Below are 72,089 nucleotides of genomic sequence, written 5' to 3' on the forward strand. Positions count from 1 at the left end.
TTTTCAATCTGATAATATTATCTCACTTAATTCTTGAAACAATGGTAAGATTTGATATTGTTACTAATCTTAGAGAAAATACGTTATGTGGTATGCCCAATTTGTCTCCTATTTAAGGGGAAAGCTGGGATTCAAATCCAGGTACTTTCTCTTCATAATCCTATACAAACCTCATACAATAAAATTTTTAGTGAAGCTCAAATACTATAGAGATGAATACATCAATCATTACAACATCCTGGTAAGAAAGGGATCAGCTATTTTTTAATCCAACTTTCTAAGATGAGAATATTATCATGACATTTTCTCACAGTAAGCCAGTATGCCACATAAGCTATATGAATACACTAAAAATGAACACATAGATTGTAATTACATGACACTACAACTAGATAAAGTAAAATCACTAATTTATTCATTAGTGTTGCATAAGAGCAGCATAAATAATTTGTCTCTGAACTGACTAGTTATATTGCATTGTCTGCAGACACACAATCCTACATGCACACACACATAAGTCTAGTTTTCAACAATTGCATGGGTTCCTATTTCTTCCTTTAGCTTTAAGTTTAAATTCTGTCTTCTTAGAGAAATCTACTTTATCCACCAAATTGAAAATGTGCTCATCCCCTTAAATTCTATCACTGTATCTCTTTCCATAATATCTTCCAGTTGAAACCCTTTTATCTTCTAGAACAACTTCTAACACACTTTTATTTGAGAAGCACAAATTCAATGTATCGAAAATTAGTTTAGGACACTCATTAAATGACTCAGAAAGTACATATTTGAGTGCCTACTACTGACTAGGTACTGCTATAGGCATGAGGATACAGCAATGAATAAAGACACAAAGTCCCTGTATACATACAGCTCATTTTAGAGGAGAATAAATAAAGTAATGAATGAGTATAATACTATTATATAAATAAAATTAGCATAACACAATATAAATTAGTATAGTATAATACAAAAATATATAATACTAGCATATAACATTAATATAATGTAACATAATATGTATTAATCTATACACAGACTGTAGTATGTTGTAACCAAAAAAAGAACCACCAGCAATGAAGAAGCAGTACAATTTCTGGAAATTATGTGGGACTGAAAAGAGTTAATATTCCCAGCAGCCAGAGTGGAGAAACTTTGTAACACATAGGACTGAGTACTCAGAAGGTATTCCTCAGTAGTGGAGTCAAATTACCCCTACAAAAATGTTGCTCTAGTTCTACCTAACAAAGCTTAAAGGTAATATTTTAAAAGATCAAAATGTTTCCAAGTAATTACACTGCATCTCTGAACAAAGCACAAACATATATATCAAGAAATACAAAAACAGCCAGCACCAACTTCATAAAACAATGATTTTATCAAATTAAAAATACCAGGCATGCAAAGAAGCATGAAAATGCCACTCGTAACTAGGAGAAAATCATTCAATAGAGACTCAGAAATGACAGATATAATAGAGTTAGGATTATAAACAACTATTACAAATATATTTCCTATGATAAAGAAAATAGAGAAAAGCATTAGCATGTTAAGAAGAGACATGCATGATACCTTTAAAAATACCTGAGATGTCACTGAATGGTATTAATGGCAGATTAATCATTGCAAAAGAAAAGATTAGTAATCTCAAAGATAGAATAACAGGAAGCATCCAAAATAAAACACAGAGAAAAAAGAATGAAAAAAATGAACAGAGTATAATTAGCTTTGAGATAACATCAGGGGTTCTAGTATATGTGCAACTAGAAAAATAATGATTAAAATTTTTCCAAATTTGGTAAATAATAAACCCACAGATCCAAGAAACAGAACAAACCAAACATAACAACTTCATCAGTGGTGATATTTTCATAGTAATAATTTAAATTTTACATGTTTGTTTTAAGCTTTAGACTGCTTGTAATATTCATTGAGAGAGACCTAAATTTGATTAAAGAGCAAAATTCAATGTTTTCAGCTTTGATAATGTGGGATGGAATAAAGTAGACGGAGAGAAGTTGAGAGAAAAATAGGGGTGTTAATAGGAGGAAGTCAAGAATTAAAATTTTAGACATTTATAATAATAGAAGTAAACAACAGAAAAATTAATTAACAAAATACATATATAAAATTGGGAGAGTCATCATGTAAGTAAAATATACTCTTTGTAACAGCATGCAGTCAAAAGACATTATCTATTATTGATAAAATAATCAATAAATCTATAAACATATATAAAATTATGAAGGTAGCATGAAAAGAACTAAAAACAAACAGTAAACAGAAACTTTTTCTGAGGAGTGAGAATACAGGTAGAGGGTGGAAGCGATGGGCACTGGTATTTTATCAACATAAGCTCTTCAGTATTATTTTTCAAAAATGTCTCAATACTACTTTTATTTACTTTGCCTAATAAACAAAGTTAGCAAGATATCTCCCATTATGACCATCCCATATCCTTGCTACAATGTGTTTCCTGGTTTCTGTATTTTCATGTAAACCGTCTATACCTTTTAAGACAATCAAATGTAATATTAATTTCCTGTTTTGAAAACTCCCTCATATAACTGGTTATAAAATAATGTAGATTATTCCCTTATGATGATTTTTTATTATGAATGCTTCATTTAAAATAATTGCCTATGGGAGTGGCCAAGATAGTGCAGCTTAAGGCCCTGAGTTTACCTCCTCCCAAGGCCACCCCAAAATTACAGCTAGTTACAGAGCATCTATTGAGGAGAAAGAATGGAAGACTAGCAGAAAAGACCTTCTAAAACGGAGATATAAAGAAGGAACCACAATGAGATGAGTAAGAGGGGCAGAGATGCAGTATAGTCAAGACCCATACCCCTAGGTGGGTGACTCACAAACAAGAGAATAATTATAATCACAGAAGTTCTCCCCAAGGAGTGAGGGCTCCAAGCACCACATTGGGCCCCCCAGCCCAGGGGTCCTGTACCAGGAAGATGAACCCCCAGAATGTTTGCTTTGAAGGCCAGCCTGGCTTACTTTCAGGGGAACCAGAGGATTGTGGGAAATAAAGAGATCAAAAGTTTTATAGACAAGTAAAAGCTAAAAGAGTTAAGCACCACCAAACCAGCTTTACAAGAAATGTTAAAGGGACCTCTCTAAACAGAAAAGAAAAAACCACAACAGGAAATATTAAAAGTACAAAAGGAAAAATCCCACTGGCAAAGTCAAATATACAGTAACGGTAGTAAATAAACCATGTATAAAGCTAGTAGAAAGTTTAAAAGACAAAAGTTTTAAAATTATCTATATCCACAAAAGTAGTTAAGGGATACACAAAACAAAAAGATATAAAACATGATTCAAAAACAGTAAGTGGGGAAGAGGGGTAAAATGCAGAATTGTTAAAATGCATTTGAACTTAAGAGATCAACAAGTTAAAATAATCATGTATATATATTTAGATGGTATATATATGTATCTCACTATAGTTATAAACCAAAAATCTACAATACATACAAACACAAAAAAGAGAAGAGAATCTAAACCTAACACTAAATATAGTTATAAAATCACAAGGGAAGTGATCAAAAGAAGAAGAAAGGAACAAAAAAGAACTACAAAAACAACCCAGAAACAACTGACAAAATGGCACTAAGTACAAAACTACCAATAATTACTTTAAACATAAATGGAGAGAGAAGGGGAAGATGGTGGAAGAGTAAGACACAGAGATCACCTTCCTCCCCACAGATATATCAGAAATACATCTACACGTGGAACTGCTCCTATAGAACACGCACAGAACGCTGGCAGAAGACCTCAAACCTCCCAAAAGCCAAGAAACTCACCGCGAACCTGGGTAGGTCAAAAGAAAAAAGAATAAACAGAGACAAAAGAATAGGGACGGGACTGGCACGAGTGGGAGGGAGCTATGAAGGAGGAAAGGTTTCCACACACTAGGAAGCCACTTCGCGGGTGGAGACATCCCCCCTGTGGAGGCGGGAAGCTTCGGAGCTGTGGAGAAGACCACAGCAACAGGAGTGCGGAGGGCAAAGCGGAGAGATTCCCGCACAGAGGATAGGTGCCGACTGGCACTCACCAGCCCAAGAGGCTTGTCTGCTCACCTGCCGGGGCGGACGGGGGCTGGGAGCTGAAGCTCGGCTTCGGTCGGATTGCAAGGAGAGAACAGGGGTTGGCGGCATGAACACAGCCTGAAGGGGTTAGTGCACCACGGCTAGCCAGGAGGGAGTCCGGGAAAAAGTCTGGACCTGCCGAAGAAGCAAGAGACTTTTTCTTGCCTCTTTGTTTCCTGGTGCGCCAGGAGAGGGGATTAAGAGCACCGCTTAAAGGAACTCCAGAGACGGGTGCAAGCGCTGCGTAAAGGAGCTCCAGAGACTGGCGCAAGCCGTGGCTATCAGCGCGGACCCAAGAGACCGGCATGAGATGCTAAGGCCGCTGCTGCCGCCACCAAGAAGCCTGTACGAGCACAGGTCACTATCCACACCCATCTTCCGGGGAGCCTGTGCAGCCCACCACTGCCAGGGTCCCGGGATCCAAGGACAACATCCCCGGGAGAATGCACGGCGCGCATGAGGCTGGTGCAACGTCATGCTGGCCTCTGCCGCCTCAAGCTCGCCCCACATCCTCACCCCTCCCTCCTCCGGCCCTGAGTGAGCCAGAGCCCCCGAATCAGCTGCTCCTTTAACCCCGTCCTGTCTGAGCGAAAAACAGATGCCCTCTAGCAACCTACATGCAGAGGCAGGGCCAAATCCAAAGCTGAACTCCGAGAGCTGTGAGAACAAAGAACAGAAAGGGAGATTTCTCCCAGCAGCCTCAGGAGCAGTGGATTAAATCTCCACAATCAACTTGATGTACCCTGCATCGGTGGAATACCTGAATAGACAACAAATCATCCCAAATTGAGGTGGACTTTGAGAGCAAGATGTATTATTTTTTCCCCTCTTCTTTTTATGAGTGTGTATGTGTATGCTTCTGTGTGAAATTTTGTCTATATAGCTTTGCTTTCACCATTTGTCCTAGGATTCTGTCTGTCTGTTTTTTTGTTTGTTTTTACTTAAAAATTTTTTTTCTTAATAATTTTTTATTTTAATAACTTTTATTTTATCTTACTTTATATTATTTTATCCTCTTTCTTTCTTTCTACTTTTTCTCCCTTTTATTCTGAGCCGTGTGGATGAAAGGCTCTTGGTGCAGCAGCCAGGAGTCAGTGCTGTGCCTCTGACATGGGAGAGCCAACTTCAGGACACTGGTCCACAAGAGACCTACCACCTCCATGTAATATCAAACAGCGAAAATCTCCCAGAGATCTCCATCTCAACACCAACACCCAGCTTCACTCAACAACCAGCAAGCTACAGTGGTGGACACCCTATGCCAAACAACTAACAAGACAGGAACACAACCCCACCCATTACCAGAGAGGCTGCCTAAAATCATAATAAGTCCACAGACACCCCAAAACACACCACCAGACGTGGACCTGCCCACCAGAAAGACAAGATCCAGCCTCATCCACCAGAACACAGGCACTAGTCCCCTCCACCAGGAAGCCTACACAACCCACTGAACCAACCTTATCCACTGGAGACAGACACCAAAAACAACGGGAACTACGAACCTGCAAAAAGGGGACCCCAAACACAGCAAGAAAAGCAAAATAAGAAGACAGAAAAACACACAGCAGATATAGGAGCAAGATAAAAACCCACCAGACTAACAAATGAAGAGGAAATAGGCAGTCTACCTGAAAAAGAATTCAGAATAATGATAGTAAAGATGATCCAAAATCTTGGAAACAGAATAGAGAAAATGCAAGAAACATTTAACAAGGACCTAGAAGATCTAAAGAGGAAACAAACAATGATGAAAAACACGATAAATGAAATTAAAAATACTCTAGAAGGGATCAATAGCAGAAAAACTGAGGCAGAAGACCAGATAAGTGACCTGGAAGATGAAATAGTGGAAATAACTACTGCAGAGCAAAATAAAGAATGAAAAGAACTGAGGACAGTCTCAGAGACCTCTGGGACAACACTAAACGCATCAACATTTGAATTATAGGGGTCCCAGAAGAAGAAGAGAAAAAGAAAGGGACTGAGAAGATATTTGAAGAGATTATATTTGAAAACTTCGCTAATACGAGAAAGGAAATAGTTAATCAAGTCCAGGAAGCACAGAGAGTCCCATACAGTATAAATCCAAGGAGAAATACGCCAAGACACATATTATCAAACTATCAAAAATTAAATACAAAGAAAACATATTAAAAGCAGCAAGGGAAAAACAACAAATAACACACAAGGGAATCCCCATAAGGTTAACAGCTGATCTTTCAGCAGAAACTCTGCAAGCCAGAAGGGACTGGCAGGACATATTTAAAGTGTTGAAGGAGAAAAACCTGCAACCAAGATTACTCTACCCAGCAAGGATCTCATTCAGATTTGATGGAGAAATTAAAACCTTTACAGACAAGCAAAAGCTGAGAGAGTTCAGCACCACCAAACCAGCTTTACAACAAATGCTAAAGGAACTTCTCTAGGCAAAAAACACAAGAGAAGGAAAAAACCTACAATAACAAACCCAAAACAATTAAGAAAATGGGAATAGGTACATACATATCGATAATTACCTTAAATGTAAATGGATTAAATGCTCCCACCAAAAGACACAGACTGGCTGAATGGATACAAAAACAAGACCCATCTATAAGCTGTCTACAAGAGACCCACTTCAGACCTAGAGACACATACAGACTGAAAGTGAGGGGATGGAAAAAGATATTCCATGCAAATGGAAATCAAAAGAAAGGTGGAGTAGCAATTCCCACATCAGACAAAATAGACTTTAAAATAAAGACTATTACAAGAGACAAAGAAGGACACTACATAATGATCAAGGAATCGATCCAAGAAGATATAACAATTGTAATTATTTATGCACCCAACATAGGAGCACCGCAATACATAAGGCAAATACTAACAGGCATAAAAGGGGATATAGACAGTAACACATTCATACTAGGGGACTTTAACACCCCACTTTCACCAATGGACAGATCATCCAAAATGAAAATAAGGAGAAACAAGCTTTAAATGATACATTAAACAAGATGGACTTAATTGATATTTATAGGACATTCCATCCAAAAACAACAGAATACACATTTTTCTCAAGTGCTCATGGAACATTCTCCAGGACAGATCATATCTTGGGTCACAAATCAAGCCTTGGTAAATTTAAGAAAATTGAAATTCAAGTATCTTTTCCGACCACAACACTATGAGACTAGATATCAATTACAGGAAAAGATCTGTAAAAAATACAAACACATGGAGGCTAAACAATACACTACTTAATAACGAAATGATCACTGAAGAAATCAAAGAGGAAATTAAAAAATACCTAGAAACAAATGACAATGGAGACACGATGATCCAAAACCTATGGGATGCAGCAAAAGCAGTTCTAAGAGGGAAGTTTAAAGCAATACAATCCTACCTTAAGAAACAGGAAACATCTTGAATAAACAACCTAACCTTGCACCTAATTAGAGAAAGAAGAACAAAAAAACCCCAAAGTTAGCAGAAGGAAAGAAATCATAAAGATCAGATCAGAAATAAATGAAAAAGAAATGAAGGAAACGACAGCAAAGATTAATAAAACTAAAAGCTGGTTCTTTGAGGAGATAAACAAAATTGATAAACCATTAGCCAGACTCATCAAGAAAAAGAGGGAGAAACACTCAAATCAATAAAATTAGAAATGAAAAAGGGGAAGTAACAACTGACACTGCAGAAATACAAAAGACCATGAGAGATTACTACAAGCAACTCTATGCCAATAAAATGGACAACCTGGAAGCAATGGATAAATTCTTAGAAAGGCACAACCTGCCAAGACTGAATCAAGAAGAAATAGATAATATGAACACACCAATCACAAGCACTGAAATTGAAACTGTGATTAAAAATCTTCCAACAAACAAAAGCCCAGGACCAGATGGCTTCACAGGTGAATTCTATCAAACATTTAGAGAAGAGCTAACACCTATCCTTCTCAAACTCTTCGAAACTACAGCATAGGGAGGAACACTCCCAAACTCACTCTACGAGGCCACCATCACCCTGATACCAAAACCAGACAAAGATGTCACAAAGAAAGAAAACTACAGGCCAATATCACTGATGAACATAGATGCAAAAATCCTCAACAAAATACTAGAAAACAGAATCCAACAGCACATTAAATACACCATGATCAAGTGGGGTTTATTCCAGGGTTTATTCCAGGAATGCAAGGGTTCTTCAATATATGCAAATCAATCAATGTGATACACCATATTAACAAATTGAAGGAGAAAAACCATATGATCATCTCAATAGATGCAGAGAAAACTTTCGACAAAATTCAACACCCATTTAGGATAAAAACCCTGCAGAAAGTAGGCAGAGAGGGAACTTTCCTCAACATAATAAAGGCCATATATGACAAACCCACAGCCAACATCATCCTCAATGGTGAAAAACTGAAAGCATTTCCACTAACATCAGGAACAAGACAAGGTTGCCCACTCTCACCACTCTTATTCAACATAGTTTTGGAAGGTTTAAACACAGCAATCAGAGAAGAAAAGGAAATAAAAGGAATCCAAATCAGAAAAGCAGAAGTAAAGCTGTCACTGTTTGCAGATGACATGATACTATACATAGAGAATCCTAAAGATGCTACCAGAAAACTACTAGAGCTAATCAATGAATTTGGTAAAGTAGCAAAGTAGTAGTAAAGTAGTAGTAGGATACAAAATTAATGCACAGAAATCTCTGGCATTCCTATACACTAATGATGAAAAATCTGAAAGTGAAATTAAGAAAACACTCCCATTTAACACTGCAACTAAAAGAGTAAAATATCTAGGAATAAACCTACCCAAGGAGACAAAAGACCTGTACGCAGAAAATTTTAAGGCACTGATGAAAGAAATTAAAGATGATACAAATAGATGGAGAGATATACCATGTTCTTGGATTGGAAGAATCAACATTGTGAAAATGACTCTACTACCCAAAGCAATCTACAGATTCAATGCAATCCCTATCAAACTATCACTGGCATTTTTCACAGAACTAGAACAAAAATTTCACAATTTGTATGGAAACACAAAAGACCCCAAATAGCCAAAGCAACCTCGAGAACGAAAAACAGAGATGGAGGAATCAGGCTCCCTGACTTCAGACTACACTACAAAGCTACAGTAATCAAGACAGTATGGTACTGGCACAAAAACAGAAAGATAGATCAATGGAACAGGATAGAAAGCTCAGAGATAAACGCACGCACATATGGTCACCTTATCTTTGATAAAGGAGGCAGGAATACACAGTGGAGAAAGGACAGCCTCTTCAATAAGTGGTGCTGGGAAAACTGGACAGGTACATGTAAAAGTATGAGATTAGAACACTCCGTAACACCACACACAAAAATAAACTCAAAATGGGGCTTCCCTGGTGGCGCAGTGGTTGAGAGTCTGCCTGCCAGTGCAGGGGACACGGGTTCATGCCCTGGTCTGGGAAGATCCCACATGCCGCGGAGCAGCTGGGCCCGTGAGCCATGGCCTCGGAGCCTGCATGTCCGGAGCCTGTGCTCCGCAACGGGAGAGGCCACAACAGTGAGAGGCCCGTGTACCGCAAAAAAAATAAAAAAATAAACTCAAAATGGATTAAAGACCTAAATGTAGGCCAGAAACTATCAAACTCTTAGAGGAAAACATAGGCAGAACACTCTATGAAATAAATCACAGTAAGAACCTTTTTGACCCACCTCCTAGAGAAATGGAAATAAAAACAAAAATAAACAGATGGGACCTAATGAAACTTAAAAGTGTTTGCACAGCAAAGGAAACCATAAAGAAGACCAAAAGACAACCCTCAGAGTGGGAGGAAATATTTGCAAATGAAGCAACTGACACAGGGTTAATCTCAAAAATTTACAAGCAGCTCATGCAGCTCAATAACAAAAAAACAAACAACCCAATCCAAAAATGAGCAGAAGACCTAAATAGACATTTCTCCAAATTAGATATACAGACTGCCAACAAACACATGAAAGAATACTCAACATCATTAATCATTAGAGAAATGCAAATCAAAACTACAATGAGATATCATCTCACACTGGTCAGAATGGCCATCATCAAAAAATCTAGAAACAATAAACGCTGGAGAGGGTGTGGACAAAAGGGAACACTCTTGTACTGCTGGTGGGAATTTAAATTGGTACAGCAACTATGGAGAACAGTATGGAAGTTCCTTAAAAAACTAAAAATAGAACTACCATATGAACCAGCAATCCCACTACTGGGCACATACCCTGAGAAAACCATAATTCAAAAAGAGTCATGTACCAAAATGTTCATTGCAGCTCTATTTACAATAGCCAGGACATGGAAGCAACCTAAGTGTCCACCATCGGATGAATGGATAAAGAAGATGTGGCATATATACAATGGAATATTACTCAGCCATAAAAAGAAACGAAATTGAGTTATTTGTAGTGAGGTGGATGGACCTAGAGTTTGTCATACAGAGTGAAGTAAGTCAGAAAGAGAAAGACAAATACCATATGCTAACACATATACATGGAATCTAAGGGAAAAAAATGTTATGAAGAATATAAGGGTAAAACAGGAATAAAGACACAGACCTACTAGAGAATGGACTTGTGCATATGGGGAGGGGGAAGGGTAAGCTGTGACAAAGTGAGAGCGGCATGGACATATATACACTACCAAACATAAAATAGATAGCTAGTGGGAAGCAGCCGCAGAGCACAGGGAGATCAGCTCGGTGCGCTGTGACCACATAGAGGGGTGGGATAGGGAGAGTAGGAGGGAGATGCAAGAGGGAGGGAATATGGGGATATATGTATACGCATAGCTGATTCACTTCCTTATACAGCAGCAACTAACACAATAATATAAAGCAATTATACTCCAATAAAAATGTTAAAATATATATATATATATATATAAATGGTATGATGCTCCAATCAAAAGACACAGGGTGGCTGAATAGATACAAAAACCAGACCCATGTGTATAATGTCCACAGGAAACTCACTTCATATCTACAGACACACACAGACTGAAGGTGAGGGGATAGAAATAGTATTCCATGCAAACGGAAAATTAAAAGAAAGCTAGGGTAGCAATACTTATATCAGACAAAATAGACTTTAAAACAAAGATTGTAACTAGGGATAAATAAGACACTGATCTAGGAATCAATTCAACAAAAAGATATAACAACTGTAAATATATATGGAGTACCAAAATATATAAAGCAAATATTAACAGACATAAAGGGAGAGACTGAGAATAACAAAACAATAATAGGGGAATTTAACACCCCACTTACATCAATAGATACATCATTCAGACAGGAAATCAATAAGGAAATACTGCCCTTAAATGACACATCAGACCAGGTGGCCTTTGGATAGAGATAGAGAGTGAGATATATAGTTATATAGAACATTCCATCCGAAAGCAACACATTCTTTTCAAGGGAACATGAAATATCCTCCAGGATAGATAACATGCTAGGCCTCAAAAAAGTCTCAGTAATAATACCAAGCATCTTTTCTAACCACAATGCTATGAGACTAGAAATCAACTACAAGAAAAAACAGCAAACACAAACAAATCGAGGCTAAAGAATAAGCTACAGGCTTCCCTGGTGATGCAGCGGTTAAGAATCTGCCTGCCAATGCAGGTGACACGGGTTCGAGCCCTAGTCTAGGAAGATCCCACATGCCACGGAGCAACTAAGCCCGTGCACCACAACTACTGAGCCTGCACTCTAGGGCCCACAAGCCACAACTACTGAAGCAAGCCCGCATGCCTAGAGCCCGTGCTCCACAACAAGAGGAGCCACCGCAATGAGAAGGCCGCGCACCACAACGAAGAGTAGCCCCCACTTGCCACAGCTAGAGAAAGCATGCACACAGCACGAAGACCCAACACAGCCATAAATAAATAAATTAATTTATTTATTTTAAAAAATATACTACTAAACAACCAATGGATCACTGAAAAAAATCAAAGAAGAAATGGAAAACTACACAATGATCCAAAATCTGTGAAACAAAGCAAAAATAGTTCTAAGAGGGATGTTTATAGTGATACTACCCTACAACCTAACAGTATACCTAATAGAACTAGGAAAAAGAAAAATAAACAAAACCTTAAGTTAGTAGAAGGAAAGAAATCATAAAGATCAGAGCAGTAATAAATAGATTAACAAAACCAATAGAAAAAAAAAATCAATGAACCTAAGAGTTGAATTTTTTTTGAAGAGATAAAGAAGATTGATAGGGCTTCCCTGGTGGCGCAGTGGTTGAGAGTCCACCTGCCGATGCAGGGGACACGGGTTCGTGCCCCAGTCCGGGAAGATCCCACATGCCGTGGAGCGGCTGGGCCCTTGAGCCACGGCCACTGAGCCTGCGCATCTGGAGCCTGTGCTCTGCAATGGGAGAGGCCACAACAGTGAGAGGCCCGCGTACCGCAACAACAACAACAACAAAAATTCCAGTTATAAGATAAATAAGTACTCGAGATATAATGTAGGACATGACAATTAACACTGCTGTATGATCATTAACACTGTCGTATAAAAGTTGTTGAGAATAAATGCTAAGAGTTCCCATCTCAAGGAAAAAATTTTTATCTACTTCTCTAATTTTGTATCTATATGAGATGATGGATGCTCACTAAACTTGAGATAATCATTTCACAAAGTTTGTAAGTCAAATTATTATGCTGTACACCATAAACTTATACAGTGCTGTATGTCAACTGTGTCTTAATAAACCTGGGGAAAAACACGTAAAATAAAATAAGTACCTATAGCATAGAGGGGGAACAAGCTGTTTTCAGAACCCAAGGCCCTCTCCATTATGACCTCCTTGATTTTTCAACTTTACTTTCCTCTGCCATTTCTCACTGCCATACTGAGCCACATGCATCTATCCATCATCCACAGATACATTCAATGTAATACTGAGTACCTGACTGAGTACCACCAGTCATTGCAGGTGATAAGTTATGAGAATATGTGAAGCATAGTCAATCATGAGGCATACAATAGAGAAGATTTACTATTTAACTGTAATAACTTATCCAAGGTCTTCTTGAATCCCAAATTGACAAATATGTACCACCATACAGAATCAGAAAGCTAAAATTAAATGAAGACGCTAGGGGCTAGGGATGCTAGGGGCATTTCAGCTACTCTCACTCCCTACATCAACATCATAAGCTAAATAATACAGAATCTTCCCTCAGCAAAAGTGCAAATCTACATAAAGTGGACCTCTGGGGACTTATCTGAAAAGGGTAGAAACTGAAAATGATAAAATAATGAACTTCAAGGGTATACTACATAGTAGAGCTCTCATTTGAAAATTTTTCTCCTGACAACATGTACGCAATAGTAATCTTCTTTCAATGCATAATGTGTACTCATATTGCTCATTTACTCATACTACTCATTCAGTAATATTGTTTCATAGAAGTACATGTTAATCTCTTCTTTCGTTATTTAGCCTTTCACTTGTGTGTATGTATGTGTTTGTGTGTGTGTGTGCATGTGTGCGTACTCTGTATTTTCAATATGCTGATAGGACTGTGTGTTATACTTTGTACTCCACAAAGTATCCAGAAAAGCATTTTACACAGAATCAAAAATGAGTAGCTATTAATAGAGGGATTAAATTCATGTTAATGACAACAAATTATTGAAAATGACCAAATAAATAATCTTTTAATTACTCATTTGAAATCATAATGAAAGTTACTAATTGAAGCTTTCAAAATGACTGACCAGTGACTTGATGCCATATAGACACAATCACAAAAGATTTATAGAAAGCCTACCCTTTCACGGAATTAATTTTAACAAACAATGAAATTGAAAAACAGAACCTAGGAGATGTTTCTGCCAATCATGTAGGATATGCTTATCATTTGACAAGTCATTGTATCTATGATAAGAATTGAGAAATTATAAGCCCAAAACAGTTATAATTCTCAAGAGTGAGGTGTAATTTGCGTTACCAGAGATATGATCCTCCTTACTTTATGAGGCTGATATTTGAAAGATGGATAATAATATTTTACTCCATAAGGCAGATGCTAATATCATCCTTCATTCTTAGCCAATCTTTTTATGAAAGTAAGAGCCAAGAGCCTCATGTTGCACCTAATTACAATATAGGAATCCCTGCATCAGAGATTTAAACATTAAATATCCACATTTATTATATGTGTTGTTTGCATTGCTAAGATAGAAAAAGTTATGACTAAATAATCTCTACCCTTTAGGAGTTGTGAATTTAAACTGGTAAGTATTTGAGCTGCCAAACAAAAAACAATACTGTAAACAGTACAAAAGACTTAGAGAATGCATATTCCTTAAGCAGAACTGGAGGTACATTTCAGAGAGACGATTATTGCTTGTTAAGGAGGCAAGATGTTCAAAGATAGCACAACTCTGATTCCCAAATCACTCTGAAAGAGTAATATAATAGTGTTTTAAGCAGTTTTAACAGTAATTCAATCAGTGAAATAACAAGTGAAAGATTTATTATATTAACACGCAACCTGGTTACAGCAGACAAGGAGAAAACATTCTAGTTGAAATATGTTCAGGACGGCCAAGCCCTTAAGAAAAAGGCTTATAACCTGCTAAAAAATTAACTTAAACTATCATTTACTATACACCTAGAACTTCACTGAATGTACGAGAAATGTAAAAGAGGTAAAAGGTATTATTCTTGACCTGAAGTAACTTGGGGTCTAGCTGAGGAAATATGAATAATCCTCAAGGAATATCCATAATGCTACTTAAAGAAAATTAAATGTGATATATAGTATTGTAGTAAGTCTATAGGAAATTTAAATAAAAGACAATGTAGAGTGGAATTAGCCACGGCAAGTTTCAGGGAATCAGATGACTTTTCACCTGGATTTTGAGCCATGTGTTAATCATATGTCCTCCCCATGGCATAGCAGGTAGTTTTACTTGGATTTGGTCGATATCCAAGTTAAGGAGAACAGCAGGCATAAAGACAGGACATGAGTCAAGTATAAATACAAACCAGAAAGAAAGCAAAAATTCAGATAGATATATTGGGCCCAATGTGAGAAGACCTAAAAGGACAGTGAGAAAAGCATGCCTCTATCCCAGAAGGACTTGGGCATCAGAATGAAGCAATGAAATGGAATTCCCAGAAGAATAATCTAGCAAGGATATATAGGGTAAAATGTAATCCACAGAAACTTTTAGCAGGAAAGAGACCATTTAATTAATCTTGATATTTGGGGATGAGAATCAGGGTTCTGACAAATGGAAAGGAGAGGAAATGCTACATTTGGGGGAATTCCCCTACAAAACAATCTCCCCACCTTGCAGATCATTCAGTTTCTACCTCTATCAGTAAGCAGTGTCTTGAAAACCTTACATCTGATGCCCAATGTCAACATAGCATTTGGAAAAATTCTCCCTGCACAGGCTAGACTAGGCAGCTGAGTTTTCTGGGCCTCTGGGTATCATGGTGCAGACACTCTTCTTCCCCACAGTAGGAAGAGATTAAGATCACCCATTGTGCCAGTTCCCAGAGGAGAGTTTGACAGCAGCAAGAAACAGGGCATAGTAGAATGTAAATATTCTGTTACCAGGGCGAAGAGTTGTGAGTTGAAAACGAAAGCAGCAGACCTGCTGTGTTTTGTTTAGTCAACCAGGAAAGGCTTAAATAAAACTCTTATTTCTATCTCTTTCCACCGCTGACCTGGGTTAACCAAATTGACAGGCATTTTAAAAATTTAGACTACTATTACTTTATACCACCATTTTTCCTTTGTTATTATTAATGTGATTAATTTTATTATTAGAATTAGATGGGAATAACAAAAATAACCTGTTAAAGTCCCCAAGCCATATTTGACTACAGTTATAAAGTTGGTTCCTACTCAGTAACTTAGGAAATTAAAAACACTAAATCTTGTATTTTCTCCACTGGGACCTAATCCAGTCTAATTTAGAAGTTGAGGATTTATAAAGGCTTTTCTGAAAGAAATGGGAAAATGTCAGCTACAATTTCTTGCTAGACTTGAACTGAATCTATTAACCTTGTCCAGAGAATATAATGTTACAGTTATCTCATTTACAATGTTATTGTATATGATTTATGGCCACAGTATCAAGCCTCAAACTAGGTTTTGTAGTTTTAAGTTAAATTTACATGTCTGTAATACAAATGATTTTTTTCTTGCTCAGATAAAATGATATTAAAAAGTGATTTATAATATTTCAGTTGGATGGAAAATATACAGTATGACAGTCTACTGAAGGGAAAAAATATTAGTTAGACAGCTATTATGAATATGTACATTCACACTGCTTAATACTTCCCATCTTTTAATGTATGCCTGGGTATGAACCACTAGACATCTTTTGAATTACATTATATTTAGAATACAATGAGACACAAATCTATATGAAAATCAGATTAAAAAGAAAAACCAAGAGGACAAGGAAAAAATGCATCTTCTGTGTAGTTCACCTAAGATAAATGCTAAAATTAACTTATGTACCACCATTTTTGCAGATGTCCTCTACCTAACAGCACATAATATAACAGTCCTCAGATATATCACACAAAAGCCTCTTGAATAGTATTACCATTACTGAAACCCAAGAGAAGTTGCTTAAACATAAACTATTACAGTTTGAGATGTGATTTTGGGGGGTACTGTGTTTCATTGGAAATGGCTGATATAATGCCACTTGAAAGATATCATGACCTACAGCTGTAAAGTCAGGACCAGTTATAAGTTAGACTTAGTAAAACTTTTACTAGCAAGCAAACAACACACAGTGTCCTATAAATTTAAATTAAAATTAAAAATCTTGTTTGTGTCTTACATATAGGTCATATGGCCTATATACACAAATATTTCAAAATGGCATAGCGTCAAATAAATTTCATAATTTAAGAGTGTAATTAAAAATAAAACCCTGGGCTTCCCTGGTGGCGCAGTGGTTGAGAGTCCACCTGCCGATGCAGGGGACACGGGTTCGTGCCCCAGTCTGGGAAGATCCCACATGCCGCGGAGCGGCTGGGCCCGTGAGCCATGGCCAGTGAGCCTGCGCATCCAGAGCCTGTGCTCCGCAACGGGAGAGGCCACAGCGGTGAGAGGCCCATGTACCGCAAAAAAAAAAAAAAAAAAAAACAAACCCTGTTGCTGAAGCTCTATTCATTGACAATAATACACATTTACTGTACAGTATATATATTCAGAAACATAAGTGTGTATGTATATATATATATATATATACCAAATGAAATTAATTTTATTCAAAATCTCTATATAATTATTTAATTTTGTGTTTGAACTCCACCTGTTCATATTTGGGAGAGCTTTTAAAACCTTCCACTATAGTTATATTTTTAACAAGTTTTCCTTATCAGTTGAAATTACATGAAGCTTCCAATAACAAATAACTAAAGTAACAGTCTTGAACAAGACAGTGATTTATTTTTTCTCAGACCCCTGCAATCTAAGACAAGCACAGCAGTTTCATGTGTCAGTGGGAAACATGGTACCTTCAATCTTTCTAGTATGCGATCTTTAGGAATTGGCTTTCATCTTGAGTCAGAACACAGTCACAGTCATCTTGTCATGCCAGGGTCACCTCAGAGTCACCTCAATTTTCACAAGACAACTGCTGGATTTCTAGTCATCTCACCCACATTCTAGTCAGAAGAAGGATTAAGAAGATGAATTTATAAGGTACAAACAAACTGAGTAGGCCCACTTCAAAGAATTTTCCCTGAAACTCCACCTGACTATTTCTGCTTACATCTTACCAATGCCTTCAAGGGAAAGTGGAAAATACAGTTTACTCACTAGATGTAATGCTGCTGGCAATACTTTGGGGGTGGGGGGGGAGGCTGAAGTTTTACGTGTTTAATTGCTTTGTTAGTTGTTACACACAGATTTATGAATACCACAGACTATATTTATCTTATTTAATGCTTTTAATTTCAAAGTATACTTTATCTGATATTAATATTCATCATTCTGTGTTTTTTGTGTTTGTATTTTCCAGGTTTCCTTTTACCCAATTTATATTTTTAACCTTTAAAATAAGTAGGTAGAAGTTACATATTTTTATTTTCAGACCCCAAAATGTCAATACAAAGAGATGTTTTCTGTTTTTCTGTTTATTTGTTTGTCTTGGGGTTTTTTTAAGAGGAAAAATTTCCAATATCTTGCTCAATAGATAGAATGGTGCTGGTGCTGTCCATGCGTGAGGCAGAAATGGGGTTGCTGGAGTGTGGTGGTTGTACCTATAGAACTTGCAGTTAATCGTCCTCCTTATTCCTGTACCTGACTCATACTTCCTGCCACTCCTAACATCTCCAAGCCCCAAGCCTCTACTTTTCAAATTCTCCAGAGAGGAGAATTCCTTATCTCCCAGCAATGTTTATTTTCCTTCTGTGAATTAATGCAACAAGGAACTAGTAGTGAAGAACTCTAGGAATAGGGAGCTAGTGAATTCAACTCAACGTTAAATTATTAAAAAGTGTTTACAATTACTTTGCTGTTGTTCAACAGAATCTCTCCTTTATCGCTTTAGAACACATAATATTATTTTATTCAAAGTATGCATGTTTGGGGACTATCATTAGCTTTATGGAAATGGTTTAATCAGGCTAAAAATGTGTGTTATATAACACACAAAAAAGTCAAGATTTGATTATGTGTATATTTTCTTTCCAAAGATAATTTTCATCATAACTGAAAATTCAGATTAATCTAGTGAAAACTGAGTTTTCCCAGATTGCTTTCAACTCTGTTTGTGTTATTTTACAGTCATGAGTGATCCCACAAGGGAAATAGTTCCTTGACTTGAACTGGAAATATAAGATTTAAATTGCTCCTTAGTTCTTAAAAAAAAAAAAAAAAAAGTGTTTCTATGCCAAGGCTCATAGCTAAAAGAGTTGACCACTTCCAATTTCATGGTCAAATAGACAAAAGAGTGAGCAGAGATCAATGTCACTTTAAGCCTTGGGTTTGCTAGCTGTCTCTGATTCACCACAATTTTAGTGACTAAGATTTATCCTACCTTGACTAGACAAGTATCCATTTAATCAAAAGGTTGTCAGGCTCCCAAAGAGGAAAGAAATTATAAACAAAGTTTGGATTGTGTGTTTACATTTTTATTATTTTATGAAGCACAGTTACCTATTACCAATATAAATGAGATACTTATATTTCTTTTTCTTTCTACATGATTCAAGATGGAGTTTCATGCTACTAGGTAATGTTTTTAATTATTAATATATACTGCCACCAATGGTCTTATTATATTTAAATAATAAGCCAATACATGGTTAACTCTAAAAGATAAATCTCTGCATTGGATCTAACAGTTCCCTATTCTTTGTGTGCCTCCTAACTGGGCAAGAGGTGTAGAGCTTCTTGGGAGAGCTGAGTAGACAATATTTTTCCTCAGCTGGCCCAAACCAAATCTGAGATCAAAGAACTTGACATGGTTGTCACGCTTACTCTAAGGTGATTTACAAGAGAAATGAAAATTGGAAAAAAGGAAACCGGATCAAGTGAACCAAGTTCTTTAAAAAACCCTTACTGTTAGTAAAATAGCTGTGTTATCCCAACTACTAATATTACTGAGGAAATTAGAAATAATATTTAGAAGAATCCCTTTCAAAACTCACTAGATCAGAAAAGACACAATAAAATACCGTGGTAGAAATTCCAACATATTTTTCTTATAATTTTTATGCTTATATTTAAGCATAAAACTGTTCTATTATTTCACTTGCTGCCAAATAAAAAATTATTTTTACTAAAAACTTGAAACTTAATTACTGAGGATGACTAAAGCATAAAGACAAAGTAATCTCATTAAAGCACAAATTAGTAATTGACACCGGAAGAAGCTAAAGTATAACTTGACATAATGATTTGCCTTGCTTTGGATAATTCATTTCTTTAAATCATCTACTTTTAGGTCAGAAATGTGAATTGACTTCAACTAAGCCTAGAAATTTCAGCAATATTAAACTATTTTCTATGACGAGAACACTGTGTTAAATAAAACTAATCTGTGCTTCTTAGAAAAAATGTTTAGAAGAAAAGAATTAGAGAGGTATAGGATAAAGGGAAAAATTATATGTGGATCTACACTCTGCCAAACACTTTGCATATGTTATTTTAGTTAATACTGATAAAACTTCTATGAAGTTCATAATAGAGGTCCCTTCTGATAAATGGGAATATTGAGAATCGGAAAATTTTTCTAAAAAACACAACTAGTAATTGGTTGAACCAAGAATACAAAACAGGTTTGCCGGATTCCAAAGCCCCACTAACTTTTACTAGGTATGGAAATATAATTAATAGACACTAAGCACAAGGAGAAAAGAAAAAATTTTAGGTTATGTGATTTAAATCCCCTTTTGGCACTTCCTGAGTTATGATTATCCCCAAAGCAGTATCTATACAGGATTTGTGCTAGAAACTTTCTGGGGAAAAAAAAGACATGGTAGCTACATGGGGAACTCTGTGGCAGGTCTTTGTCAACTACTGCAAACTAAGAGGGGTATATGCAGTCATGTTTATATTACCATTTCCTTACATAGTTTTAAATCACATGATTCCTTAACAGATTTTTAAAAAATAAAACTTAAGTCCTCATAATGTAGAGGAGCAAAACCAAGCATTATCCTTCATTGCCCTAGTTCTACTTTCTGAAAATCACTACTTTTACCATTTTCAGATTTTTAGGTGCTACTGGATAAATTTATGACTCTAAAAAGTATTGTTATGACATTATTATCTAACATATATATTTGAGAAATTATATACTAAATCTCTGTTTTGAAAGATGAGTATTAGATTCTCAAATTCCATGTTTCTTCTTCCCAATTTTTATGAGTTATTATTTTGTCCTTCTAGTGATTTGGGGAATATAAATATATTAATCCCAGTTTAACATTACATCAACTTTTGAAAGTTCTCTATCTCTTAATCCTCATGATATTATATGAAGCCACAAATATTATCTTGCCTTCCCCCTCTCCTTTCTCCTCATTCCATCGTCTTTCAGCTATTACTTCTATTAGTATGTTGCAAAAATTAAAAACATCATATTTATAACCATAAATAGTAATTCCATTATTAAAAGTTAAGTTTGATTCTGAACGTTGAAAACATCCAGTGCTTATATTACTAGGATTATATAAATATCATACACAAAAAATCAGATAATAACCTAGCAATTATCTGGCTTGAATATCCTAACACTTGTTCTATTCAAATAAAATTATTCCTAATATACAGATAAAATGCAATTGATGTTTCTTATATTTCATAAATTTCTCAAAATTAAACCATAATTTAAGGAGCTTCATATAAAAATAAGATTAGATGAGCTTCTTTCCATGGATTTTAATTATTGCATTTCTTTTTTCTTGTTGAGATGAAAAAGAAAAATCCTTTTTTTAAAAAAAAAATTTTTGAGGATATGGGGAGGGGGAAGGGTGAGCTGCGACAGGGCGAGAGAGAGTCATGGACACATACACACTAACAAACGTAAGGTAGATAGCTAGTGGGAAGCAGCCACATGGCACAGGGATATCGGCTCGGTGCTTTGTGACCGCCTGGAGGGGTGGGATAGGGAGGGTGAGAGGGAGAGAGACACAAGAGGGAAGAGATATGGGAACATATGTATATGTATAACTGATTCACTTTGTTATAAAGCAGAAAGTAACACACCATTGTAAAGCAATTATACCCCAATAAGGATGTTAAAAAAAAAAATTATCATTAACATAATTCAGCAACCTAATTTTATGGAATTCATTCCACTCAAATAGAATGCAATCTAATTGAAAACAACTGATTTCTTCTTCTTTTTGTTTATTAAAGTATAGTTGATTTACAATATTTTGTTACTGTTAGTTTCAGGTGTACAGCATAGTGATTTAGTATTTTTTGCACATTATATTCCTTTACAGGTTATTATAAGATAATGGGTATAATTCCTGGTGCTGTACAGTAGATCCTTTTTTTTTTTTTTTACCTATTTTATATATAATAGTATCTGTTAATCCCATACCCTTAATTTGTCCCTCACCCCTTCCTTCTACCCTTTTGTAACCACAAGTTTGTTTTCTATGTCTGTGAATCTTTCTGTTTTGTATATGCATTCATTTGTATTACTTTTTAGATTCTACATATAATATACAGTATTTGTCCTCTATTTGACTTATTTCAGTAAGCATAATATTCTCTAGGTCCAACCACATTGCTGCAAATGGCAGGATTTCATTCTTTTTTATGGCTGAGTAATATTCGATTATATATATGAACCACATCTTCTTAATACAATTGTCTGCTGATGGGCACTTGGGTTGCTTCTGTATTGGCTATTGGAAATAATGCTATGGACATTGGGTGCATGTACCTTTTCAAATGAGTGTTTTCGATTTTTCTGGATATATACCCAAGAGGGGAATTGCTGAATTATATGGTAGCTGTATTTTTAGTATTTTACGGAACCTCCATACTATTTTCCACAGTGGCTACACCAATTTACATTCCCAAGAACAGTGCATCAGGATTCCCTTTTCTCCACATCCTCTCCAACATTTGCTATTTGTAGACTTTTCTTAATATTGGAGTATAGTTGATTCACAATGTTGTGTTATTTTCAGGTGTACAGCAAAACAATTCAGTCGTTATTTGTAGAATTTTGATGACAGCTATTCTGGCAGGTGTGAGGTGATACCTCATTGTGGTTTTGATTTTCATCTCTCTAATAATTAGCAATGTTGAGCATCCCTCCATGTGCCTGTTAGCCCTCTGTATGCCTTCCTTGGAAAAATATCTATTCAAGTCTTCCGCCCATTTTTTTATTGGATTGTTTGTTTTTTTGATATTGAGTTGTATGAGCTGTTTGTATATTTTGGATATTAACCCCTTGTCAATTGCATCATCTGCAAATATATTTTCCTATTCCATAGGTTGTCTTTTGGTTTTGTTGATGGTTTCCTTTGCTGTGCAAAAGCTTTTACTTTTTAAGTCCCATTTGCTTATTTTTGCTTTTATTTATTCTACCTTGGGAGTCTGATTCAAGAAACTATTGCTACAATTTATGTCAAAGAGTGTTCTGCCTATGTTCTCATCTAGGAATTTTATGATTTCATGTCTTATGTTTAGTCTTTAAACCATTTTGAGTCTATTTTTGTAGATGATGTGAGGGAATGTTCTAATTTCATTGTTGTACATGTGGCTGTCCAGCATTCCCAGCACCACTTGTTGAAGAGACTGTCTTTTCTCCATTGTATATTCTTGCCTCCTTTGTCATAGATTAATTGGTTGTAGGTGTGTGGGTTTATATCTAGGCTCTCTATTCTGTTCCATTGATCCAGGTGTCTGTTTTTGTGACAAGACCACACTGTTTTGATTACTGCAGTGTTGTTGTATAGTCTGAAGTCTGGACAGGTTACACCTCCAGCTTTGTTCTTTTTTCTAAGGATTCCTTTGGCAATTCAGGGTCTTTTGCTGTTTTTTATATATATATATATATATATATGTATATGTATATTTCAGGATTATTTGTTGTAGTTCTGTGAAAAACGTCATGGGTATTTTGATAGGGATTGCATTAAATCTATAGATTGCTTTCGGTAGTACATCCATTTTAACAATATTAATTCTTCCATCCACGATCATAAGGTATCTTTCCATTTCTTTGAATCATCTTCAATTTCCTGCATCAACGTTTGATAGTTTTCAGTATATATGTCTTTAACTTCCTTGGTTAAGTTTATTTTTTGGTATTTTTTGATGTAATTTTAAATAGGATTAGGTATTTCATTATTAGTGTATAGAAATGCTACAGATTTCTTTACACTAATCTTGTATCCTGCAACCTTGGTGAATTCATTTATTAGTTCTAACAGTTTTGAGGTAAAGACTTTAGAGTTCTCTATATAGAGTATTATGTCATCTGCAAATAGTGACAGTTTTACCTCTTCCCTTCCACTTTGGATACCTTTAATTTCTTTTTCTTGTCTGACTGGTATAGCTAGGACTTCTAGTACTATGTCAAATAGAAGTGGTGAGAGTGGGCATCCTTGTCTTGTTTCTGAACTTAGAGGAAAGATTTCAGCTTTTCATCATTGAGTATGATGTTGGCTGTTAGTTTGTTGTAAATGATCTTTATTATGTTGGGATATATTCCCTCTATACCCACCTTGATGAGAGTTTTTATCATGAATGGATGTTGAATTTTGTCAAATGCTTTTTCTACATCTAGTGAGATGATCACATGGTTTCTGTCTATCCTTTGTTAATGGGGTGTGTCACATTGACTAACTTGCATATGGTGAACTATCCTTGTAATCCAGAATAAACCTAATTGATAACTGTGTATGATCTTTTTTATGTATTGTTGAATTCGACTTACTAATATTTTGTTGAGTATATTTGCATCTATATTCATGAGCGATATTGGTGTGTAATTTTCCTTTTCTTTTCTTTTTTTTTTTTTTTTTAGTGTCTTTGTCTGGTTTTAGTATCAGGTAACAGTATCCTCATAGAATGAATTTGGAAGTGTTCTCTTCAATCTTTTATAGTAGTTTGGGAAGTATAGATGTTAGTTCTTCTTTTTATGTTTGGTAGAATTCCCCAGTGAAGCCATCCAGTCCTGGACTTTTGTTTGAAGGGAGATTATACTTCACAACTAGTGATCAGTCTGTTCAAATTGTCCGTTTCTTCTTGACTCAGTCTTGGCAGGCTGTGTGTTTCCAGAAATTTGTTCACTTCTTCTAGGTTACACAATTTGTTGGATATAACTGTTCATAGCATTCTCTTATGAGTTTTTTGTATCTCTGTGATATTGGTTATTATTTCTCCTCTTTCATTTGTTATTTTATTTGGGCTCCCTCTCTTTTCTTCTTGGTGAGCATGTTGAAAAGTTTAGCAGTTTTGTTTATCTTTTGTAAAAAAACAGGTCTTGCTTTGAATGATCTCTTCAATTTTTTTTAATCTCTATTTTATCTATTTCCTCTCTGATCTTTATTATTTCTTTCCTTCTGCTAACTTTGGGTTTTAGCTGTTCCTATTTTTCCATTTTTTTTAGGTGGTAGGTTAGGGTATTTGAAATTTTTCTCTTTTCTTGAGGAAGAGTTCATGTATCACTATGAACTTCCGTCTTAGAACTGCTTTGCTGCATCCCATAGATTTTGTAAAGTTGTGTTTTCATTTTCATTTGTCTCAAGGTATTTTCTGATTTCATCTAACTTCTTCATTGACCCATTGGGGTTTTTTTAGTAGCATGTTGTTTAGTCTCCACTTGTTTGTTCTTTTCCCATTTTCTTTCTGTAGTTGATTTCTAGTTTCATACCATTGTATTCAGAAAAGATGTGTGACATAATTTCTATACTCTTAAATTTGTTGAGGCTTGTGTTGTAACCTAGTATGTGGTCTACCCTGGAGAACAATCCATGTGCACCTAAAAAGGATGTGTATTCTCTGTTTTTTGAATGCAGTGTCCTGTAGATATCAATTAAGTTCAGCTGGTCAGTTGTGTCATTTAGTACCTCTGTTGGCTTATTGATTTTCTGTCTGCCATGACCTGTCCATTGATATCAGTGGGGTATTAAGTCTCCTACTATTATTGTATTATTATCAATTTCTCTCTTTATGTCTGTTAGTATTTGCTTTATATATTTAGGTACTCCTGTATTGGGTGTGTATATGTTAATGAGTTTAATATCCTCTTCTTGTATTGATCTCTTTATCATTATGTAATGCTCTTCTTTGTCTTTCATTATAGTCTGTTTTAATGTCTATTTTGTCAGATATGAGTATTGCTAACCCTGCTTTCTTGGCATTTTCATTTGAACAAAATATCTTGCATCCCTCACTTTCAATCTATCTTTGCCCTGAACTGAGTCTCTTGTAGGCAGTATAGTGAATGATCTTGCTTTTTAATCCAGTTAGCTATCCTATGTCTTTTGATTGGAGCATTTAGTCCAATGACATTGAAAGTAATTATTGATAGGTATATACTTATTACCATTTAATTTCTTGTTTTCCAGTTGTTCTTGTAGTTCTTCTTTGTTCACTTTTTTTTTTTCCCATTGTGGTTTGATGATTTTCTTTTGTTGTATTCTTGAGCTCCTTTCTTTTTGGTATTTGTGTATCTCTTGTAGGTTTTTGATTTGTGGTTTCAATGGGACTCATATATGATGACCCAGAATTATATCTACCTGCTTTAAACTGATGATAATTTCAGTTCACACACATTTCAAGAGATCTACTTTTATTCCCCTCCCCCATATTTTGTGTTTTTGATGTGATATTTACATCTTCATGTTTATCCCTTTTCTATTTATTATAGTTATCATTGCTTCTACAATTTTGTTGGTTTTAATCAATATACTGGTTTAAGTGACCTTCAGTTCTTACTATATATTTGCCTTTCCTATTGGTTTTTGCTTCTTTTCTATTTAAAAAAGACCCTTTAACATTTCTCTGAGGGTAAGTTTGGTATTAATGAATTCTTTTAGTTTTTGCTTGTATGAGAAATTCTTTACGTCTCCTTCTATTCTACATGCTAATCTTTCTGGGTAGAGTATTCTAGGTCATAGGTTTTCCCCTTTCAGGATTTTGAATATATCATGCCACTCCCTTCTGGCCTGCAAAGTTCCAGCAGAGAAATCAGCTGATAGCCCTATGGAGGTTCCTCTGTATATGACTCTGTTTTTCCCTTGTTGCCTTTATAATTATTTCTTTATTTTTAACTTTTGCCATTTTCATTGTATGTCTTGGTGTGGGTCTGCTTGGCTTCATCTTGTTTGGAACCCTCTGTATCTGGTATCTGTTTCCTTCTTTAGCTTTGGGAAATTTGCAGCCATAATTTCTTCAAATACATTTTTCATCCCCTTCTCTTTCTCTTCTCCTTTTGGAATCCCTATCATGACTACATTGGAACATTTTATATTCACCCGTAGATCTCATAAGTTGCTTTCATTTTCCTTCATTTGTCATTCTGTCTACTGTTCTGATTGGATGGTTTCCATTATTCTATCTTCCAGATCACTTATGCATTCTTCTGTGTCATTTAGTTGGCCATTTGTTGCTTCTTGATTACTTTTTATCTCAGAAATCGAATTATCTATTTTTGAGTGGGTCATATTTATAGTTTCTAGTTCCTTATTAAAATTATCTGTGTTTACATTTATAATCTTTCTTAATTCAGCTTGCATTTCTATTGCCAACTTTTGAACTCAGTATCTAGTAAACTAATTGTTTCATTATTTATTTTTTTCAGGGGTTTTCTCTTGCTTTTTCAATTGGGAGCAGTTCCCTTTCCTTTTCAATTTATTTAACTTCCTCTGTCTCTACAAATTTAGAAGAAATTATCTATTGTAGTCTTGAAGGGGTGTTTTAATGTGGGAGTGTCCCTACGTAGACTGTCTGGCCAGCGGCTTTGGTGCGAGGGCTGGATTTGATGTGGATGCCAGCCACGTCTTTCCTCAGGGTGTGCTGGCCACTATCACCTTGACAGGGGGTGTGGTTGGGGTTCGAGGAGCTAAAGTTTGCACAGGGTTTGAGGTGGGATTTCCTTTCTGCTCTGTGGATGTTGCTGCCCTGTCAGAGGTGGGGTCTGCTCCCCAGTTGCTGGAGCAGAAGCCCTTAGTGTTGGGCTCGAGCATGCTCTGTTCTCCTTAAGTGTGTGCTTTTCCTTCCCCCCACACTGGAGATTTTGCCCCAAAGGAGGGAAGGGCAGAAGCAAGTGAAGCTAGTGTGCTCACAGAGGTCTGATGCATTGCCTGTGTAGGCAACTGCAGCTCCACTCAGATATAGCCCATGTGCACCTCCTATTCCCTGTTGTGGTTGTCCCAGATCTAGTACAAGGTTGTAGCATGGAGTGTGTGAGGCTGGAGCATTTGCTAGGCTCTGATGGGGGTTTGGGATGTTGTGGTTGCAGGAACTGAAGCAGCTGCACTGACGTCAGAGGTCTGGGTTTCTCTGACATGCTGTTTGAGCAAGCACCAATACTGGATGCTGCTGCCTCATCTGACCACACCCCAGGCCCCAGAGCCTCCATCCCTAGATCGAACCTTCTACTAGGACCTGTCTGCCCCAGATCCAGTGCCAAGCTGTGGCATGGAGTGGGTGGAACTGGAGTGTTTGCTAGGCTGGAAGTGGAGATCTCAGTGTGTTGGTCATGGTGGTTCAAGCGGCTGCACTGCCATCAGAGATCTGTACTGCTTCTGTGACACTGCCTGAGCAAGTGCCAATAATTCAACTGCTACCCCTCCCAGATCATACCCCAGGCCTCCAGGGCACTCCTGTGTCCCTACATCAAGTGTTCTCCCAAGACCTGGCTGGCCTAGATCCCATGCCAAACTGTGGTATGCAGTGAGCCAGGCTGGGGTGCTTGCACAGTCCAGATTGGAATGTACAACAAGGCAACAGTCACCAGTGCACAGCTCTCTTGGCCCTGTGTGTTGGCAAGCCAGTAAACATGCACTCCTCATGAATGGAGTCTAGGCTTCTCCAGCCCTTCTATCTGTCCTAGCAGTTCTCCCAGCAGCCAAGGGGCCTTGTCTCCGCTGCAGAGGACCCCAGGCCAGCAATAACCAGTCTGTGCCTCAGCTTGCTCACTCTCTAGGGTTAGGGTCTGCCCATGTAGACTTTCTTTTCCTCTTAGATCCCTCCCAGGGCCACAGGTCCTGACCCAATGCTTTTCTTCTCCCATCCTACCCAGTTACATGGGAATCTTTCTTGCAGCCTTGGTTGCATAGGAGTAGTTCTGCCAGTTTTTAGTTAGATTTCTATGAGAATTGTTCTATATGTAGATATATTTTTGATGGGTTTGTGGGGGGAGGGTAAGCTCCATGTCCTCTTACTCCACCATCTTGATCCTCCTCTGATTTCTTCTTTAGATTGATTGACTATCCCTTTGTAGATGTTTATTTTTATAATATGAAAATATGTTTCTACAGAACCTCCATATCTTTACACCTCCCATTCTATTTCAAAATTTATATTGATTGTATCATTACTTTAATAGATACACATTTGAATACACTTGCTTTCATTCAGTAATCATGAAAGAATAATATATTTATAACATTTATAGCTTTATACTTTAGAATCTATAATTAATAAAAATATATGACTTTTCAGTAGTTATTTTCCTTGAGAAACTATTCATAAGAACAAAGTGTAAAATCTCAAATATTACTTCAAGTATGTCTGAGTAAGATTCTATCAAACTTACTCTCACAGAGATAACCAATTTAAATTCTAGAAAACATCAATAAACACCTACCTGAAGGCATTAGAGACTGAAAAAAGGCAGACAAATCTAGAAGGAAGTCAAAACTTGGAAAAAAGTAAAGCATGGTGTGAGTTTCCTGTTTTTAAGACTTTTACCCTGACGGCAATATACATTTTATGGTAGATAAAATGCCAACAGAAAACATGCAGTCTTTCAGAGAATAGAATGTGAGGCAACTACAGTCTCTGGAATATGAGGAGAAAGGATCTCATAGGAAAAGGGAGCCAGAGAAGGGGAGCCTTAATTTTTTTTTTTTTTTTTTGTATAAACTCTGCCCAAATCTCTGACTGATTCATGATCTACACAGGCCTGTGGCAGACACAACATCATGTAGCTAAAGATAAAAGAACTCAACTAAAATTTTAGCTACAGCCTAAGAGAAATAGTTTACAGTTTTTGTTTGACCAAGAATATTGCCTGCTAAAACAAACTAACTAAAATCCAACATTCTTCAGAGGGATATAAAAGAATGTTGAATCTCCACAGCATAAAATTTTAAATGTCCAGGATAAAAATATACCAAAAAAGAAGAACATAGGACCAATTCTTAATAAAAGGACAATCAATTAAAACCCGTCCAAAGATGACTGACATATTGGAAGAGGCAGACAAGGATTCAAACCAGCTATTTATAACTATGCTCAATAATTGTAAAAGAAAATATGTTTGCAATTAATGAAAAGAAAATATGTTTGCAATTAATGAAATCACAGCAGAGAAATAGAAACTACAGTAACATCTAAATGGAAATTATGTAACTGAAAAATACAATAACACAGCAAAGAGTCACTCAACTTAATTATAAATCAGTAGAAATTATCCCATCTGAAGAACACAGAGAAGGAAAAGGTGTTAAAAAATAAGAAGAGCCTCAAGAACCTGTAGAACAATTTCAGAAGTTGATCATAAATGTAACTGGAGTCACAAGAGAAGACGAGAGAGGAAAAAAAAAAAAAGCCTTTAAAAAACTGTTTGGCTAATTTGTCCCCCAATTTGGAGAAAGATACATATATAAATGCAAGATGCTCAGCAAACTCCAAGCAGAATAAACACAAAGAAAACCATGTCTAGGTGCATCACAGTCAAACTGCTAAAACCAAAGATAAAGGCAAAATCTGGTAATCATTCAAAGGAAAACAACATATTACCTACAGGGAACAACAATGATTCAAAAACCACTGAACTCATCAAAAAAAAATTAGGTCATATGACAGTGGGAAAATACCTACAAAATGTCAAAAGACAGAACTATCATTCCAGATTTCTATTTCAAGTGAAATAATTCTTCAAGAATGAAGAACAAATAAAGACATTTCAGAATTTTAAAAACTGAGTTTGTTTGTCAGAAGACTTATACTATGTGAAACACTAAAGAAAGTTATTCAAGTGAAAGTAAAACTATACCAGAAGGAAACTCCAATCATAAGGAAGGGATGAACAGCATCAGAAACAAAAAATATTCAACTAAATAGAAAACATTCTTTTTCCTCTTAATTAAAAAAATGCACATGAGTGCTTAAAGCAAAAACTATAGCATTGTCTTGTGGGTTTTATATGTATGCGGATGTATATAACTTCTGTAGAATAAGAATAGGGAATAAAGGGAACTATATGGATGAAAGTTTCTACATTTTTTTTGAGAAATTGACATGTTTTATATTCTTAAAGCATCATGAATAAACTTAAGAATTCTTCCTTGTATACCCTGTCATAAAATTGGATTGGTAAAACATTAATGCATGAGGTCATAACATTTAGGGGAGGACTTGACAAAGTGAGATGACATTAGTTTTAGGTTCCAACTAAAATTTTTGCCCCTTTTTTTAATAGACTCTGTACATTTATTGACATTTTCTAAAATCTCTGTACTGTTATAGTTTTATTTATTTATTTTTAACATCTTTATTGGAGTATAATTGCTTTACATTGTTGTGTTAGTTGCTGCTGTATAAGGAAGTGAATCAGCTATACGTATACGTATACGTATATCCCCATATCCCCTCCCTCTTGCGTCTCCCTCCTACTCTCCCTATCCCACTCCTCTATGTGGTCACAAAGCACCGAGCTGATCTCCCTGTGCTATGTGGCTGCTTCCCACTAGCTATCTATTTTACATTTGGTAGTGTATATATGTCAATGCCACTCTCTCGCTTCGTCTCAGCTTACCCTTCCCCCTCCCCATGTCCTCAAGTCCATTCTCTACATCTGCATCTTTATTCCTGTCCTGCCCCTAGGTTCTTCAGAACCATTTTTTTTTTTTAGATTCCATATATATGTGTTAGCATATGATGTTTTTCTCTTTCTGACTTACTTCACTCTGTATGACAGACTCTAGGTCCATCCACCTCACTACAAATGCAAGTTTCTACATTTTATATGAAGTGGTAGAACAGTAATTTTAAATAGAAAGAAAAGTTAAAGATTTATATTCTAATTGCTAGAGTAACCACTAAAACACTAATGCAAATAGGTAAAGGTAAAAATCCAATAGGTAAAGTAAGATACATATCACAGAAATATTCAAATAACGGAAAGAAAGGAAGAACAGAGGAATGACAACAACACAACAAACAAAAACAAAATAGAACAGAGGTAACAAATCAAAAACAGACAATAAAGTAGACTCATTCAATCATATCAGTAATTCTGTTAAATGTCAATGTAATAAATGTATTAATGTATTAAACACTTCAATTAAAGGACAAAAGTTTGTCAGAATGAATAAGAGAACAAAACCAAACTACATTCCTTCAAAAAAGTTTGACCTTTAAATATAAAGACACAGATAGATTGAAAGTAAATAGATGAAAATAATATTTTCCATAGAGAGTCAGCATAAGAAGCCTGGAGTTGCTATTTTAATATCAGCTAAAATAGACCTCAAGGGAAAAAATGTATTACTAGAGATAATAAGGGAAATCTAAAAGTAATAAAATATCAGTACAGCAGGAATAATATAACAATCATAACTATAACTGCACCTTAAAACAGAACTTCAGAGCTGAAGAGAAAGAATTAAAAGGAGAGATAAAATCACAATTACATCTTAACACCCTTTTATCATATCAAAAGATCAGTAAAGACATAGATTACCTGAAAAAAATACTATCAACCACTTGACCTAACTGCCATTGTGAGAACACTATTCCCATTTACTTCAGAATACACCTTCCTTTTTAGTATAGATGGTAAATTCACCCGAAAAGACCATATTCTGGATTCTAAAGCAAATATAAATTGTATAATTTAACACATCATAAATAAATCATTATTGAACATATTGCAAGGAAAGAAGGAAGAAAGGGAAGGAGGAAGGGCATGAGGGTAGGAAGGAGAGAGGGAGGAAGGGGGAGAAGGAGAAAGGAAGGTAATTATACACAGATCACGTCTAGATAGTTTGTTTTTGTTTTGTTTGTTTTTGTTAGCCTTCTCCAACCCATCCACCCATGTTTTTATTCTAAATTGTTGAAAACAGCAGACTGCTTTGTCTTTCCCTTTTTGGTTGCTTTTTCTAGAAATAAAGACACAATGTTTCTAAATCCTGAAAATATAACACAAGACCCTAGGCAGGCTATCAAGTGTGTTTATTATTTAAAGAAAATCAACTCTTCTATGGAGAGCAAGATAAACAAATGACATGGATGAAATGTATAAGGTCTACTAACCATAATCGCTAGGTTGCTAACCTGTAAGATATGTTAGACATAGAATAAATACATTTTTTATCTGAACACATAAAAAATGATGGAACAAATGAGAGCTAATTTGTAGATATACAAGGATGGAAGGACCAATTAAATCTTAAATATTCATAAATCATGGATCATATTATTCCCAGTTGTCAGTAATGTGATCACTATTGTGACACTGTCACCCACTGATGACACCCATTTTGGTCCCATGTGACCTCTGACAGAGACATGCAGATAAAATCCATAGCTGCTCAGCAAGTCATCTGTGATCTACAGCTATTGGCCAGGCATGCTTGCCCCTGTGTCTCTCTAATCGAACGAGCAAGTGATGGGTCAGAGGACCTTATATCTGCTGAAAATCCTTTCTAAACCTCAGCTCTGGTTCTTGTAACTACAGCTGTCAGCAGAGAAGGCTGATGAGGCCGAGGGAGCGAGGGAGCGAGCGAGCGCGAGCGAGCGCGAGAGCGAGCGCGAGAGCGAGCGCGAGAGAGAGAGAGAGAGAGAGAGAGAGAGAGAGAGAGAGAGAGAGATGGGCAGAGAGAGAGATGGGCATTGAACACTGCATAACTCAGGCTTCAGGTTCTGTTTTCCCTCTACTCCAGATGCATCCTACTATTGGGAGTGTGTTAACCTACACAAATACTTTGCCTTTACTACTTGTAACATTTTGGAAATTGATTAAATGAACTATTTGATTCGAGTGTGTTAATTTGGTCTATGAGTCTCTCTGCTCTGCAACCTATGGTTTTAAAATTTTAAGAGAGCTCAGAATTTCCTAGAAGTTGAATGATTTTAAGTCATTCCAAATAAACTAACAGCAGATGAACCACACACACACACACACACACACACACACACACACACACACACACACACACACACACACACACACACACACACACACCCCAGTAACAACATCATCAAAAACAAGTACTAGACAAAGCACTGAATTTGGAAGCAGAAAACCCTCAAGCCTGTGGCTCACAGAGATTTCAAGTAATTTACTTGACCTGTCTTTCTGATTATATCTTTCTTGCACATAGAACTGTGAAGATTAAACACTTTAAACTTCTCAGGCTATAATGATTTAAAAGACCAAAATATCAGGACATTTTACTTTTTCTAAGTAGATATGTTTTTCTCTAGTATAAAGTGTTAACTGTTGGGAGGTAACTTGTCTTTTGGTTAGAATGTCTTTAATTTGTTCAACATAATTTAGTAAATCAACCATTCTATTCCTTGATTGTGCATCAGAACCATGCAGGAAGATTTTTCATAACAAATACATGAATCTCATACTAGGATTTGGGGGGTTTTTAATTAAACTGGCCAGGGGTGAGATACCATATACTTAATAGAATAGAGTTTTGACATCTTGAGTCTCCAAATTGGTATGGAATTTGATAGACTATGTCTTTTGGCATTATTAGTAGAATAACACATAAACCTAAATGGAGATAACCAAGTTTGAGGGGTTTTAAGTAATATTTTAAAATATCAGGTACATGAGGAAATCTATCAAACCTGATAGAGGAATAGACCAGGCTAAATACTGGCAATGAGAGAATAGCCAACAAAACACCAAAGTTTCTAAGAGTCAGAAACTTGAGTACTTCACTAAACAGTGATACTTTCAAGTATGTCTCAATTTCTTTGAATCTCATTTGCCTAACCTGTCAGTGAAGTGCTATTTTCTGAAGACCTTTCTGGCTAGGAAGGCCTAATATGGTCTTCCATGAGAATCATTCCAACCACAAACCACCTTGCTGCTTTCCCCTTTCCCTCTTTCTCCTGCTGTTCCCTGATCTCCATCTCCCACCCCTGAATCCAAAGTTGGCAGCACTACAGAAGTCTTCATTGAAACCATTTGGAGCTTTCATAAAAATCTCTGGGTTCTGAAAGGAAGAAGAAAACAGCTGTAAAGGGCCTAAGCCAAAATGATATTTATCAGTGGACTTCCAGATAGGACTGGCTGATGCCTCTGTCTGAAACTGGTCTCTTAATTCTCCTTCCTGAAATCTCATCTTTTGAAGGTTCTCAAATTCACTGTGGGCCAACGTCAACTTCACTGTTAGTCACTAACTTGGGGTCCTAAAGTAGGCTACATAGGGCTTTGCTATTGCAATTCCAGACTCAATGTTGAAAGGTTTGGTAAATGTGGGACAGGACACGTCTGCCTGCCCTACATTGTTTTTTGATTCTTCCCAACACTACAGTACATGTGTGAGACTTTGCTGAAAAGATGCAATTAAAGTGAAATATAGGGGCTTCCCTGGTGGTGCAGTGGTTGAGAATCTGCCTGCTAATGCAGGGGACACAGGTTCGAGCCCTGGTCTGGGAGGATCCCACATGCTGCAGATCAACTGGGCCCATAAGCCACAACTACTGAGCCTGCACGTCTGGAGCCTGTGCTCCGCAAAAAGAGAGGCCGCGATAGTGAGAGGCCCGCACACTGCAATGAAGAGTGGCTCCCGCTTGCCACAACTAGAGAAAGCCCTCACACTGAAACGAAGACCCAACACAGTAAAAATAAATTAATTAATTAATAAAAGTGAAGGCATTCCATTTAAAAAAAAAAGTGAAATATAAATGTAGCAAATTTAAAAATTATCTCCATAAATAGAGAAGAAAGCATTAAAATGTTAAATCCTTCACAGGGGTTCCCTTAAAGATGAATACAGTCCTAGACTAGTTTCATTGTCCTTGTTCTTATTCCCATCTCAACAGTTCCTCCTTCAAACATCAATTGCACAAGCCACAACTCCACCTAGGGAACAATGCCCATTCATAACTCCCTAGCCATGGAAGTCCCTTCCTTTCCCCTGCAACAAACCAACCCCACCCCAGTAACCTACAACATACAGTGGTCCCAAATAGTTCATATCCAAATCAGAGGAAATCAGTCTACAATAACATAAATAAGGAATGAAGGACCCAGTTAGGAGCAGGACTGTCCTTCTAATGAGAATCAATCACCTGACTCCATGAACCAATCTCTCTTTCTCCCCTAACTTCTCTGCCTTTTCCTATAATCTCAAAGAAGTATATTTTTTCCTAAGAAAGATTACGAGAAGAGCAATCATTCACTGCCTGAGTTTAGCAAAATTTACACACTAGACATTATGAGGAACAGCAAAAGTTTCTTTTTGTTCACCTTCAACAACAAAGGGATGGGAGTAGGAATGCACTTCCCTATGTCTGGTCATGCATGCTCTACCTGTGTGATTCCAAGATAACAGTTTTTCTGAGAAAAACAAACACCACTACGTTAAAGATGCACGTTAATAATACGACACATTACAATTCCAAAGGTTAAAATGTCAAACAAATGTGTATCTTAGAATATAGTTTATCAAGTATTATACATATAGATATACTTATACTAAAAATTCTTGGGCAACCAAATTTTCTTCACCTTGCCCCAGAATTTTTCTTTCTTCCCTCCTGGGAAACTTGAAGTGCATGCAACATAACGATCTAAGAAATATACAGACTTCTATGATGGTGATCCAGCCTTCAGTTCAGGAAACGGCTGATCAGCTGATGTTCACCATTTAGCACTATTATAGGGGCTTGACTCCAAGCACCCGGATAATACTACTGAAGGTGGAGACTTTGGCTTTATCTAAACTTCATGCTAAAAGCATCTAAAATGGGAAATTTAATTTTCTGTAGAATCAGCCCTTATAGACACCAAATACCAGAGCAAGCAAGCAAACTGCCCCAAACCACCTCAATGTACTGCCATCTCTGCCAACTTCAAGAAGTTCTTGCACCACAAGTGTTGCAGGCAGACTTTCCTGTTGCACCCCATGAATCCCAGCTTGCTAGATGCACACAGATTTCATAACAGGGATGGGAGCTTAATTTGCTTAAATGGTGGTCTCTACACAGTATTCTGTTTATTCCTCCTTTATAAGGCTTTTACTCTCCCTCTCTTTCCAAGTTTTTATGTTTGGGCACCCTTGAGTTACTTTATCCATCCCACATGAGGGGCCTCACTATATAGTCCACGCTTTTAACTACACAATCATTGAATTATCTTAGCTACTGCCTTCTGTCCAACACTGGTTTATAAAGCTTCGAGTATAAATCACACTTCCATCTACTTCTTTCTGTGTGTGTGTGTTTTAAAGCAATCTTAATGCCACACTTTCCCAGAGGTCCTAGAACTTTGCAAACTTTCTGAAAGCAAATTAAGAAAAGGAAAAAAATCAAGACCAAAAAGGCAATGCTAATGTTTGGGAACCCAGAATTTGGAAGAAGATAAGAGTCAAGAGCTTGTAATGAAAAGCAAAATTGGCTCCAAATTAAAGGCTACTTCCTCCCTTACCTGCCAGGTAAGACCAAAACTAATAAAGGAAATCTAGATTATATTAGCCATCTCAGCAACCCGTGGGGGTATAACCACTCTCCCTCCAAAAAAAAAAACTGATTTTTCTGAATTGAAAATAGAAATACACAGACTTTCTACAATATTGATCCAGCCTTCAATTCAGGAAAGGGATAATCACCTACTGCTCACCATTTAGTACTGGTAAACTGGCATAACAGCTAACATCATGATCTCTTTCACAACATACGAGAAGTATTCCAATTCTTGCTTGTTCTTTCAGATTTCACTGACATGGACCACTATTCATGAATATTTGGTTTTATTTTTCTAACTTTGCGCTCTCTCTCTTTCTCCCTCTCTCTTAAGCACATTTCCTAACTGATTCTTCTGGGATTTATCTTTATTGAAACAACCATACGAGCAATGGGAAAGGTCTTAGTGTTAAACTTTTAGTTATTGCCATATCCAGATGTCTGCCATCTCCATGGCTAGAGTGAATTTATAATGAATTGAATTTATTTATTTTTATCTAGATACTTGGACATTGTGTAGATACGCTTCTCTGTGAGGAAGCAAGGTAAGAATAATGTTTACATAAGTTTATGAAATTTAACATAAATATCACTATCTTTGGGAAGATCTGTTTCTGTCATAGCATGATTTTTTTCTATAAATTAGATGGCAGAAAATACATTTATTATCTTTGCATAAAAATAAATAGTTCATCAGTAAATATATAAAATTTATGCTATACCTATTTGTGACACACATAGCATATCCTCTATTCACATACTGAGACACTAGTTTTCAAATTGTAAATGAGGTTTGTCCAAATAATAATAACCTTTTAAACCTACTGAAAACTTTTTCCTATAAATTTTGAAATTGTCATATAATTCTAAAGTTTTGTGATCTGATTTCAGCACATATATTAAAGAAATCAATTAACTAAAGTACACTGATAAATTTTAGTTTTAAAAATATGTTTTAAGACAAAGAAAAGCAGCTTATTACTGACAAGTTGGTCAGAAGTTTGCTATTTTTATTTAACTTGCATCAGAGTGATTCTCAAAAACTGAGTTTTTGCCTTTCTGTATACTCAATGATGGTGACCAAGCAAAAACCCAGAAATAACACTGAATAGCCAATAACCTATGATTCAACTTTTGGCCAATTTTATTTTTCTAGGATTAAATAATATGGATACAGTCAGAGTTGATATATATGCTGGATATGTGAATGAAAATACAAAACAAAATAACAACATATTTAGCTTTTTCCTCAATGAAAAGACTAAGCTAGCTTAATTTTGCACGGCGATAAATGGTATTAATGTATACTATGTATATTAGTAATGTATCATAATGTACACTAGTAATGTACATTATGAAAACTTTCAGAAAAAAGTCATTAAATTAATGCCTTAATAAAAGTATTAGAAGACCAGAGGAATTCTTTAATCTGATTAACTGATTTCAACCTCTTAAATTAGACAAATTTCATAACAAAAAGTATTTATTCATGTTAAGTGAAACAGCTGGTAATTCAAGATTATTTTAGCTGTCAAGATATTTGTGGAGATTTGATTTAAAAATTTAATTTCATGCTTTAATTTGTATTAATATATCCCTATATCCAAACTCTTAGAAAAGTTGATGAACTTATCTAAAAAATATATTTTATCTTACCAAATATATATTCCCTAAAAGTCTGATGTTTAACCTCATGTTCTCTCTCAATATCTCAAGTAAACATGATCTTAAATGTCATGTCACTTTATTTTTAGGCTTCTGAAGAAATTATTGAGAAAACTAATTATTCTCTACTTAACTAAAAACAGTATTTGTTATTACACAGAGCACTAATACACTCTGGAAAATACCAAAAAGATTTAGAAATAATACTGTGATTAAAAAGTAAATAGTGGGCTTCCCTGGTGGCGCAGTGGTTGAGAGTCCGCCTGCCGATGCAGGGGACAGGGGGTCGTGCCCCAGTCGAGGAAGATCCCACATGACGCGGAGCGGCTAGGCCCATGAGCCATGGCCGCTGAGCCTGCGCGTCCGGAGCCTGTGCTCGGAAACGGGAGAGGCCACAACAGTGAGAGGCCCGCGTACCGCAAAAAAAAAAGTAAATAGTATGTTCTGGAACTAATTTATACCCAAATGAAAAGAAAAATTATTATGCAAGCCGTTATATAATCTCCAAATGAAATCTAATGGAGTTAAGAAGTGGGAAGCAGCCACAGAGCACAGGGAGATCAGCTCGGTGCTTTGTGACCTCCTAGAGGGGTGGGATAGGGAGGGTGGGAGGGAGATGCAAGAGGGAGGAGATATAAAGATATATGTATATGTATAGCTGATTCACTTTGTTATAAAGCAGAAACTAACATACCATTGTAAGGCAATTATACTCTAATAAAGATGTTAAAAATAATAATAATTTAAAAAAAAGAAAAGGGTATAACACTTAGTGCTTTGAAGAGTATTATGTATGCTATGATTTGGTGAGTTTTTTTCTTTTGTGTTTCTCTTTCTGCCTGGTTTTTTAATGTAATTCCAATAATTGAGAGCAATTTAGTGTAGGATTGTACCAGACAGTTTTGTAAAAATAAGTGACTATTTTATTCCTTTATTACACACTTTTAGTATTGGATTACTTGGTTTATTTTTTTACTTATTTCCCTGAGTGTGTGCATGAGTGTTCTGTTTGCTGTAACTGATACCCATAATAGCAGATCAGAGAAATTTCATAGCAAACTGATTTGTGCTGAACTTTGAAAGATGTATAAGGTTGTGGTATTTCAGAAATGCTAATTTTTATTTATAATCACTACAGAATGTTAAATACAGCATTTATGCTCCACTATTACATTTCTAAAGAAAATCGGCAAACTTTTTTTTATAAATTCAATATTGATTGATAAGTGTCTTATGCACTTCCATGTACACATCATAAGTAAAAGAGATATCTAAATTCTAAATCCACATGATTAGTCTTGATATACAGAAGGAATTATTCAAATCTAGAGCAGCAAAACTATTCACTACTTAACAGTTAGAAAATAAAACTAAAACTTTACCAAGTTTGGACATCTGGACAATGTCAACACAAATGATCGTTAAGTTAAATTTTATGGTTAAAAGAAAAGTATGTAGCATGATGAAAGTAAAGACAATAAGTGCTAGCCAGATTTTTTTCTGAACATCTTTACTGGAGTAGATTTGCTTTACAATGTTGTGTTAGTTTCTGCTGTATAACAAAGTGAATCAGCTATACATATTATATCCCCATATCCCCTCCCTCTTGCGTCTCCCTCCCACCCTCCCTATCCCATCCCTCTAGGTGGTCACAAAGCACTGAGCTGATCTCCCTGTGCTATGTGGCTGCTTCCCACTAGCTATCTATTTTACATTTCGTAGTGTATATATGTCAATGCTACTCTCTCACATCATCCTGGCTTACCCTTCTCCCTCCCCGAGTCCTCAAGTCCATTCTCTACATGTGCGTCTTTATTCCTGTTCTGCCCCTAGGTTTGTCAGAACCACTTTTTTTTTTAATTCCGTATATATGTGTCACCATATGGTATTTGTTTTTCTCTTTCTGACTTACTTCACTCTGTATGACAGTCTCTATGTCCATCCACCTCACTACAAATAACTCAATTTCATTTCTTTTTATGGCTGAGTAATATTCCATTGTATATATGTGCCATATTTTCTTTATGCATTCATCTGTCAATGGACACTTAGGTTGCTTCCATGTCCTGGCTACTGTAAACAGGGCTGCAATGAACACGGTGGTACATGTCCCATTTTGAATTATGGTTTTCACAGGGTATATGCTCAGGAGTGGAATTGCTGGGTCATATGGTAGTTCTATTCTTAGTTTTCTAACGAACCTCCATACAGTTCTCCATAGTGGCTATATCAATTTACATTCCCACCAACAGTGCAACAGGGTTGCCTTTTCTCCACACCCTCTCCAGCACTATTAGTTTGTAGATTTTTTGATGATGGCCATTCTGACTGGTGTGAGGTGATACCTCATTGTAGTTTTGATTTGCATCTCTCTAATGATTAGTGATGTTGAACATCCTTTCATGTGTTTCCTGGCAATCTGTATATCGTTTTTGGGGAAATGTCTGTTTTGGTCTTCTGCCCATTTTTGGATTGGGTTGTTTGTTTTTTTGATATTGAGTTGCTTGCATATTTTGGAGGTTAATCCTTTGTCGGTTGGTTCGTTTGCAAATATTTTCTCCCATTCTAAGGGTTGTCTTTTCATCTTGTTTATGGCTTCCTGTGCTACGCAAAAACTTTTAAGTTTCATTAGCTCCCATTTGTTTATTTTTGTTTTTATTTCCATTTCTCTAGGAGGTGGGTCAAAAAGGATCCTGCTGTGATTTATGTCACAGAGTGTTCTGGTATGTTTCCCCGTAAGAGTTTTATAGGGGATATGGGTATATATATATATATATATATATATATATATATATATATATATACACGTATATAGCTGAGTTTTATAGGTCTTTAATCCATTTTGAGTTTATTTTTGTGTACGGCGTTAGGGAGTGTTCTAATTTCATTCTTTTACATGTAGCTGTCCAGTTTTCCCAACACCACTTTTTGAAGAGGCTGTCTTTTCTCCATTGTATATTCTTGCTTCCTTTATCAAAGATAAGGTGACCATATGTGTGAGGGTTTATCTCTGGGCTTTCTATCCTGTTCCATTGATCTATATTTCTGTTTTTGTGCCAGTACCATACTGTCTTGATTACTGTAGCTTTATAGCATAGTCTGAGGTCAGGGAGCCTGATTCCCCCAGCTCTATTTTTCTTTCCCAAGATGGCTTTGGCTATTTGGGGTCTTTTGTGTTTCCATACAAATTGTGAAATTTTTTCTTCTAGTTCTGTGAAAAATGCCATTGGTAGTTTGATAGTGATTGCATTGAATCTGTAGATTGCTTTGGGTAGTATAGTCATTTTCACAATGTTGATTCTTCCAATCTAAAAACATGGTATATCTCTCCATCTGTTTCTATCATCTTTAATTTCTTACATCAGTATCTTATAGTTTTCTGCATACAGGTCTTTTTTCTCTTTAGGTAGGTTTATCCCTAGGTATTTTATTCTTTTTGTTTCAATGGTAAATGGGAGTGTTTCCTTAATTTGTCTTTCAGATTTTTCATCATTAGTGTATAGGAATGCAAGAAATTTCTGGGCATTAATTTTGTATCCTTCTACTTTACCAAATTAATTGATTAGCTCTAGTAGTTTACTGGTAGCATCTTTAGGATTCTCTGTGTATAGTATCATGTCATCTGCAAACAGTGACAGCTTTACATCTTCTTTTCCGATTTGGATTCCTTTTATTTCTTTTTCTTCTCTGATTGCTGTGTCTTAAACTTCAAAAACTATGTTGAATAATAATGGTGAGAGTGAGCACCCTTGTCTTGTTCCGTAGAGGAAATGGCTTCAGTGTGTCACCACTGAGAGCAATGTTGGCTGTGCCTTTTTCATGTATTGCCCACATATTACTATGTTGAGGTAGGTTCCCTCTATGCCCACTTTCTGGAGGGTTTTTATCATAAATGGGTGTTGAATTTTCTCAAAAGCTTTTTCTGCATCTATTGAGATGATCATATAGTTTTTATCCTTCAATTTGTTAATATGGTGTATCACACTAATTGATTTGCATATATTGAAGAATCCTTGCATTCCTGGGATAAACCCCACTTGATCATAGTGTATGATCCTTTTAATGTGCTGTTGGATTCTGTTTGCTAGTATTTTGTTGAGGATTTTTGCATCTATGTTCATCAGTGTTAAGGGCCTGTAGTTTTCTTTTTTTGTGACATCTTTGTCTGGTTTTGGTACCAGGGTGATGGTGGCCTCGTAGAATGAGTTTGGGAGTGTTCCTACCTCTGCTACATTTTGGAAGAGTTTGAGAAGGATAGGCGTTAGCTCTTCTCTAAATGTTTGATAGAATTTGTCTGTGAAGCCATCTGCTCCTGGGCTTTTGTTTATTGGAAGATTTTTAATCACAGTTTCAATTTCAGTGCTTGTGATTGGTCTGTTTATATTTTCCATTTCTTCCTGGTTCAGTCTCAGAAGGTTGTGCTTTTCTAAGAATGTGTCCATTTCTTCCAGGTTGTCCATTTTATTGGCATATAGTTGCCTGTAGTAATCTCTCATGATCATTTGTATTTCTGCAGTGTCAGTTGTTTCTTCTCCTTTTTCATTTCTAATTCTGTTGATTGGAGTGTGCTCCCTTCTTTTCTTGATGAGTCTTTATATTTAAATTGGATTTCTTGTAGACAATATATAGTTGGGTCTTGTGTTAGATCCACTCTGACAATCTCTGTGTTTTAATTGGTGCATTTAGACCACTGATGTTCTAAGTGATTATTAATATAGTTGGATTAGTACCTACAAAATTCACTTTTGTTTTCTATTTGTTGTCCTGTTCTTTGTTCCTGTTTTTTCACTCTTCCTTTGCCTTTTGTGATTTTAATTGATCATTTTATGCGATTCCGTTTTCTCCCCTTTCTTAGCACATCAGTTATACTTTTTTTTTCACTTTTTTTCGGTAGTTGACCTAGAGTTTTCAATATACATTTACAGCTAACCTAAGTCCACTTTCTAATAACAGTATACCAATTCATGGGTAGTGTGAGTACCTTATAATACCAAAATATTTTTAGTTCCTTACATCGCTTTATTATTGTTATCATTGTTTTTACTTATATACAAGAATACATGAGCATATATTTAAATACATACACATATGATATATATACACATACATAATCAAATATGTTGTCAGTATTATTATTTTGAACAAACTGTTATCTGTTAGGTCAATCAAAGAATAAGAAAAATAAAAGGTTTTTTTTAACCTTCATTTATTTTTTCTTTTATGCTCTTCCTTAGTTTATGTAGATCTGAGTTTTCTGACCTATATTATTTTCCTTCTCTCTAATTTCTTTTCACACATCTTTCAAAGGAGGGCTTCTGATAACAAATTCCCTCAATGTTTGTCTGACAAAGTCTATTTCTCCTTCAGTTTTGAAAGAAAATTTTGCTAGGTACAGAATTCTAGGTTGGTGGGGTTTTCTACCAGCACTTTAAATATTCAATCCACTGTTTTCTTGCTGCATGGTTTCTGAGAAATCAGCTGTAATTCTTCTCTTGTTCCTCTACAAGTAAGGTATTTTCATCCTCTGGCTTCTTTCAGGGTTTTTTCTTTATCTTTGATTTTCTGTATTGTGAAAATGATATGCCTACATGCAGTTTTTGTGGGGGTTTTTGTTTGTTTGCTTGTTTGGCATTTATCCTGCTTATTCTCTGAGTTTCCTGGCTCTGTGGTTTGGCGTCTGACATTAATTTAAGAAAATTCTCAGTCAGTATTGTTTCAAATATTTCTTCTGTTCCTTGCTCCCTTTCCTTTCCCTCTGGTTATCCATTACATGTGTGTTTTTAATTTTGTAATTGTCCCACAGTCTTTGTATATTCTGCTCTGGTTTTTAGTATTTTTCTCTTTGCTTTTCAGTTTTTGAAGATTCTGTTGATATATCCTGTTGCTCACAGATTCTTTCCTCAGCCATGTTCAATCTACCAATAAGCCAATCAAAGGTAATCTTCATTTCTGTTATAATTCTTTAGATATCTATTATTTCTTTTTGGTTCTTTCTTAGGATTTTCATGTCTCTGTTTACACTTCCCATCTGTTCTTTCATGTACCTACTTTATCCACTAGAACTCTTAGTATATTAATTATCATTGTTTAAGATTCCCAGTATGATAATTCCAACATCCCTGCCCTATCTAGTTCTGATGCTTGCTCTGTCTCTTAAAATTGTTTTTTTTACCTTTTGGTGTGCCTTATAACTTTTGATAACCAAATATAATGTCTTGAATAAAGGGAAATGCTGTAAATAGGACTTCAGTAATGTGGTGGTGAGCTGTGGGGGGAGAGGAAATGTTCTATAGCCCTATGTTAGGTCTCAGTGTTTTAGTGAGCCTAGGCTTCTGGACTGTGAACTTCACAAGTGTTTCTCAGAATTTTTTCCTCCCCCATTAAATGGGACTGGATGGTTATTGTGGGCTGGAGATGGCTATTTCCCTTGCCCCAGGTGAGCTGGGATACGATAATATCCCAGTAGGTTAGAGTCTGGTTAACTAGTTTCTCCTGAAGGCAGGCCTTGTTAAGAACAGAGCTCTGGAGGATTTCAAAATGGTTCCATTTCCCCTCCCCTTGCCAGAAGCAAGAGGAGATTCTCCTCTGATATTTACTGTAGGAAACTGGTTGAGCTCATGGAGGTAATTCTTACAATATGTTGAAGTGCACCCCCCCCAGCCCCCCGCCTCGCATGACTGGGTCCCTCTGGAGTTTATAACTCTCACAGTTGTCCTCATTGAGCTCCAGCAATTTACCAATTTCAATTCAGTTTTTCAGTTGTTCCTACCTTGGCACTGGTTTCCACTCATGTGTCTCCTCTCCAGTATGGTGTGACTCCCTGTATTCACTTGCTTATCTCTCCAGTCTTAGGGGCAGCTGTTTACTCTGTGTCCTCCCCTCTCTTTCAGATCCAAGAAGAGTTGATTTTTCAGTCCATTCACCTTTTCACATGTTATTTGGATGGTGTGTTGACTACTAAGCTCCTCACACACAGAACAGGAGTTCACCCAGAATATTCATTTTTTAATGGAAAAAGACTCTTCTTTTTAATGGAAAAGTCTTTTTAATGGAAAAAGACTCTTCTACTTTGAACAGTCTTGCAAAGCAAGCTACTTGGTGCTAAGTTCATGACATTCTCATTTACAACGTAGTTTGCAAAAAATCATTTTTTAAAACTGTAATTATCTTCTCCAGGTGGCAAAATCGGTTGTGTTTCTTTATAACTCTTGGAAATGTTATATGAATCCTCATTATGATATACTAAAAAGAGATCACACTTTGCTCAGATTTGAATTGTTTCACAAATTACAATTTGGTTATTTCTGTAACTGTATTTCCAAAAACTGTAAGCTTTTCATCTCTAGTAAGTCCTATATATGATATATTGTCGTGAAATAAAATACAAATCCCTCACATCTTATTCTCTTTTTCTAATAGTCTTGTTCATGTAACGCAAATCCTATTTCTCAAAAACAGATGTTCATGCATTTAACAAAAGCATTTCAAAAAATAAGAAGCAAAATCTGACAGAACTGAAGGGAGAAATAGCTAAACCCACAAGCATAGCTGTAGGCATCAATACTCTCAATAATAGATATAACTAGGGAACACTAAATCAATAAACATATAGATGAACTAAGAAAATACTATCTAACAACTATATCTAATTGCCATCTATAGAATACTGCACCCAACCAAAGCAAATCATATATTTTTTTCAAGTGCACATTGAAAATTTATCCAGATAAATCATGAAACAAACGTCTGGCATGCTGTCTTGAAACAAACGTTACCAATTTAAAAGAATTGCAATCATGCAAAGGATGTTCTCTGACTGAAATGGAGTTAAGCTAGGAATCAATAACAGAAAAACAAGAGAAAATACTCAAACTTGGTCAAAGAACAAGCCTTAAGGTGAATTAGAAAATATTTTGAACTGCGGGAAAGTAAAAATACAACATATAAAAATTTGTGAGACACAATAAAAGCAGTGCTTGTAGACAGTTTATAACATTAAATACTAATATTAGAGTAGAAGAAAGGTCTCAACTCATAATCTAGACTCCTGCTTCGAGAAACTAGAAAAACAAGAGCAAATCAAGCAGAAGAGAAGAAATAATAAAAATAAAAGCAGCAATCAATGATTTGGAAACATAAAAACAATAGTGAAAGTCAGTGAAACCAAAAATTGGTTCTTTAAATAGAACAATAAAATTGATAAACCTCTAGGAAAACAAAGAATAGGAGAAGGCAAAAATTAACAATATCAGAAATAAAATAGGGAATATCATTGAAAACCTCACAGACGTTAAGAGGATAATAAATGAATACTAAGAACAACTAACCCTAGGCACATAAATCTGACAACTTGTATAATGGTCCAATTCTTCCAAACCCACAAACTATTTGAATTCACCCACGATGAACTAGATAACCTAAGTAGTCCTATAACTATTAAAGAAATTGAATTCATAGTTTAAAACCTTCCAAAAAAGAAATTTTCAGGGACCTTCAAGATGGCAGAGGAATAAGACATGGAGATCACCTTCCTCCCCATAAATGCATCAAAAATACATCTACAGTGGAACATCTCCTACAGAACACCTACTGAACACTGGCAGAAGACCTCAGACTTCCCAAAAGGCAAAAAAATTGCCACATACCTGGGTAGGGCAAAAGCAAAAAGAAAAAACAGAGATAAAAGTATAGGGACAGGACCTGCACCTCTGAGAGGGAGCTGTGAAGGAAGAAAAGTTTCCACACATTAGGGAGCCCCTTCACTGGAGGAGACGGGGTGGGGTGGACAGGGGCAAATCTTCGGAGCCACAGAGGAGAGTGCAACAACAGGGGTACAGAAGGCAAAGCAGAGAGATTCCCGCACAGAGGATCACTGCCGACCAGCACTCACCAACCCGAGAGGCTTGTCTGCTCACCCGCCGGGCTGAGAGGGGGATGGGGGCTGAGGCTCAGGCTTTGGAGGTCAGATCCCAGGGAGAGGACTGGGGTTAGCTGTGTGAACACAGCCTGAAGGGGGCTAGTGCACCACAGGTAGCCAAGAGGGAGTCCAAAAAAAGTCCGGACCTGCCTAGGAGGCAAAAGACCATTGTTTTGGGGTACATGAGGAGAGGGAATTCCTTCCCTGATGCCCACAAAAGACAGAGCACCACCTAAAAAAGCTCCAGAGATGGGCATGAGACACAGGTATCAGCTCAGACCCCAGAGACAGACATGAAATGCTAACACTGCTGCTGCAGCCACAAAGAATTCTGTGTGCAAGCACAGTCCACAATCCACACCCCTCCGGGAGCCTGTACAGCACACCACTGCCAGGGTCCCATGATCCAGGGACAAGTTCCCCAGGAGAACACAAAGCATGCTTCAGGCTGTTGCAATGTCATGCCGGACTCTGCCGCTGCAGGCTTCCCCCACATTCCAATTATGACAATTGTACCTCTCCGTCCCCATGTCCTGAATGAGCAAGAGCCCCCTAATCAGCTGCTGCTTTAAACCTGTCCTCTCTGGGTGGGAACAGATGCCTGAGAGCGACCTACACGCAGAGGTGGGGGCAAATCCAAAGATGAACACCAGGAGCTGTGCGAACAAAAAAGAGAAAGGGAAATCTCTCCTAGCAGCCTCTGGAGCAGCGGATTAAATCCCCACAATCAACTTGATGTAGCCTACATCTGTGGAATACCTGAATAAACAATGAATCACCTCAAAATTGAGGCACTGAACTTTGGGAGCAATAGTAGACTCAGGGTTTGCTGTCTGCAACTGAAATGTTTCTGATTTTTACATTTATCGTAGTACAGTTTTTAGTGCTTGCTGTAATTGGTGGATTTGTTTATTGGTTTGGTTGCTCTCCTCTTCTGTTTTTTTTTAATTATTATTATTATTTTGTCTATCTTTTTTCTCCCTTTTCTTCTGAGTCATCTGGCTGACACGGCCTTCGTGCTCCAGTCTGGTGTCAGACCTGAGCTTCTTAGGAGTGAGAGCCAAGTTCAGGACACTGAACCACCACATACCTCCCGGCCCCACGTAATATCAATGGGCAAGAGCTCTCCCAGAGATCTCCATCTCAATGCTAAGACCCAGCTCCACCTAATGGCCAGCAAGCTCCAGTGCTGGACACCCCATGTCAAACAACTAGCAAAACAGGAACAGAACCCCACCCATTAGCAGAGAGGCTACCTAAATCATACTAAGTTCACCGATGCCCCAAAACACACCACCAGACACAGGCCTGCCCACCCGAAAGACAAGATCCAGCCCCACCCACCAGAACACAGGCATCAGTCCCCTCCACCAGGAAGCCTACACAAGCCACTGAACCAACCTAACCCACTGGGGGCAGACACCAAAAACAAAGAGAACTACAAGCCTGCAGTCTGCAAAGAGGAAACCCCAAACAGAGTAAGGTAAACAAAATAAGAAGACAGAGAAATATGCAGCAGATGAAGGAGCAAGGTAAAAACCCACCAGACCAAAGAAATGAAGGGGGAATAGGCAGTCTACCTGAAAAAGAATTCAGGGTAATGTTAGTAAAGGTGATCCAAAATCTTGGAAATAGAATGCAGAAAATACAAGAAACGTTTAACAAGGACCTAGAAGAACTAAAGAGTGAACAAACAATGATGAACAACACAAATAAATGAAATTAAAAATTCTCTAGAAGGAATCAATAGCAGACCAACTGAGGCAGAAGAACGGATAAGTGACCTGGAAGATAAAATAGTGGAAATAACTACCGCAGAGCAGAAAAAAGAAAAAAGATTGAAAAGAATTGAGGTCAGTCTCAGAGACCTCAGGGACAACATTAAACACACCAACATTTGAATTATAGGGGTCCCAGAAGAAGAAGAGAAGAGGAAAGGGACTGAGAAAATATTTGAAGAGATTACACTTGAAAATTTCCATAACGTGAGAAAAGAAATAGTCAATCAAGTCCAGGAAGCACAGAGAGTCCCATACAAGATAAATCCAAGGAGAAACAAGCCAAGACACACATTATTCAAACTAAAAAATATTAAACACAAAGAAAAAATATTAAAAGCAGCAAAGGAAAAACAACAAATAACACACAAGGGAATCCTCATGAGGTGAACAGCTGATCTTTCAGCAGAAACTCTCCAAGCCAGAAGGGTGTGGCAGGACATATTTAAAGTGTTGAAGGAGAAAAACCTGCAACCAAGATTACTCTACCCAGCAAGGATCTCATTCAGATTTGATGGAGAAATTAAAACCTTTACAGACAAGCAAAAGCTGAGAGAGTTCAGCACCACCAAACCAGCTTTACAACAAATGCTAAAGGAACTACTTTAGGCAGGAAACACAAGAGAAGGAAAAGACCTACAATAACAATCCCAAAACAATTAAGAAAACTGTCATAGGAACATATATATCGATAATTACCTTAAATGTAAATGGATTAAATACTCCAACCAAAAGACATCGACTGGCTGAATGGATACAAAAACAAGACCCATATATATGCTGTCTACAAGAGACCCACTTCAGACTTGGGGACACATACAGACTGAAAGTGAGGGGACAGAAAAAGATATTCCATGCAAATGGAAATCAAAAGAAAGCTGGAGTAGCAATTCTCATATCAGACAAAATAGACTTTAAAATAAAGACTATTACAAGAGACAAAGAAGGATACTACATAACGATCAAGGAATCAAACCAAGAAGATGTAACGTTGTAAATATTTGTGTACCCAACACAGGAGCACCTCAATACATAAGGCAAATGCTAACAGTCATAAAAGGGGAAAACGACAGTAATACAATCATAGTAGGGGACTTTAACACCCCACTTTCATCAATGGACAGATCATCCAAAATGAAAATAAATAAGGATACACAGCTTTAAATGACACATTAAACAAGATGGACTTAATTGATATTTATAGGACATCCCATCCAAAAACAACAGAATACACTTTCTTCTCAAGTGCTCATGGAACATTCTCCAGGATACATCATATCTTGGGTCACAAATCAAGCCCTGGTAAATTTGAGAAATTGAAATCGTATCAAATATCTTGTCCAACCACAACACTATGAGACTAGATATCAATTATGGAAAAAAATCTGTAAAAAATACAAACACATGGAGAGTAAACAATACACTACTAAATAACCAAGAGATCACTGAAGTAATCAAAGAGGAAATCACAAAATACCTAAACAAATGACAGTGAAAACGTGACAACCCAAAACCTATGGGATGCAGCAAAAACAGTTCTAAGAGGGAATTTTAGAGCAATACAATCCTACCTCAAGAAACAAGAAAAATCTCTCAAATAACCAACCTAACCTTACACCTAAAGCAACTAGAGAAAGAGGAACAAAAAAACTCCAAAGTTAGCAGAATGAAAGATATCATAAAGATCAGACCAGAAATAAATGAAATAGAAATGAAGGAAACAGTATCAAAGATCAAAAATCTAAAACCTGGTTCTTTGAGAAGATAAACAAAATTGATAAACCATTAGCCAGATGCATCAAGAAAAAAAGGGAGAAAACTCAAATCAACAGAATTAGAAATGAAAAAGGAGAAGAAACAACTGACACTGCAGAAATACAAAGGATCATGAGAGATTACTACAGGCAACTATATGCCAATAAAATGGACAGCCAGGAAGAAATGGACATTCTTAGAAAAGCACAACCTTCTGAGACTGAACCAGGAAGAAATGGAAAGTATAAACAGACTAATCACAAGCACTGAAATTGAAACGGTGATTGAAAAACTTCCAACAAACAAAAGTCCAGGACCAGATGTCTTCACAGGCAAATTCTATCAAACATTTAGAGAAGAGTTAACTCCTATCCTTCTCAAACTCTTCCAAAATATAGCAGAGGTTGGAACACTCCCAAACTCATTCTACGAGGCCACCATCGCCCTGATACCAAAACCAGACAAAGATGTCACAAAAAAAGAAAACTACAGGCCCTTAACACTGATGAACATAGATGCAAAAATCCTCAACAAAATACTAGCAAACAGAATCCAACAGCACATTAAAAGGATCATACACCATGATCAAGCGAGGTTAATCCCAGGAATGCAAGGATTCTTCAATATACACAAATCAACCAATGTGATACACCATATTAACAAACTGAAGGAGAAAAATCATATGATAATCTCAATAGATGCAGGAAAAGCTTTTGACAAAATTCAACACCCATTTATGATAAAAACCCTCCAGAAAGTGGGCATAGAGGGAACCTACGTCAACATAATAAAGGGCATATATGACAAACCCACAGCCAACATTGTTCTCAATGGTGAAAAACTGAAAACATTTCCTCTAAGATCAGGAACAAGATAAGGTTGCCCAATCTCACCACTATTATTCAACATAGTTTTGGAAGTTTTAGACACAGCAATCAGAGAAGAAAAAGAAATAAAAGGAATCCAAATCGGAAAAGAAGAAGTAAAACTGTCACTGTTTGCAGATCACATGATACTATACATAGAGAATCCTAAAGATACTACCAGAAAACTACTAGAGCTAATCAATGAATTTGATAAAGTAGCAGGATACAAAATTAATGCACAGAAATCTTTTGTATTCCTATACACTAATGATGAAAAATATGAAAAAGAAATTAAGGAAACACTCCCATTTACGACTGCAACATAGAGAGTCAAATACCTAGTGATAAATCTACCTAAGGAGACAAAAGACCTGTATTCAAAAAACTATAAGACACTGATGAAAAAACTGAAGATGATAGAAACAGATGGAGAGATATACCATGTTTTTAGATTGGAAGAATCAACATTGTGAAAATGACTATACTACCCAAAGCAATCTACAGATACAGTGCAAACTACCACTGGCATTTTCACAGAACTAGAACAAAAAATTTCACAATTGGTATGGAAACACAAAAGACCCCGAATAGCGAAAGCAATCTTGGGAAAGAAAAATGGAGCTGGAGGAATCAGGCTCCCTGACTTCAGACTATACTACAAAGCTACAGTAATCAAGACACTATGGTATGGGCTGAAAAACATAAATATAGATCAATGCATGAGGATAGAAAGCCCACAGATAAACCCACACACCTACGGTCACCTTATTTTTGATAAAGGAGTCAAGAATATACAGTGGAGAAAAGACAGCCTCTTCAATAAGTGGTGCTGGGAAAACTGGACAGCTACATGTAAAAGAATGAATTTAAAACACTCCCTTACACCATACACTAAAATAAACTCAAAATTCATTAGAGACCTAAATGTAAGACCAGGCACTGTAAAACTCTTAGAGGAAAACACAGGAAGCACACTGTTTGACATAAATCACAGCAAGACCTTTTTTGACCCACCTTCTAGATTAATGGAGATTAAAAACAAAAATAAACAAATGGGACCTAATGAAACTTAAAAGCTTCTGCACAGAAAAGGAAACCATAAACAAGACGAAAAGACCACCCTCAAAATGGGAGAAAATGTTTTCAAATGAAGAAACTGACAAAGGATTAATCTCCAAAATATGCAAGCAGCTCATGCACCACAACATCAAAAAAACCAAACAATCCAATCCAAAAAAGGGCAGAAGACCTAAACAGACATTTCTCCAAAGAAGATATACAGATCGCCAACAAACACATGAAAGGATGCTCAAGAACACTAATCATTAGAGAAATGCAAATCAAAACTACAATGAGGTATTACTTCACACCAGTAAGAATGGCCATCGTCAAAAAATCTATAAACATTATATGCCGGAGAGGGTGTGGAGAAAAGAGAACCCTCTTGCACTGCTGATGGAATGTAAATTAATACAGCTACTATGGAGAACAGTATGGAGGTTCCTTAAAAAACTAAAAATAGAACTACCATATGACCCAGCAATCCCACTACTGAGCATATACCCTGATGAAACCATAATTCAAAAAGAGACATGTACCATAATGTTTATTGCAGCACTATTTACAATAGCCAGGACATGGAAGCAACCTAAGTGTTCATCGACAGATGAATGGGTAAAGAAGATGTGGCACATATATACAATGGAATATTACTCAGCCATAAAAAGAAAGGAAATTGAGTTATTTGTAGTGAGATGGACAGATCTAGAGTCTGTCGTACACAGTGAAGTAAGTCAGAAAGAGTAAAACAAATACTGGATGCTAACACATATATATGGAATCTAAAAAAAAAAAAAAAGGTTCTGCTGAACCTAGAGGCAGGACAGGAATAATGACACAGACATAGAGAATGAACTTGAGGACACAGGGAGGGGAAGGGTAAGCCAGGACAAAGTGAGGGAGTAGCACTGATATATATACACCACCAAATGTAAAATAGATAGCTAGTGGGATACAGCTGCATCACACAGGGAGATCAGCTCTGTGCTTTGTGTCCCCCTAGAGGGGTGGGAGGGAGATGCAACAGGGAGGGGATATGGAAATATATGTATATGTATAGCAGATTCACTTTGTTATATAGCAGCAACTAACACAACATTTTAAAGCAATTATACTCCTATAAAGATGTTAAAAAAAACAAAAGAAAGTAAACCAGTCAAAGAAAAACAAAACTGCGTGATTCCACATATATGAGGTATCGAAAACAGATTAATAGAATCAAAGAGTGGAATGGTGGTTTCCAGGGGATGGGGAGAGGGAGGAATGGGAGTTACTAACTAATTGACATAAAGTTTCAGTTAAACAAGATGAATAAGCTCTGGAGATGTACTCTACAACTTTGTACCTATAGTTAACAATACTGTATCATATCCTTAAACTTTATTAAGAATGTAGATCTCATGTTAATTGTTCTTACCAAAAAAATAGTCAATAAAGTTTAAAAAAAAAAACTCCAAAAAGAAAAAAAAGAAAAGAAATTTTCAGGTCCATATTGTTTTACTGGCAAATTCTACAAAATATTTAAAAAGAAAGAACATCAATTCAACACTACTACAGAAAAAAAATTCATCTATGTTTTTCCAAGACTCATTTGGAAGTCATTTCTACACGATCACATCAAATAGTGAATGTCAGAACCCTGAAAATTACATGAAAAGTATACACACTCATGTATAAATGCTGACAGGCAGAGATGACTGAGAATTACAATGTCTCTGAGCTTTATCATTTCATCCATATAAACATGAGCTTGAAATTTCTATATCTCACAGTTAAAATCTAGCTGTGTTACAATTAACTCAATGTATAAAATAATTCATAACTTTGTTTCAGTAAATCACCCTTTGTAGACATTATATGTGCATTTTTTTATGCATCCAGGAGATGGGGAGGACAGAAACGCAAATTAATGAGAGAGAAACAGTAAAGACGATTAAATAGTGTGTTTGATTCCCAACCATTCTACTCATTGACACATACCCAGGTGTGAACATTAGATAGAAAACATGACTCTGCTGTTTCCTCAGTTGGCCTCAGTTCTTGAGTGTCTCCTGTAACGTGAGCAACTCTCTTTTTGAGTGCATGTATGTAGTGAGCAAAAGATGTAACTCTATTCTACATGATTCTTAGAGCTTATATTAACCTAGAAACACGATGCACATCTGAGCATTTATTTACATGATCAGAGATTTTAAGAAGTGAACAAAATGGCACCATAATAAATAACTCTGAGAAACAGGAGAAGAAATGCTGATATGACACTAAAAGAATGACCACATGTACTATAATATACTACCTGACAATGAATATGAGCTGAGAAAAGAAGGAGGAGAGAGGCTTTGGCAATCAGAGCACAACAGAGTAAGACAAACAAATGCAAGTTGTGGTGATCATAGAAGAACACAAGTGTGCTACAGGGCAGACCACTGGTGATAAGCAAGCACACTAAATGAAAACATTAAATACTCTCTGGATGAAAATTTCAATCTATCCACTACCGGAGACAGCTTGTCTATTACACAAACCACCTTGACTAAATATGAGAGTATGTGATATTTTCCATCGTTGGGAGCTCTGATTAAATCATTGCTTAAGGTGTGCACTACAACACATTTCTAAGAGTTGAAAGTTATACTGATTATTGATCAATTAATCCTATAAACATTTTAATACACATTTTGTTTACTAACAGGTGCCCAGGTAACAAATAGTTGAAATTATTGTTTTAGGAACTTCACCAGAACCGAAGATCGCAAAGAGGCCCAAGACTTGTCTTGCTTATTCACACTCAATCAGTTCACTTATTTCCCTTGAAAAACCGATTTGACAGAGTAGATTATTTCTTCCCCTTTGAAAACTCTATTCTTCATTTCCCTAAGACTTTGAACAACATTCTGAATTGAAAAGTGTGTTCTTCTTCCTATAGGTATTCATGGACCCTAAACATGCAGATTTCAATCAAAAATACCCTCCAGCTGATGACATAATATCATTATCAGAGAAGATATAATCTCAGATTTTTTGAGTGTGCATTTCTTTTATCTGTTATAAAAGATAACAGATAAGTTATCTGTCCCATCCCTATCTCCACCATGTATTAAAGTGTACCCTTCTAAACTTCCTTCCATTATTTTACTCTTACATATTCATCAAAATATATTAAATTATATTTGGGTAAAAAATCTATATCCAGATGAAAAGACAGGTTTTCTTGTAAGCTATTATTTCCAAATGAGATCTTAGTTCATTAAGAGGTAAAAAAACTTACTAGTTTGAGTAGTATTATGTATGCTCTTAGTTTGTGAGCTTTTTTATCTTTGTTAGTCTGTAACTCTGTCTAGTATGTTTTTAGTTCCAGCAACGATTTAACATGGGATCTTACCAGATAACTCCAAAGCAATAAACAACTATTTATACTTTTCTTAAGCATTTGTATATACACAAAAATATATACAATTACTTGTGCATGCTTGTAAAATAAATACATCTACGCATTTCACTGGACTTCCTACTTTCATTCAATGTTGGATTTGCAAATCCACCCATGCTGATAAATGTAGTTCTGTTTAACTTATTTCTATGTATGCTTTGTATAGTATTCTATGACTATGAATTTTGTCTGTCCATTCAATCACTGATCATCCTTTAGGATAGGACATTGGACTCTCATGGTAATATAGGCAATACTTCAATGACATACATACACATGTTGCCTTTATAATTCTAAATTTGTCTTAGAAGTCAAACACTGGGCTCATCTCTTGCAGTTTCTTTCTTTGCCAAGATCTTATTCCTTTAATTTTTCATTTCCTTGTAGCTCTCTGCTGCTTTCAAGGAGATATTGTTTAAGATTTTATACAAATTTTTTTATTATTCTCAATGAAATCATGGTTGGTAAATTACCTTGCCCACAGTTACCTCGAAGCCCCATTTACTCCTCACATATTAATTCTTCCTTATACCTGATGTTTTACTTTTTTTTTTTTTTTGTGGTACATGGGCCTCTCACTGCTGTGGCCTCTCCCGTTGTGGAGCACAGGCTCCCGACACGCAGGCTCAGTGGCCATGGCTCACGGGCCCAGCCGCTCCACGGCATGTGGGATCTTCCCGGACCGGGGCACGAACCCGGGACCCCTGCATCAGCAAGTGGACTCTCAACCACTGCGCCACCAGGGAAGCCCTGATGTTTTACTTTTAATTAACTGTCTTGCTCCCTCTAAATTTTCCTAGCAGAATAGTAGTATTAGACATAATAGCGGAAGCAACATGATTCACAAAGAACTTACTTATTCACCCTGACCAAGTCATGAAAGGTATAGCAGAACTTCAGTATCCAAGAGGTTCTGGAGTGGTCAGGCTTGCTACAGACCTTTTTTACCTATAATCCAGACTACAACCATGATGATCTTAAATTCTTTCCCAAATCCAGCCCCAGACTTCTTCCAAAGTGAAACTACCTTAGATCACAGTTGCTCAACTTCTGATAAAAATCACTATTGACTTCATTTGCTTGAGTTACTCTGCTTCTCTACAATATCTTGCTGATCCGTGCATATCCTCCTGAATTTAGTGTAATAATTTATTACTTTTAACTTAAACTGATACATTTTCGTTTTTTAATACAGTAGATTTCTCTTCTGATCCCTACTATCCAATATTTCACTATTTTCCCATAATTCCTATTTGTTTCCTTCAGAGTAGTTATCACAACTTCCAGTGATATTTTTTTCTTTTTCTTTTTTTTGTCTTTCTCCCCTACTAGAATAAACTCCATGAAGGAAAGAATCATGTCTGTCTAGAGATGCCATTGTATCTCTAGCATTTAAAAAAATCATCTGGTTTGCAAGGCAGTAATAGAGACACAGATGTGGAGAACAAACATATGGACACCAAGGGGGGAAAGTGGGGGAGTGGTGTGATGAATTGGGAAATTGGGACTGACATATATACACTAATATGTATAAAATAGATAACTAATAAGAACCTGCTGTATAAAAAATAAAATAAAATGCAAAAAAATTATCTGGTGCAAAAAGGACTCTGAGTAAATATTTCTTGAGTTATTTCATGTGTTTTCACTTGTCAGTGCTGTGGATTTCAAGGTAGATTTTAAGATCAATGAAAAAAAATAAAACTGAAGCCGAAACACCCTTTTAAAGTACGTATTATGTACCAAACACTTTACTTAAGGTGTTTTATTTATTATTATAAAACCATGTAATGTAGGTATCATGATCCCCATTTTATAGATGAAGAAATTAAGATACAGGGAAATTAAGTAAATTCTATAAATTTAGCTGCTGATGGCAGAGATGAATTTTAATCCCATTTCCATTTGATTCTGAACTCAGACCTATCTAGTGTACCACACTGCCCTAGGGGGAGCACTTCTGATTTATAGATAGCTTTAGATAATCTTCACAAACTCTGCAATTTAAATGCATGTATATGTATCGCTGAGTCACTTTGCTGTGCACCTGAAACTAGCACAACATTGTTGATCAACTATATTCCAATATAAAATAAAAATTTAAAAAAAGAAAACAGAAAAAAAATTTTTTAAGCCTATAATGAATGAAAAAAATAAAAAAATAAAATTCTTTGAACTCCAGTGTGCTCCTCTGCCTTATCTCTCCATGTGCTGGAATGCACATTCAGGAAACAAGCAATTCCTGTCGGAAGTACTGCATTCACATTATTTGTGTTTCAATGTCCTTGTCACGAACCTGTCTGGAATTATGATTAAATATCATTACCCTTAAAGACATCTCATCTCCATAAATTTTTATATCTAAATTATTGGGGTGTATTCAATTTGCAGATGTCACTTCCAATATATATATAAAACTGATGTTTTTCTGGATTACTGGGTCATTGAAACTGAGTGGACTCCCTGTTTTTCTAATATGTGGGAAAAGAATATATCAAAAGTAACCATGACATATAATAACAGGTGGGACCTAAGCTGTTGTAGGGCCAACATATTTAATGCTCAGAGGTGGAACCTAAGGTCCAAAGAGATTAAATAATTGGCACAAAGCTAAGCAGCTTGCTAATGGCATAGGTAGCAGCATTCTAATCACTTTATAACATGCATATTACTGATGAGTTACTGTCTGCTAGTGGCGTAGCTAGCAGCATGCTAATCACTTTATAACATACATACCACTTATTAGTTCCTGCTTCCCAAGTGAATGGTTCATAAATAATAAATTATAATGTTTCATCCTAAGAGATTTATGATTTCCTTCTTACTGACTATGCCTAATTCTCCTTTTCCTTAGTTCCAATACCTAAATTCTCATTAAGTGCTTCGTTCTGTAACTTAACTTTTCAATACAACATTCATTAGTTACACTAATTGGACAATGCATTATTATTCTCCAAGGAGCAAATTCTTTTTCATTTCAGTAGCTAGGAAATGGAAACCCCGAGTAAACTTACTGGGCTTTTTATGATAAAAGTTTGGATGTGTGATTTATATAATCTAGGAATCTTAAAAATAATCATACTTGGCAATCTCAAATTTACCCCAGTATTCATACATGAATTCAACCAAACATTTATTGAGCATCTACATGCTGAGTAATTTACTCATACAAAGATGAGTAGTTTATATTCTTTGCCAACAAGTTCACTCACAGATTAGTGGAGTAAACATACATAGACATAATATTATGTAATAATATATAAGAACTTCCTGGAAAAGTATAGCCCAAATTATGTACACAATTTTTTTTTCTTTTCAGCTTTAAGAGATATAATTGACAAATAGAAATTGTATATATTTAAGGTATACAACTTGATGTTTTGATGTAAGTATACATTGTAAAATGATCAGCATAATCAAGCTAATTAATATATTCATCATGTCACATAGTTACCATTTATGTGGGGCAGCTTGGGCGGGGGGCAAATACTTAGGATCTACCCTCTTATCAAATTTCAAGTACACAATACAGTATTGTTACCTATAGTCACCATGCTATACTTTAGAGCTCCAGAACTTATTCATCTTACATAACTGAAACTTTGTAGCCTTTGGTCAATATCTCCTCATTTTCCCTTCCCCTCAACCCTTGGCAACCTACTCTGTGTGTCTATGAAAGCACTTCTGTGACTCCACATATAAGTGAGGTCATGTATTACTTAACTTTCTGTGTCTGGTTTATTTCACCTAGCATAATGTCCTCCAGGATCATGCATGTTGCCACAAACAGCAGAATTTTGTTCTGGTGAATAATATTCCATTGTGTGTGTGTGTGTGTCACATTTTCTTGATCCATTCATCTATCAATAGATATTAAGGTTGTTTTCACATCTTTGCTATTGAAAATAACGTTGCAATGAACATGGGAGTCCAGATATCTTTTTGATATCCTGTTTTCATTTCCTTTGGATATATACCCAGAAGTGGGATTGCTGGATCATATGGTAGTTCTATTTTTAACTTTTTGAGGAACCTCCATACTTTTTTCTGTGATAGCTATACCAATTTACAATCCCACCATTAGTGCATCAGGATTCCTTTTTCTACACAGCCTCATCAATACTTGTTACCGCTTGTCTTCTGCTAATAGTCACTCTAACAGATGCGAGGTTATATCTCATTGTAGTTTTGATTTGGATACCCCTGATAATTAGGGATGCTGATTACCTTTTCATATATCTGTTGATTTTTGTATGTCTTCTTTTGAGAAATGTGTATTCAGGTCTTTTGTCTACTTTTTCATCAGGGTTTTGTTGGGGTTTTTTTTCTATTGAGTTTATGAGTTCCTTATGTATGTTGGATAATTAACCCTTTATCAGATACATGGTTTGCAAATATTTTCTCCTACTCCATAGGTTGCTTTTTCACTCTATTGTTTCTTCTGCAGTTGTTTCAGAAGATTTTTAGTTTGATGCAATCCTGTGTGTCTATTTTTACTTTTGTTGCTTGTGATTTTGTGATCATATTAAAAAAAAAATCACTGTCCAGACCAATGTCAAGAAGCTTTTTCCTATGTTTTCTTCTATGAGTTTTACAGTTTCTATCTCATGTTTAAGTCTTTAATCCATTTTAAATTGATTTTTTAATACAGTATGAGATAGGATCCAATGTCATTCTTCTTCATGTGGATATCTAGTTTTCCCAACACCATTTTTTTGGACTTATTGTGGCACTGTTGTCAAAGGTCAGTTGATCACACATTTATTATTTATGGGCTCTCTATTCTGTTCCATTGATTTATATGTCTGGTTTTATATCAATGCCATACTGTTTTGATTACTCTAGAAGTGTAGTTTGAAAATCAGCAAGTGTGGTACCTCCAGTTTTGTTCTTCTCGTTCAAGATTGCCTTGACTATTTGGGGCATTCTGCAGTTCCATTTGAATTTTAGGATTTTTTTTCTATTTCTGGAAAGAATGCCTTTGGGGTTTTGATAGAGGTTACAATGAATCTGTAGATCTCATTGGGTAATATGAGCTTTTTAACATTCATAATTCTTCCAATCCATGAACACAGGAGGTCTTTCCATTTATCTGTGTCCTTTTTAAATTCCTACATCAAAGTTTTCTAATTTTTAGTGTGCAAATATTTCACCAATTTGGTTACATTTATTCCTTTTATCAGATATTTACATCTACCTTCATCACTAAATTTGGCTTTTAATTTTTCTCAAATAGGTATTCTTAGTTTGATCACAGTGTATACTGGGTTCATAGCAAGAGTTAAAGATTATTTTTTCTGTATCTGTACTCTAGAAGATTTTCAGTAATACTGCTAATCATGTCTCTTGAATGCTTGGTAGAAGGCACCCACAAAGCTTGCTTTTATATTTTTATGACTTTGCCCTTCAGATTAAATTTCCCTAATAGTTATAGGTTTATTCTTGCTATTTCTCAAGTCAATCTTGATGTAGTATTCTTCTAGCGTTTTATTGTTTGTTTCAAATTATTTGGAGTAGAATCACTTGTAGAATTCTCTACATTTTTACTATCCATTCAAATACATAGTTTTTTTTCATTCCATCCATTCATTCATTCATTTTTTTCCCCTTAAGTTGATCAACACTATCAGAGATTTATCACTTTAATGGGTTCTTCAAGAAGTCACTTACAGTTTTTTGATCCTCTTTATTATAATTTTGTTTTCTATTTTATTGATATTTGATTTTTGTTCATTATCTTCTCTTCTATTTTCTCTAAATTCATTCTTTTTTATTTTCTGACCTCTGAAGTACTAACCTCATTAATTTTTAGCCTTTTTTTCCAATGTAAACAATTAAAGTATAAACTGTTCTCAAATACCACTTTTGGTATTTGTCATTCAGGTTTATGTATTTTTTTATTTCCATTATGATTCCCTATTTGACCTATGGATTAGTTATTCATTTGTTTTTAATTTCAAAAAGTCTGGTTTTCTTCTTAGTAATTACTCTCTTATGTCAGTCTTGCAAGCTTTATAATTCTTTTTTATTGTTCTACCACTTCTTGGCACTGAGTCCTTTTCCCTAATCTCTCCTTTTATTTTTTGATTGAAGTTCCAAGAACTCAGGGAAAAAAATTCTTAAGAGGTTTTCAAAATGTTGACAACTAAAGAGTATAAAAGATCCTCAGGAAAAACTCAAAAGTAGAGAAGTGTGTTTTCAATACTATTTTCTGAGAAAAGCAGGGATCGTATTTATGGATGAGCGTCCCCCTCCCCTCCCCCACCCCCCACTCCACCAGGAACAGAGAAACACAATTTCTCCATAAATGCCTGATGACAGAGTTCCTCTTTTTCACAATACCCCTTAGACTCATGCGTTGCTTATGGCTGGAAATTACAATGAGGGTCTATAAAACACACTGAGTTTTAGAATATCATTCTTTTTTTTTTTTCCAGTACGCAGGCCTCTCACTGCTGCGGCCTCTCCCACTGCGGAGCACAGGCTCCGGACGCCACGGCTCACGGGCCCAGCCGCTCCGCGGCATGTGGGATCTTCCTGGACCGGGGCACAAACCCGCATCCCCCGCATCAGCAGGCAGACTCTCAACCACTGCACCACCAGGGAAGCCCCTGAATATCATTCTTTATTTGACATAACTGCTATGATGGCTCAGGATCTGTGTGTTGTAAACTTTAGGGATGTTAGGCCAGTGATAAGATATTATGTATCTTCCTAGATTTTGAAAATTTAGAAACTATGGACTCAATGATGGATGAATCCAATTCTGGAGATCATGAAATATCTATACTAGATCCAGTGGAGGGAGGACAGCTCAGGACACAACTGCTGAAGAAGGAATTGAGTCATGAATTAGGCACACGTATGAGTGTCCTCTATTGGTAGGGAATATTTTCAGACTTGAACTGTACTAAACACTTAATTTCTACAAGATGAATGATATAATTTGTGGGCTTTAATATTTTTATGAAAAATTATTAATAGAAAATATACTCATCTTGTTTAAATTTGGGGCCCTTTTTGAATTGATGCAATTAATGAGGAATGCAGAATTGTGAATTGTTCATTGTATAACCTGTTTGAATACAGTAGGTTAGACAACACAGGTGTAAAGCAGAATAAAAAGAAAGAAAATAATCAAAATTTAATGTAACTTTGCAGTTAACTTAATGGATGCCTTAATAAGACCCATTAGAGATTTTATTCTACAATAGCAGACAAACATTCTTTGCAAGCCAGAACTGCCCAACTCATCACTGATCCCAGACAATCGTGTAAGAACTATGTACCTTGAGAAGTAATTACATAGAGGGAGATGAAGGACTTTCTGATACCCTACTGTGAAGAGCAGGGACCAGATATATATCTAGTTTCCAATGGGTATGACTTTTCAGCCTAACTGCTTAAAATACATACACACACACAAACATACACACATTCACACACAGAGCCCTGGGGAAGGCAAGTAGGGAAACACTCCTCTAACCACCTGTGATATTGTAATTTGTAATAAGTAATATATATTGAATCTTCATCCTAGTCCAAGCTCCTGGCACAGAGCTCCTAAATGATTAGAGAGATAAAGCATCTTTCGTTGTGTTAATAAAGTGACTTTTGAAATGCACCTAAGGATGCATTTAAAGATGGGGGCTGGTTCCCAGGAGAACCAAACATGTGACTTGAGGGATGGAACTTTCAGTGCCACCACCTCTGACCTCCAGGGAGGGAAGGGGGCTACAAGTTGAATCAATACCCAATGGCCATTGAGTTACATCAGTCATGCCTATGTAATGAAACCTCCATAAAAACCCAAAAGGATGGGGACTGCAGAGCTGCCTGGTGAACACGTGGATGTGCTGGAAGAGTGGCAAACTCAGACATCATAGAAGCTCCTCATCCTTTCGCCTCATCTTGTCCTCTGAATCTCTTCTATCTGGCTATTCCTGAGTTATATCCTTTTATAGTAAACCAGTAATCTGGTAAGTAAAATGTTTCTCTGATTTTTGTGAGTTACTCCAGCAGATTAATCGAACCCAAGGAGGGGGTTGTTGGAGGCTCCAATCAACAGCCAGTAGGTCAGAAGCACAGGAGCAACCTGTACTTGCAATTGGCATCTGAAGTTGCAGGGAGAGGCACTCTTGTAGGGCTGAACCCTTAACCTATAAGATTTGACACTATCTCCAGGTAGATAGGGTCTGAGAATTGCTTGCTGGTGAGGAAGTAAAACCACCACACAAGTCAGAATTGGTAACAAAATTGTACACCACAACTCAGTTCTTTCATAAAGGAAATAATACCAGTCTAACCAGGTCAATTCCATGCCACCAATAGAACCACACTTACAGTTGGATAGGCTTACAGTAAAAGTCAAGTGTAACTATATGGCTTCCACTAATACTTTCTTTTCAGAACATAAGAAAAAAATTTATTGCAAGGAGTAGGTTTACATGATTGCAGCCCCTAATCATGTAAACCTACTCCTTGCAATGAATTTGTGTGTGTGTGTATATATATATATATATATATATATATATATACTATAATTATCCTCAATTATACATAATCATCCTTTCAAGTCCTATAACCATAAAGTAGAATTTTGGTATAAGGTAAGAAAGAGGCCCCACTTAGAATTTAAGCTAAAGTCATGAGCTCCAGCCCAATTTTCCAGAGAGTTCTGCACTGAGGTAACAGGCTTTCATCTAATAATAAAGCAACACTATATTCGTCGTTTACAGCTCTCCTTTATACCTCTTTCAGGAAACTCTGTGATGAGAGTAAATTGGCCAAGGCAGGATCTTGGAATTTCTGAATCTAGTCTCTATTCCATAATGTCATCTTAATATATAATGTCATCCATCAAAATCTCACTCAAATCTGAATGAACAAACACACACACTCACATGTGCACACATACACTGCTACACATTGCTTCAGCCCACCTATGAGTTTACCTGGAGAAACATCAGACAGCTCCCAGCACACAGACAACTTCCACCCTGAAGCAGTGTGTCTCTGAAATTCTCTGCCTGGAAGCCTCATTCACTGCCATGGGAGCTTGCTCAGTCCTGGGCTGAGCAGCCTGTGGTACGTGGGATTTAAGGCCCTCAGTAGCACCTTTCAATCAGGAAGGGATAAATATCAGAGAATAGGCATCCCAGATTTCCCATTTCAATGTGAAAAAATTCTCGACATGGAAATTCTTCCACATGTTTCCTCAGAGGGTATACAGTCAGCAATAGTTCTCGGACTTGAGTTTATTATATGGATGAAATAAGGTCCCACCCCCTTCAACAATCCATTAGGATATCTCCTTGTTTTGCTGTTATAAATAGTTTTCTCAAAAGAATGCATTTATGAAGTATCTGTTAGGGGCTGATGGAAGGCTTGCATCCCATGGCAAGAGAGAGTAGTAAGATTCAGGATGGATAGGAATTATGTCTCTTTTGCCAAGCATGGAAAGAGCAATTTTGGAAGAGGAAATGGGAAAAAAAAGAACACACAATATTTCAGGATTCTTTTCAGGCAATAGAGAAGAAAATATAAGAAAACCAAGGTTTCAACAGAAGAAAAATAGCACTAACAGACATGTAATGGAAAGAACTACAAGAAATTAGTCTCCCAATTGCCAAGCTAGGAGTTAGAAGACAATGTTCAAGTATTAGATTCATCAGTTACTGGATATTTGATGTTAATGAAATGACATAATATTCCTGAGTCTCAGATTTTCATCCACAAAATGGAGACAATAATATTCAACTTATAGGACTGTGGTGATGACTAAAAGAAATAATTTACGTAAAAATGATATAAACTTTAAAAACGTATGCAAATGTTAGAAATTATTATTATAATCGATCCATCTTTAGACATGCAAGAAAAAAATCATTTTTTTAATGGACATAATGCAAAAAGACTAAATAAAGTCCTAAACCCCCATGTTTAATTAACCTAGCCTTTCTAAGAGCAGGCATGTTACAGCATTGTTACCAGCAAGTCTGCTCTATCAATGCCATTGTTTGGTTATCAGTTTGTCTATTCAACTTGGCAGTGAACTTTTATATTTACACAATACATATCAAAACCTGTGCTAGCTAAGAGGTTGTAGAGAACACAAAGATAAAAGTGCAGAATGAACTGAACATGAAACAGAAAACAATCTAGTTCAACAAAGAAACAGTAATATTTGGCCTTTATCTGGAAAAGATTTCATGTCTAAAGGGTCTTTTTCCTTAAATAAAATGCAACAGTATTTTATGTTTCCTTTTATTGGACATTACATACTGGTAGACAATAAGTCAAAGATGTGATGTGGGTAGAAAGGAAACACCTAAAATTAAGCAAAACAACAACAGCAAAGCAACAACAAAACAATTGGATTAATTCCCTTTTTAGGAGCCTAAGAATGTACCTCGTTGCCCAGAGAATCCTCCTCATTTCCTATTAAAGGTGATGAGTACTTTGGTGGGCTATCTGGTCTAATTTTAGAACTATCATATCAAATGATAACCATTAATAACTACTAATATTACACATCGTGAAAATGAAGGTCAAATACTACAGTTTGGATGTTAAATAAGGTTCAGAATATAACCAGCTTTTAACAGGGCAAATTTTGCTCATCTTACAATAAATTTACTCTAAAAATGTGCTCCTAAACCACACAACCAGCCATACTTTCTTTTCCAGTGTTTAGTAGTGGTGACTGTCCTGTCATCATCATGGAACAGAGCAGGACCCTGTGGGGCTCCTGGGCACAAAGCTTTTCTTTGTCCCCTGTTTCTTGTTCGTAGGAAATAGGCTTCATTCAGCCTCCATGACCTTCCCTGAGTTCCAAAGGGCCAGTTCAAACAGTTGCTAATCAGGGAAGGGAGGGGATGTAGAGACAAAGGAAGAGCAGTCAAGAAACAACAGTGCAGCCTTAGGGCAGGGTCCTGGTTCCCCCTCAACGAATATACATAACAATAACTTTGAACTGTTTTGCAGATACTAAAACCCCCACCAGGTGAAAGAAATTAACTGTATGTCACCCACAGGTACACAGACCCCAGACTGGTTGGAACCAGAAGGTTGATGATGCTGACTCCCAATTACCTCACCACCAACCAATCAGAAGAATGTCCATGAGCTGATCATGCCTTCCTCTTTGCACCATTACAATAAAACCCCTCCAGGTCAGGACACAGTTTTGAGGGCATTAGCCTTCTGTGGCCCCCTTTGCCACAGCAGAATAAAGAGTAAAGCTATTCTCTTCTACTTCACGCATAACTCTGTCTCCGAGATTCAATCTGGAACCCGTGTACAGAGGCTGAATTTCAGCATCAATCACTGAGTTTCTTTTCTAACATTTAACATCATGAGGCTCAGTACATTACAGTCTATCATTATAAAGTCAGTCCTGCAATGATTGCCTTCTCCTTCATCCCCAAAAATCAGGTAGAGAATTTTCCAAAAGAAGTCAAAACTTTTACTAATAATAAAATTTTCTAATGCTGGTATTATGCACACACAATCAAAGAAGAAACCTGGAGTTTTCCTATGAAAAAGTCCCTCTCCAGAAGACTGCACCTGTGAGAAGATAATTTTTGAATGTCATTAATACTACAGTGTTCTGGGCTATCCTATAGTCTTATCCTTTCATCAGCCTTTTGCTGATTGTTGGAAAGACTGCTGACTCTGCCCCCTATTCAACCATTTGGTATTTGTAATTCTCCCCTTAATAACAATAATGTGTTTGTGGATTGTGGTTGTGAATGTCCCTGATTAGAATGCAAAGGAAACAGACGGACACGATCTTAAGTCACTGTTTGCCTTAAGAGCTACATGTAAACTGCTGTACCGGTTTAGGAACACAGGCTTCACTAAACCAGGACATCCCAATTTTGGTGGAATGAGCAAATGGGCTAGGATCTGGAGGAGAAGATCCTAGTTCAATAGGCATAGTTGTGAGATCTGGGTGATCAAAGAACTTTGGACTGTTACAGATATGAGCACTACTGGAGGGGAAGATGCGAAGAGGGAAAGGGAGCTGAAAATATACTACCTCACTGCTGTGTTCAGATTACCCTTGAATCTAACTGTACCCACCACCATCTGATATAAGCAACTTTCTGAAGCTCAAATATGATTAAATATTGTCTCTGAAAAAGTTTTTAGTAATTGTGAACAAAAACACTTCTCCCTCAGCGAAGCTTTACAACACTTATTGTCTTCACCAGTTTTGAGAATGAGTAGTGGGAAGTTGTGGGAGGGGTAATGGAAGCCATTCAGAGGTCCATGTGTCTGGCTCAGAGGGGAAGCCAGGTTTTGCTGAAGTAACACTCCGCTTTCATAGATGAGTCAAGTTCACACAAAGGGTAAGTGGCAAGCCCAGGACCCTGGCTGCTGAAATCTGTGGCCAGAGGTCTTTTTCAGGCACCACATTATCCTTACAGGTTTGGATACTCATCCCAACATTGTTCTCCATGCAAATCCCAGCTAAGGTGGAAATGGAGAAAAGAGAAATCTGCTGATGACTTCTACACACATGACAGTACATAACTGGAGACTGACTTAGAAATTACCCAAGTCTCTCCAGCTATTTCTAAACATCGTTGTTTGTTTTAGATTCACAATACTGAAATGAAAATAGTTGTAATAAGCTTGGAGACTGCTTAGTACCACCTGCCTCATAAATCAGTATAAAAGGGGAAACCTGGGTTAAACCATCTTCCTAAGGAGCAAACAGGTTCTAACAGCTTCACTCCTTCTCAGTGTAATAACTTCTCTTTTAGGAAAGGTCATAGCCTTGATGAAAAATGGAATTACACAGCCAGAAGAAACCATGATAAAGCAATTAATTTACCCCCCACACCCAGAAAGGAGTTCATCCTAGATGGGATTATCTATCACCTTTCATCCATGTCTTTTCTAAAAAAGAGCCTCATAAAATGAGCTCAAAGAGGTTCTTTTATATGACAGCACTTTCACAAGTACTATGGCATTGCACAGATGTAAGGGATTATCGTTCTTTAAGGATAAAGAGAGTTCAAAATAGCCAGCAGGAAAAAAATACAATGTTTCTTTCACATTTTATTCTAGCACTTCTTTCTCATGACTACCCTAAATGTCTCCTTATTCTAATGAATCTATTTTCCCCTCAAGTTTTGTATAAATATTAATAGAAAACAAAATCATAGGATGTTAGATTTGAAAAATATATCTCCTAATTCATCCCTCTGATTTCATAAATGAGGATACTAAGAACAGTTGGGGCCATAAACATAAATGTTTATAAGGGCTGGACAGGTAACATAAATAAGAAAATCAGTTGAGTAAGAAAAGTTTTGGGGCCTGAGAAAACAACAGCGCAAGCAGCATGATGAATAGTAACTAACACACAGGCTCAGTGGAAGAGGCAGCGGAGGTGGGGGACTGTGGAAACTTGCAGAGTGCCAGCCCATCTGAAGGCAGAGAGTCCCCCAATTGTGACCATGTGAGAATACAAGCCCTTTGCTAGCTGAAGTAACAAAAAAGCTAAAATCCAAATTTCTGCATGAAAATTTGCTGATTTTAAAATTGTTGCATTAACTTTTAAACACGGGAAAAAAATCCACAAACAAATCAATCAAATAGCTGCAGGCCTATTCCGTTCTCCACCCTGCTAGTTCATGCCCTCTGGACTCTGTCACATAATTTCTAATAGTCTCTGCTTCATTTTCTGTTTAAGAGCCTAAGGAAGAACAGCTTATGACCACTCAGTGGTCATTCCTACCCATTCAGTGGCCTGAGCGGTGGGAGCCACTGCCCAAGTCTTCTCCGAGGCGGGCTGGGCTCCTGTTCAGCAGGAAATGATGAATAGGCTGCGAGGGCACCTGTGCCTTCAGGCCGGTCTGCCACCGCGGGTTGAGGAGTCGTAAATTCGAGAGTGGGAGCAGTTCATATGCCCTGAATTTCCTCCAGGGCCAACACTTTTTCAGGAGCGACCTGCTCACCCTTTTCCACCTCTTCAGGGTCTCTATAGAGACCTCCCGCAAGTGCTCACGGGAGATGGAGCCGCGCAGGCGTCGAACTTCCCGGCCGTCCTCCAGCACGTCACATCCGCTGAGGGACGTCCCTTCCCATGCGCCGGATGGCAATGTCCACACCGTGCAGAGGAGAGTCTGCTTTACCCTGAGTGATGGTAGGCAGGTTAACATAACCTGTGAAAGGCTGGTGGTCGGCCCTGGGATCAGTAACCACCGGAAGTTGGTCGGGGCTCCTGGGAGGCTGCCTGGAGCTGGTTAGTGAAAGTTTTGGGAGTGGAGCGCCAGCAATAGGAGCAGCTCCAGTGGCAGCACAGACTTCAGCACAGATGGAGGATATGGCATGACACCATCCAGGTTTTGAATAGCAGTAATGGCACCAGCCTGCAGCAAGAGCTTCTCCCAGGTCCTCTGAAGCTTTATGATGTAGATGCTATCACTTTTCCTTTTGTAAATGAACTGTTCCATTTGGAAGTCAAGATTGGTGCCACCCAAGTGGGTTCCTGCTGCAGGGACTGTGAGGACAGCCTCCTCCTTTATCCGCGGGACATGAAGGGCTCTGGACGTTGTGAATGTTTCCCTGTTATGACCAGAACCCAGGGCAATGCCATTTGGACACGTCTCTGGGTAGCTCAGAAAGGCTGCCACCTTGAGAACTAAATTCCATCCCTTGTGTTCACAATATGACAGATCAGCACATATGCACTTGGACATTTGTATTAGCCTTACAGAAATATGAGTGTATGTTTCAGTTGAGCCTTACGTTCCTCTAAATTAACTTAGAATTGACCCTGGGAGTTTGCTCTTTGGAGGTCAGAGATTAAGAATACAGATTTCAACAACATAATAGCAGCAAACAGACTCAAAAGGAAATTGTAACTGTGATGCTAATTTAGCTAAGATCATGAACATCAGAATCATCTGAGGTTATTCACATAAGAGGGTTACGTTTTAAATCACCTATCAGACCTCTCTTTCCTAGGCAGAGTACACCAATTAGGTTTCCTTTTCTTATCTGTTACCTTTCTGTTGTTTGGTTTATTCCCCAGTGATTTCTTTCAAGCTAGGGTTGTCAAAATCCATACTTGACAAAATGCTGGACTATTTGT

At 36.7% G+C, this 72,089-nt stretch overlaps 1 pseudogene; it reads right to left on the reverse strand.

The window, feature by feature from the left end:
- Window positions 1-70,703: 70,703 nt before the first annotated feature.
- LOC115860010 (small ribosomal subunit protein uS2 pseudogene) lies at window positions 70,704-71,694 on the reverse strand (annotated as a pseudogene).
- Between the last annotated feature and the right edge of the window lie 395 nt (window positions 71,695-72,089).

This window comes from Globicephala melas, chromosome 3 (assembly GCF_963455315.2).
Source record: "Globicephala melas chromosome 3, mGloMel1.2, whole genome shotgun sequence".
NCBI lineage: Eukaryota > Metazoa > Chordata > Mammalia > Artiodactyla > Delphinidae > Globicephala > Globicephala melas.